Source organism: Schistocerca serialis, chromosome 3, assembly GCF_023864345.2.
Source record: "Schistocerca serialis cubense isolate TAMUIC-IGC-003099 chromosome 3, iqSchSeri2.2, whole genome shotgun sequence".
In the NCBI taxonomy this organism is placed as follows: domain Eukaryota; kingdom Metazoa; phylum Arthropoda; class Insecta; order Orthoptera; family Acrididae; genus Schistocerca; species Schistocerca serialis.
In genome coordinates this window covers 607654450-607726538 of record NC_064640.1, presented here as the reverse complement: position 1 = coordinate 607726538, position 72089 = coordinate 607654450, and positions in this window count along the sequence as shown.

Here is a 72089-nt window from a genome sequence, read left to right as displayed (position 1 = left end):
TATGTTAACAGCTTTAATACATGTCTTACGAATCTTCTCACATTATTTAAAGTTAGTTTGTTGTTACTGTCTCTATCTTGTTGCATCTGGTATAAAATGTAGACACTAATAATCATAGCTCTACCCTGTGCATATTGTCAATATTATAATGTACATGGTTACACTCCTCATACTCTTCTGCTATCGTCTCGAAGATTTTGTAATTGTACAACATCACCTATCTTAAAGTGTTTTATTGTTGTGTTGTATATAAGAAGCGTATATGTATATACTGCTAACACTGTATTTTAAATTCAAGTTTTAGTATCACTTGATGCTGGCAAGTGTTTCCAAACATAAAGAAATGTACACTACTTCCACTAAATATTTTTCGATCAGTATAACTAGAAAAATTACTGCATACTCTGTAATTTTGTAAGTTGTAATGTAAACAAATTGGTTTACTTTCTCTGTAGCTTAGCGTTGTTCCTATATTATATGTTGTTATGTACGAGGTTGTTGCCACCTGGTCGCACTCTGCGGTATTATATAGCTGTTCTGACAACTTGCCGGCAGTACGCAGCCGGTTATCAACAGACACACATCCAGCACCAGTGGATGTACTCTATCCAATGTTACTGACAACTCTGCGCCTTGCTAATACAGTTATGGCTTTTATTTTAAAGTAGTTAGTGTTTCATGGAAGTGTCTTTTCTGTGAGGTAAACATTATTTTAGTGTACGACAGCGGAGTCATCAAAAACTTTTCAGTGCTTTCTTTTATATAATATTTTTAATATCACAGTTTATCTCCATGTTTCCCGTTACCAGATGGAAATGTGGCAAACGTAGGGCTTTATAATTCACGTGTCCGAAGGTATGTAAAACTGTGTCAACGTTTTTTGGAAATTCTGTGCTCGTAAGGACCATGGGACCAAACTGCTGAGGTCATCGGTCCCTAGGCTTACGCACTACTTAATATAACTTAAAGTAACTTATGCTAAGGACAACACACACACCCATGCCCGAAGGTGGACTCGAAACTCCGACGGGGGGAGACGCCGAAATTACGTATGCTAATTATAAATCATGTAACATATTTGTAATATTTACAGATCTGGTGACGACAGTATAACTTTACTGAAACCAGTAATCACGATACGTAAGAACTGCGATCTGTGCAATAAAACTTCTATTTTTGAAGCCTCTTTATTTTGATACAGAGATCGCTCTCCTTCTGCCAATGTCAGGTAACTACAAAAGAGAAAACTACCTGGCCAACAAAGAACGGTACTGGGTATGTGATAGCTCTCGACGCAAAGAAGGCAGTTTAAATCAATGCTGGACATTGCCCGTTGGGCGATACGTTAAAAAACATTCGAGTGGTTTGCGCGAGAGTGTAGCGCTGAGCACTCCTCAGTCTTCCAGAACACTGAAAGACTGAGAAGCGCTAAGCGGTACTTGCATGGGCCAACATGAGAGCTTTCAGTTTTCTTCTGTGCGAAATTTCGTGCCCGTTACGAGAGTGTTGGTGACAATTTTTTGTCGAGCATCGTCGCAAGTGATGAAACGTGGGTTTGTTACTTCGAACCAGAAACGAAACAGCAGTCCGCGGAATGGCGCCACACTACCTCACCTCCGAAGATAATGTTCGAAACCGCATCCTCAGCCGAAAAAGTAATGAGTACGGACTTCTTGAACTTTGAAAGATTATTCTGTTTGATGTTCTCCCTCATGGTGCAACCATCAACTCTGAAGTGTACTATGCTATCATCAGCGAATGGAAGAAACGAGTGCTGCTTGTTCGTTGTCACAAAAAATGCAGACGAGCTGCTCCTTGTTCATGACAACGCAAATACAAGTCTGTGCGCCCCAGAAGAGCTCGCTACACTTCATTGAACTGTTCTTCTTCATTCACCGTGCAAAACGGATCGGCCCAGTGAACGATGAATTCCGCTGTAAGCAGTACATGAATGATGGTGAGATTATTGAATCAGCAAGACGTTGGCTCCAACGTCGATAACCTTCCAGTAAAGTGGTGTAAGGCTACACATTGAACGGAGTTTGTGCTCAAAAATACGGTTTTGTGGGGAATAGTTGCGTTGGACCTGATTTCAAAAAAAAAAAAAAAAAGTGTCGCATTACTTATTGAGGGCGCCTAGTACGGCGTTCGTTTGTAAATGCGTCTTTAGCATAATTATTAATTACGGATCAGGAGCCGGTAAGTTCAAATAGAGTCAACGAGTAAATAAACATGAGAACTGCCTTTCTCAGGAAGCTGGTAATTATAACACTGCGATAACTATTAAGGCAAATAAAATTCTTTCGCTGGTTTGAGGTGAGAAATTAAGAAAGCTTTCTTTCACGAGGCTAGGAATTATTCTGACTCATATATGAAATACACTGAAGCACCAAAGAAACTGGTTAGGCATGCATATCCAAATATAGAGACATGTAAACAGGCAGAATAAGGCGCTGCGGTCGGCAATGCCTATATACGAAAAGTTTCTAAAGCAGTAGTTAGATCGGTTAGTGCTGCTACAATGGCGGGTCATCAAGACTTAAGTGAGTTTGAACGTGCTGTTATAGACGGCGCACGAGCGATGGGACACAGCATCTAAGAGATAGCGATGAAGTGGAGACTTTCCTGTACGATCCTTTCACGAGTGTATCGTGAATATCAGGAATCCGGTAAAACATTCATTCTCCAACATCGCTGTGGCCGAAAAAAGATCCTGCAGGAACAGGACCAACGACGACTGAACAGAATCGTTCAACTTCACAGAAGTGCAACCCTCCCGCAGATTGCTGCAGATTTTAATGCTGGACCATCAGCACGTGTCAGTTCGCGTACCATTCAACGAAACATCATCGATATGGGCTTTCGGAGCCGAAGGACCACTCGTGTACCCTTGATGACTCTACAAATCTTTACTCCTTGCCTGGGCCCATCAACACAGACATTGGACTGTTGACGACTGGAAACATAATGCCTGGGCGGACGAGTCTCGTTTCAAATTATATCGAGCGGATGGACGTTTAGTGGTATGGAGCCAACCTCATGAATCCATGGACCTTGCATGTCAGCAGGGGACTGTTCAAGCTGTTGGAGGCTCTATAAAGGAGAGGGGCGAGTGCAGTTGAAGTGATTTGGGGCCCCTGATACGTCTAGATATGACTCTGACAGATGACACGTACATAAATATTCTGTCTGGTCACCGGCAGCCTTTCATGCCCATTGTGCATTCTGACTGACTTGGGAAATTACAGGAGGACAATGCGACACTCCACACGTCCAGAATTGCTACAGAGTGCCTTTAGGAACACTCTTCTGAGTGCTTTCCAAGACCGCTGAGGACTTCGGTTTATGTCTGTTCTACCAATTCCAGGACGCTGTCTCTACGTTGAGACAGAGCTTGCTATACTGCGCCTTGATTAGCCCCTATCTCGATGTTTTTCTTTCCGGCCTTGCTCCGTTTCGTAAGTCTATCCAGGGCTATTAGTGGACAATGGAGTGTATGTCATCAACTACTTACGACTGCCAGTGGCCGGCCGCGGTGGCCGTGCGGTTCTGGCGCTGCAGTCCGGAACCGCGGGACTGCTACGGTCGCAGGTTCGAATCCTGCCTCGGGCATGGGTGAGTGTGATGTCCTTAGGTTGGTTAGGTTTAAGTAGTTCTAAGTTCTGGGGGACTTATGACCTAAGATGTTGAGTTCCATAGTGCTCAGAGCCATTTGAACCATTTGACTGCCAGTGTGTACAAGTGATGGGAAGCATAACCAAAGGTGGACTGCGAAAAATGACCCCGTGCACTGCTGAACTTCAAGCTGTAAACAATGCTAAGAAAATCCTAACATTCATATAACAAGAGGCTGTCATCCGATTTATAGTGTACGCAGGTCATAGGAGAGCGCCATGACCATAAAACTACCACACGACGGGAAAAAGTGGCTGAATTATAAGGTTCGCGAGATTCTGTAGGACTACTACAACGCGCAACACGAGTAAAGAGTCACTTTTTGAGACCCAGCAATTGTAACCGATTGTGACGCAGAAAGTGTGAAATTTGACTGAAACGTGTGTACATCCTTCCTCTGTATGGCACCTTGGGGCTCGACGACGCATCAAACAGCTAGGTGTCGACACATGCGGAAAAATAGCCAGAGCTCGGAAGTCCATGTTAGCTATAAGGTGGGTTAATGGCGTCACGTTGACACCAAGTTTCACCAAAATTCTGCTCAACGTAACCATGGCCACGCCACAGTTGGAAGATCGTCACACCACTTCTTATCCACATTCCTCCTCTTTTGGCGCCTCTTCGATGGAGATCAGAAACGCGACAGCCAGAGTTGACATCACGCGAGTTGCTTGTGTGGGGCCGAGAAAAGCATTTCAGACATACCGCCACTTGGAATCGACACGAAAACGCACCAGGAGGTGAAGGAATCAGGCATAAAGCGCGTCAATGAAACCACTCCCTTACTAGGGACGTTCAGTTCCACAATAGGTTGAAGTTCACGATGTAAGTTTTGCTTTGGTACACAGGTTGAAAGCACTAGGGACCATTCAAAACCTTTCAAACCATTGAGTGTGGTGCACAGCACAAGAAAGTGTTTAAGTTTTGTCATCCCTCCTTTTTGAGCCCTCCTACGGCGTGAGTATGGCGTGAGTAGGGGGACAAGGGCGATGTGGCCCCACTCGGCATTGTTGCCAAAATTATTCAAGATGGCGGATCCAATATGGCGGCGATAGATGTGGCAATGTTGCAATGATGTCATGGAGGAAATTTCAAATTTTGGCAAGAAAATAGGTCAATTGGGCTACCTCCACTAATCTGACACCCTCCTCTCCTGTATCCCCTCCCCATCCCTCCCCCCTAGACAAGAAAATGGACAGAAGTTAAAATTATGGCAGAAAAAGGTCAATTGGGCTACCTCCACTAACCTGAGACAATGGTGGGAAACTAGGTCACTTGGGCTACCTCTACTAACCTCAACATCCGACCGCCACCTCTTCATTGGAACTGGCAGGAAAAGAACTCAGCCTGTGCTGGGCTGCTGGATAGGATGGACGTAAGTCCCTATTTTGCGTGCAATCTTTATATAAACAGTTTGATTTGTCACAGGCAGTAACTCCATCCAGTGTGTTCACCATGAGGTCCAGAGCCCTACTGACCTAGTACACAGTACTGCCACCAGAGGGTGCTCTCATCACATGGTGGTGGGGGATAAAATGGCAGGAAAAGGACTCAGTCTCTGTCCAGTTGCTGAGGAAAAGAAGGACGTACTTTATTTATTTCAGAACAATTTATTTAGAGATGGATTTGTCATAGCATATTTATTACAGTGATATAGAACACTCCCTCTGACATGCTTAGGGTCAAACTACATAGGCTACAGACCTGTAAACTACTGGTTAATCACCGAAATAATGCAGTACACTCATGTGCAGACACGAAAATAATTCGTAAATAGTCAAAATAATGCATGTAAAACGCTCTGGAGACACGCTCCCTAATTGTAAACTGTCGAAATAGTCCTTTGCACAGTACACAGACCTGCCACTACTCCTAAATTACCAAAATAATGCAGTACACTGATGTACAGACACGCAAACAAGTCGTAAATCGCCAGAATAATGCATGTAAAAGGCTCTGCAAACACACTTGCTAATCTTCAGCCATCGAAGTTATGCATTGCACAGTCTGCACACCTGCAAACTACTTGTAAATTACCGAAATAATGCATGTATAACATATTGCAAACACGCTCACAATGCTTAAACAGCCAAAAATAATGCAGTGCACAAACACATATTGAATGTAAAAAACGCTTTTGAACTATCATCAACTGCAACGTATCAGCGAACTGACGGAGCGTTCACGCCAGTCCCATATGCGAGACGCCTCTGGGCTTCTGTTGGTGGCACGATGCCTTTCTACCTGCGGTTCAGCGAAGACCTAATTGCCAAGTGACTCACCCTCGCAGATGCAGGTAAACGGTTCTCAATGTTATACTGACGTCACACGTGTATGTAAATAACAACCAAGTCACCCTCTGGATGAGCTATAGAAATCTGTTGCAATGTATCCCAGAATAGCACAGACTGCATACCCCCAAGTGACTGTAACGGGACATGTGAGATGCCTCTAGCCACATACGTGTTTACCCAGCCACCAATGCTACCTGCCGGCCCAGTGTAGGCCTAATTGCTGAGCTGGAGATGTCTGCATTGCATCTCACCTGTGCAAGTGCAGCAATAAGGCTGTCAGTGTTATATTGCTGTCACATGTCTACATAAATCGTAAAGTGCCGCAGGAATAGTTAGCGGTCGCTTTCTTGGAGCTTTCCTGATGTCTCAGCATGTATGCATGGAAATTCTTGTCCTAACTGGACCTGTTTACGAAAATAGCCCAGAATAATGCCAAATGCATTCCTCCTGATTGTCTTAAACTGGCACCTTGTCCGTCACATTTTACCCTTTCTGGAAATCGTTAAAACCTGCTTTCAACAAACATCTCCGAAACACAAACGTTCTCATTGCTATGTAGAGGGTCCTATATCCCAGCAAAAAGGATGTCTTGTGAATGAACGGGGCATTAAGATCGGCTCTTACTGAATTTTCCCGCCAAATAACTGATGCTACCTGTGTAAAGCTCTGTCCGCCTTTATCTTTCTGCAGATGAGACATTCAGTGGCAAAACTATTTTGTGCAGATCGAAATATTGCACTGACAATTAAACCCTGCAAAAGTGCCATACAGATCGTCAAGTATAGAAAGACTCTTGCTCAATTACACTGCTCTACCACTGAGGATGGAACCTTGAATATTTCAGCACAAAACTGATCCCCATGTAGCATATCGATGTAGTAAACAGAAGATTCGTATCCTGTGCCAAACAAAATCGCCCCTTCTGCTGCATGCATACAGCCATCGACCATCAGACACTTGCGCATAGACCTCCATGACTGATAGCATAAGCACATGTGCTGTGTATATTCCTTGCGGCACTAGATATTTCCCATGAGGTCGGGTGGTCATCCAACACAGGGGACTGAAATGACTCTCTGAACTGTTCTACAAAGTCAGGGTTGCTTCCCCTCAGCACAGAGGCATTACTGTTTCTGACCCTGAACTGCTTGCTTGCTTTCTACACCCACCTCCAGACTCTGTTATTACAAGATCATATGTAATTTCACATGGTTTGCCAGAATATCACATCATTTACGCGATACTTTTCGATATCAAGCACATAGCAGAATCGCTCACACAATATAATTCCAAAGATATAGACAGCCAATTATTTCTCTTGAAACCTGAAACCTTAGCGAGATGGAGCATGCTGTAAACCAATGATTAACTAGAAACTTTTCTAGTCTACAAAGATCTAAACATGAAAACTCGAAAAGATTAGAGGAAATTCATATTTCCACTCACAAATACCGATGTCGGTGATATAACAGATTCCAAACCATCCTCATAATTTACAAAATCAACTAACGTGTTTCTCGTATCTAGAGAACGAGCAAATATGGCTCCCTGCCATCTTTCACCTGCTATGTGTGCACACCTCAATCAATGTTCTCTCAACCAGATAAAGACAGGAAATGTGGAGAAGCAGTCAGTCAGACAATTTAAATGGGAGGGAATAATGGTGCAGTGCAAACACACGTCCATATTGAATCTTCTCAAATTTCCACCTGATCACGAAGGCTGCTCATCACATACTAATTATTAGTTCGCTATGCAACCGTCTAGAGGACGACACGGTTAGGTGAGGTAGATTCCTGCATCCCAACAGGCCTCTCCATTCTGACAGCTCCTGCCGTCAGGTGGAAACATGAATCATTCCCGCCACAAGCCACTGCCGCTGCATGCCCTGCACCCTGAGACAGAATCGTCCTAGTATGGCTGTCGATCGCATCAAGACGCTCTTTTCAGTTGTGAGTGCACTATAAGCGAGTAAAGGTGCCTAGAACAACGATGTCTCCTGCCAAGTAGGAGGGCCCGCTGAGAGGCTTCGCTGTATGAATGTAGCCCACCTAACACAACTGCCACGCACTTCCTGCTTCATGGAAATTCTAAGCCGCACTCTGCAGGGGCAATGAAGACGCTCCTGCAGCCTTTCCGATGGGAAGTGTTCGATCACCCACAACACAGCCATAATTGGCTCGTCCTGAGGATCATCTCTGTTCACATGAAACGCTGCATATAAAGACAACACTTGGGCGCAGGCTACCCGCTATAGACCAGCGTAGAGAATTATGGGAAAGCACAGGCGGCTGTCTTCTATGAGTCAGAATTGCCACTATGTAGAGAAGTATCTGGAAAGTGTAGCTAACTCTTGCAAATAAAATGTTTCTTATTTTCAATGTGGTTTCCATCTAACGAGCGATTGGAACTTACTAACTTACTTTCTGGACAACCCTCGTACAACAGATTTCACGAACTGTCAGAATTGAGTGGAGAGGAGCTTCTAGTAGCTGTACGTGTAGGAAACATGCAGCAGTCTTCAGCAGTTAGGAGGCCTGAGTCAGTTGTAAAGTCTAGCAGAAAGAAGAATGTTCTGCTGTTAGATAGTTCGCACGGTAGAGCTGTAGACCAGCAATTGCAAGAAGTGTTGGGGAGTGACTACCACGTCACCAGTATTTTGTAACCTAGTACAGGTGACTGACAGCATGGGGGAGTTATGTAGGAATCTTACGAAAGAGTATTAGGTTGTGATAGTGTGTGAAGCAGGGAATAGTCTTCATAGGGACGCGGAATATCATTTAGGTGGTGACCTGGTAAAGATAACTACTCAAACTGGTGGCACTAATATGCATTTAGTGCAATTGTTTCAGCGTCATGATCGGCCTTATCTTAATGCAGCTGTTAGGCGTCTTAAGATGGGTCTGGAGAAGGCACTGATGGCGGAGGACATGGCTAACATTTCAGTGGTGCCAGTTGAGTCTATCAGCAGATCAGATTTCACTAGGCATGGTCTGCACCTCAACAGGTACGGGAAGGGGAGGCTGGAAAACTTATAGGTGACAGTGTAGTGGGTGTTGCTGGGATCACTCATGGAATAATTTACTGTAGTAGTTGGTGTTAGAGCTGCAACTTCTTTAGACTGAAGTCCGCTGATAGGTACGCCTGCTTAAAGGAAGTCCCTCTAAGGAACCACCTTCAGCAGACGTCAGGTATCCAAGCACAGGGAATTAGCAAATTTCATCGAAATATAAGAGGTATTAGAGATAAAGTTAGTGAACTGCTTGCAGATGTTGACTCTGACATTATTAGTATATCAGAGCACCACTTAAAAAATTTGACAACTCAGATGCTTCCTTTACCATGGTACAGATTGGTTGGCTGTTTTTCAAGGAGTTCTTTGCGGAGCGGGGGAGTGGCCATGTACGTAAAAAACAGTATTACATCCGAGTCCACAGACTAACACGGCACTGCACTGAATAGATATCTGAATATTGTGCAGGGACAATTGAATTTAGTGAAAATAAACTTCTAATTGTTGAGGTTTATAGGTCTCTTAACTCTGACTTCATAGCATTTCTGCTCAAGTTAGAGAGGGTTCTAAATTCACTTTATAGGAAGTACCATAAATAAGTTATATGTGGCGACTTCAATATAAATTTTGTATACGATGGTGCAAGAAAAGGGATGTTTGTGGCTCTAATAAATTAATATGACATTATGCAGACTGTGTTTTTTTCCAACTGGGGTGCAGGAGTACAATAGAACAGCTATACACAATATTTTTATTCATTCTTCATTATAAGATGGGCATTCTGTTAATAAAAGGGTGAATGGCCTTTCAGACCATGATGCACAAATTTTATCACTAAAAGGCTTTTGTACTCAAACAAATGTCACAGATAATTACAAAATATTTAGGAAAGATATTCCAGCAGCAATAGAGAGTTTTTTAAACCTCATAAAGGAACAAGAGTGGCAGGATGTTTATAGTGCCAATAATATAGATGACAAATATTATGCTTTCCTTAAAACATTTCTCTTACGCTTGAAACTTGCTTTCCATTAGAGCGTTTTAAACGGCAGTAAAAGGCAGCCTGGGTGGCTGACTAGTGGGGTAAGGATATTATGTAGAACAAACCGAGAATTATATGAAAATGTTAGAAGTAGTCACAATCAAGGTACAGTAGCCCATTACAAACAGTATTGTAAGGTGCTTAAAAATGTTATTAGGAAGGCAAAGAATATATAGTACGGAAATAGAACAGCTACTTCACAACATAAAATTAAAATTTTATGGTCAGTTGTGAAGCAAGTGTCTGGTCAGCAGCATAGAGTCGATGATATAAAGTCAGTTCGTAGTAAAAACGTTTCTGTTAGTAATAAGTCAGATATATGTAAGGTATTAAACAGTCATTTTCTGAGCATCGCTGGTGAATTAAATAAAAATTTTGTTTCTAGAGGGAACCATGTAACTCTCTTGGAAAATGTCTTTCCGTGACCGATGTGTGAAATACTCCTCTGTGATACTGACAAGAGGGAGATTTAGTCAATAATTAAATCACTGAAGACTACGAATTCTCATCTATATGATAGAGTGCGTAACAGAATATTGAAGTACTGTGCTGCACATGTTAGCCCTATATTTAGCTATATCTGTAATTTTCTCTCTAAGGATAGTCAGTTTCCTGAACGATTAAAGTACTCAGTAGTAAAGCCGCTTTATAAAAAGGGAGAAAGGGATAACGTAGACAATTTTAGACCTATTTCAGTGCCATCAGTGATTGCTAAAGTTATTGAAAAGACTGTGTATGAAAGGATAATTGATCATTTTACATGACATAATTTGATATCAGATATCCAGTTCGACTTTAGAAGCGTTGTACAAACTGAAATGCTATGTTCTCTTTTCTCTGTGAGTTACTGGATCGATAAAAAAAAAGGTTTCGAAAGCTAGGCATACTTTTTGGTTCATTAATTGATTGTGTCTATCATAAAATATTGCTCCAGAAGTTGGATCATTACAGAATACAGGGAGTAGCTCACAATTGGTTCACCTCTTACTTTAACAACAGACAGCTGTGATGTGGGGTCTGAGTGGAGTACGATGAAATGGGGCTGCCCCAGGGTTCAGTGTTGGGGCCACTCCTGTTCCTTACTTTTATAAATTATATGCCCTCTAGTATTACGGGTACTTCTAAAATATTTGTGTTTGCTGATGACATTAGCTTGGTAGTAAAGGATATTGTGTGCAATATTGACTCCGTTTCAAATAGTGCAGTTCATGACCTAAGTTCATGGCTTGTAGAAAATAAACTAATGCTAAATCACCTTAAGATTCAGTCTTTACAGTTTCCAACACACAATTCAACCAGATGCGACGTTTAAAGTTCACAGAATGAACATGTGGTTAGTGAAATTGAACAGCTCAAATTTCTAGGTGTTCAGATGGATAGTAAACTGTCGTGGAAAGCCCACGTTCAGGATCTTGTTCAAAGTCTTAGTGCTGTTACTTTTACTATTCTAACGGTATCTGAAGTTTTCAATCGCTTATGTCTTATGGTACTATATTTTGGGATAACTCTTCCCATTCTCAAAGGATATTTTTGGCTCATAAACGGGCAGTTCGGGGAATAGGTGATGTACGTTTGCGAACCTCTTATCGACCCTTGTTCACTAGTCTGCGTATTTTGGTATTGGCCTCTCAATATGTATATTCTTTACTGTCGTTTGTTGTTATTAACATCAGCTTATTTCCAAGGATTAGCAGCTTTCCCTCTGTTAATACTGGGCTGAAACCCAATCTGCATTTGGATGCACTTCCTTAACTCTTGTGCAGCAGGTGTGCAGCATACTGCTGCACCCATTTTCAAAAAGCTACCACAAGAATTCAAAAATCTTAGCAGTAATCCACGCACTTTCAAATCGAAACTAAAGAGTTTCCTCATGGGTCACTCCTTCTATTCTGTTGAGGCGTTCCTTGAAAAATTAAACTGATTCTTATGTTATATGGTTGATTGGGTTTACTTTTACTTAGAGCTTGATTTTTTTGCGTTCATAAACATTTTCTTTTATCTGTTAATACTTTTGCGTTGTAATTGCATGTACTGGCACGTTCTATGACCTTGGAAATTTGCTCCTCGATTTGGTCCCATGTGTAAATAAAAAATAAAAAAATAAAAGCGGAGCTCCCCACTAACCTAGTTTACTGTTATACAGCTATTTCATTCACTTGTACTTCGACACGACGGGGACTCCGGCACCATGTCACTACGTTTCCTTGTTGCTGTATCTGATTTAGGGTGTCTCGGGTGTTCTAGATACATTTGTTGTGGGTTACAAACAGTAGAGGACCGTTTGGCACGTAGGGATACGGAGCGAATGACACTTATATTTTATTTAGTCCCATGTCATCTGTTCTCGACTGAACCAAGCTCTGCTTGAAAGATACCAAATTCGTTTAGTTCATTTACTCTAATAGAAAACAGTTGCACAGTCAAGGCAATTCCTCTGCTACGTATACGGGAGCGTTACAAAAATAATGAAACATTTTTCTCTCAGTCAGTTTCGATTCAAAAAAGTCAGAATTTGTTGAGGAACATCGTAGAATATTCCCGCTTCGGCTCCAATAGTTAGATGAAGTTCCGATAGGTGGCGGCGCTATACATAGCCTTCAAAACGGCGTCTGTAATGGAGTTGCGTTCCAAGGAGAGAGCTGTCATTGAGTTTCTTTTGGCAGAAAACCAGAGCATCATAGATATTCATAGGCGCTTGAAGGATGTCTACGGAGACCTGGCGGTGAAGAAAAGAACGGTGAATCGCTGGGTTTGGCTTCTGACATCGCAAGGAGGTCGCACAAACCTCTCCGATCACTTCTGTGCCGGCCGGTTACACGCAGCTGTCACTCCTGCAATGTTGGAACGTGCGAACACTTTAATTTGAGATGATCGATGACTCACAATCAAACACCTTGCTAAACAAGTCGACGCCTCTGTTGATAGTGCTGACACATTCTTCCACCAGATGGAGTACTCAAAGGTGTGTCCCCCAGGTTCCTCGACGCATAACAGAAGACCACACTGAGAAACGACGGACCATCAGTGCGTAACTGCTTGCGTGTGACGAGGCTGATCGTGAAAATTTTTACACGAGTATCGTCACAGGCGATGAAACATGGATTCAACTCTTCGAACCGGAAACAAAACGGCAATCCATTCAGTGGCGCAACAACACCTAGCTTCCGAAGAAAAAGTTCAAAGTCGCTCTGGCAGCCGGTAAAGTCATGGCTCCGGTCGTCTGGGACTCTGAAGGGGTTATTCTGTTTGATGCCCACCTTCATGTGCAACGATCAACACTGAAGCGTATTACGCTACACTCAGGAAGCTGAAGAAACGACCTCAGCGTCTTCGACGCTACAAAAATGCAAACGAACTTCTCCTTCTTCATATCAACGCAAGGCATCACGTAAGTCTGCGTACCCAAGAGGCCCTTACAAAACTTCATTCGACTGTTCTTTCTGTTCCATCCTTCAGCCCGGACCTCGCAACTTCCGATTTCCTTCTGTATGGCCCAATGAGAATGCCCTCTGAGAGGAACAGTACATTGATAATGCGGAGCTTTTTGATGCAGCAAGTCATTGGCTCCAATGTCGACCAATAGAGTGGTAGAATGCGGGCATAAAGGACCTGTCAGTAATTTGGCATAAGGTCGTCGCATTGAACGGAGATAATTTTCAAAACTAGAGTTTTGTAGCCAAAACAGAGGGGAATAATATGGGGTATTGGAATCGTAAATAAAACGAACCTTCTTTAACAAATACCCGTGTTGCATCACTTATTCAGTGCCCCTCGTAGCTCGTATTTAAAGTCTCATAAAATTTTAGTTTGTAAACGCGATCAGTACATAAGATTTATCGTAACCCGTTGAATTTAGAAACATGTTAGGCGTTTCTAATAGGTAGGGTGGATACGTACCGGTTGCCTTCTGCGCTCCGGTCACTTGGATGCCGTTTCACCATGTGATTTTTGTTGTCGTAAATAAGTCTTCGGGTAACTGAGATATATCATGGAAATGGCACAACGAAACTAAATATGTAACCATGTCACGTAATGCGATTCTCTCTGATTTTGAACGGCTATCAGAAGTGGTAAAGGCTACCAGTCTTGCTTGCGAGATGACAGCAGATTCACCATTTGCAACATATTCGACAGGACCGGTTGTGAACCTCTGGTACATAGCCGAGCGGAAGGTCTGAATTAGACGCTCAGATTGTTCTGCGACCGTTTAGGCTGCAGATTCTTACATTTACGCCATAGGAAGGTTGGGTTTCGGCTTCCGCTAAATAGGTCAGGAGTCCATTACACGCAGGAGGCGGCTATACGGGTAGCAGCAGCTGTGTGGCGTGGACTGCGCGGTTTTATGTATTAGAGAGTAAGGGGAAAACACAAAAAGGGCTTCAGTATCAAAGAGTGCAGGTTCGAACGTAGGAAAAACGTAGATCAAGGACCCATCCGTATAACACTTGTAAACTGTCGTATCTGTGTTGGGAAAGTACGAGAGCTCCAAGCGCTAATAGAAAGCACTGATCCTCAAATCGTTATAGGCAATGAAATCTGGCTAAAGCTGCAGACAAGTGCAGCCGAAATTTTTGCGAAGGACCTAACGGAGCGCAGAAATGATAGGCTAAATACAGCTGGCAGTGGCGTGTTTGTTGCTGTTAGGAGTACTTTGTCTTGTAGCGAAATTGAAGTAAATAATTCCTGTGAGTTAGTATCGGCAGAGGTCATTCTTGGAAACCAGATTAAAATAATATTTGGATCCTTTTACCGATTTCACAGATCAGTCTAAACTCTTGAGTATAATTTCAAACACATACCCGGCTCATACAATTATAGTGGTGATGACATCAATTGCGAAAATACATGTTTAAAACCGGAGGTACGCATAAAACGTCGTCCGAAATTGTACTGAACGCTTTCTCTGAAAACTATTTCCAGTAGACCACTCGAATAATAAACGCTTGTGAAAACGCGCTTGACCTCCTAACAACAAATAATCCTGAGCTAACAGCGAGCGTAAAAACTGATACAAGGATTAGTGAACGCAGAGCTGTTGAGAGATTTGTACCAAATAAATTAAAAAACGACGGAGCTGATCCCCCTTGGTACACAAAACGGGTCAGAACACTATTGCAGGAATAGCGAAAAAAGCATCCCAAATTTAAACTAGCGCAAAATCTCCAAGATTATCGATCTGTTACAGAAGCTAGAAATTTAGCGCGGACTTGAATGCAGGATGCTAATACCTATAATAGTTTCCACAACGAAACTTTGTCTCGAAATCTGGCAAAAAATCAAAAGAGATTCTGGTCGTATATAAGGTAAGCTAGCTGCGAGACACGATCAAAGCCGGCCGCCTGGCCGAGCGGTTCTAGTCGCTACAGTCTGGAACAGCGCGAGCGCTACGGTCGCAGGTTCGAATCCTGCCTCGGGCATGGATGTGTGTGATGTCCTTAGGTTAGTTAGGTTTAAGGAGTTCTAAGTTCTAGGGGACTGATGACCTCAGAAGTTAAGTCCCATAGTACTCATAGCCACACGATCAAAACCTTCTCTGCGCAATAGCAGTGGAAATACTATCGATGACAGTGCTGATAAACCAACATTACTAAACACAACCATCCAAAATATCTTCACCAAAGAATTCGAAGTAAATATTCCAGAATTAGAATCAACATCAGCTGCCAACATGAGTTACTTAGAAGTAAATATCCTTAGAACAGTGAATCGACTTACATCACTTAATAAAAGCAGGACTTGCAGTCCAGATTGCAAGTAGTTGAGTAACAGGGCTATGAGACCACTTTTGATATAAAATTAATTATACAAACTGATTAATTAGTTACCAAACACTCTGATTACGTCATGGGTTTTCCCCAGTCGGCACGTGACCCTTCCCCCACCTCTCCTCCGCAAAATCCCCCCCCCCCTCCACCCCCATAACATTACCCACCTCACCACCTGCCCCTAGAAATTGTGGGGAAAAATGGTTCAAATGGCTCTGAGCACTATGGGACTTAACATATGAGGTCATCAGTCCCCTAGAACTTAGAACTACTTAAACCTAACCAACCTAAGGACAGCACACACATCCATGTCCGAGGCAGGATTCGAACCTGCGAACGTAGCGGTCGCGCGGTTCCAGACTGAAGCGCCTAGAACCACTCGGCCACAACGGCCGGCAATTGTGGGAAAACTCACCCAAACTGTGTTGGGGTGTTAAACTAGGAGAAGCTCACGATACTACGCTAACAGCGTACATAAAGTATTGTTTAAGCAGTGTATTTAAGAATATTGTTTATTTATTCCTGAAATCGCAAAACACCTCAAAATTGACGCTGGTGTTGGAATATTGTTACTGTATATTTACAGTGAAGAATACTGCTTATACAATTTACACAATTCTAAGCAATTACGGTACCTTTTTTTATGCTGATCGTGAAAGGAACCTTATAATTACGCTGTACCGCGCCGGGTACCTGCCCGGGCTGAGGCGCCTTGTCGCGGTCCGCGCGGCTCCATCCGTTGGATGTTCGAGTCCTCCCTCGGTCATGGGTGGGTGTGTAGTCCTTAGCGTAAGTTAGTTTAAGTTAGATTAAGTAGTGTGTAAGGTTAGGGACCGATGATCTCAGCAGTTTAGTGCCATAAGACCTAACTACAAATTTCCAGTTTCCAATTAGACTGTCACAGATTGCACTAAACATATATGAAAGTCTTTCTCGCACATGCTCCATCTACCAGAGTCGTGGTTATCGGAAGGAGCCATACACTGGCCTCGCGGCACAGTCCTCCGTCCAAGACGCGTCAACCGCAGAGCTGCGCTAAGCAATTTCTGTCACACGGAAAACATCGTAGTCTTCGTCCTTTTCTCTGGTGCATTTTCTTTCTCTGTGGCACAGCGATCACGCCACGTGGAGCAGCAGTCAGAAGCCATGCTGCCTTCCTCCCTGAGACACTGTCTTAGTGGTACACTTGCTGGAAATATCCAAGCCTTCCCTTTCTTGAACATAAACTGCTTTGGGAGTCATTAAATCTGGTGTTTAAGCAATGTGCGGAACTTTGTCAATAACATATAACGAATATGTCACAAAACTCCGCAAATGTTGCTTGGGAAGATGTGCCACAGGAATTATTAATTCAGTAATTCGCTTCACAAACTGAAAATACACTGAAGAGGTAAAGAAACTGGTACACTTACCTAATATCGTTAGGACCCCCGCGAGCACGCGGAAGTGGGAAGTGCCGCAACGCGACGTGGCATGGACTCGACTTATGTCTGAAGTAGTGCTGGAGAGAAATGACACCACGAATCCTGCGGGACTGTCCATAAATCCGTAAGAGTTCGAGGGGGTGGAGATCTCTGCTGAACAGCACGTTGCAAGGCGCCCCAGACATGCTTAATAATGTTCATGTCTGGGGACTTTGGTGGCCAGCGACAGTGATTAAACTCGTAAGAGTGTTCCTGGAGCCACTCTGTAGTAATTCTGGGCGTATGAGGTGTCGCATTATCCTGCTGGAATTGCCAAAGTACGTCGGAATGCACAATGGACATGAATGAATGCAGATGATCATACAGTAAGCTTACGTACGTTTCAACTGTCAGGGTCATATGTAGACGTATCAGGGGTCCCATAGCACTCCAACTGCTCACGTCCCACACCATTACAGAGCCTCCTCCAACTTGAACAGTCCCCTGCTGACATGCAAGGTCCACGGATTCATGAGGTTGTCTCTATACCCGTACACATCCATCCGCTCGATATAATTTGAAACGAGACTCGTCCGACCAGGCAACATATTTCCAGTCATCAACAGTAAAATTTCGGAGTTGATTGGCCCAGGCGAGGCGTAGAGCTTCGTGTTGTGCAGTCATCAAGGGTAAAAGAGTGGTCCTTTGGCTCCGAAAGCCCATATCGATGATGTTTCGTTGAATGGTTCGCATGCTGACCCTTGTCCATAAAGCATTGAAATCTGCAGCATTTAGCGGAAGTGTTGTACCTTTGTGACGTTGAACGATTCTCTTCAGTCACTGGTCCCGTTCTTGCAGGATCTTTTCCCGGCCCCAGCGATGTCGGAGATTTGATGTTTTACTGGATTCCTGATATTCACGATACACTCGTGAATTGGTCGTACGGGAAAATCCCTACTTCATCGTTACCTCGGAGATGCTGGGTCCCATCGCTCGTGCGCCGAATATAACAGCACTTTCAAACTTACTCAAATAAGATGACCTGCCATCGTAGTAGCAGTTACCGACCTAACGACTGCTTCAGACACGTGTTGTCTTATATAGGGACTGTCTATCGCAACGCCGTATTCTGGCTGTTTACGTATCTCTGTATTTGAATACGCGTTCCTATACAGTTTTTTTGGCGCTTCATTGAATAACACAAAACTACTCTAAATACACTCGCACACATAACACTATGACAGCTATAGTTTGAATATTTTAACAATGTGCTTCACACAGTTTCTAAAAGTAATCTGATGCCCCAATGCACTTGCTTCAGGAAACTTTAATGGATTTCGCAAGCTGAATACATAGTTCGACCCTGCTTTAACCAGTTTCATGTGTAATACAACTGTCCTGGAAGTCAGAATCAGAAGACGTGTGCTTCAGACAAAGTGGGGAAACCTCCCCCAGTGGAATATCACATACAACGTAAATAAAAATGTGTAAAAATAAATGAGCGGAGATACATTCTGTAAAAATTGCCGTTTAAGCAATTCCTTAAAATAAAATGATTTCAAACACCGTTACACAGCAGCAGCAGCAGCAGCAGTAGTAGTAGTCGTAGTAGTAGTAGCAGTTTTCCCATATCGGAAACTGAAACCGCGAAGTGCCCACTATCAGCCACAGTTCGCCAAACAGTGGACCCGCGAGCGTAAGTCGACTCTCCGGTCGTCATTGTGACGTCACCACATCCAGCACATGGAGTTGTGACATCGCGGGTCATGCCACCTTGGGATTTCGAATCTCACTGGCTCCTGAAAATAGCGTTCAAGACTTTCCATCAACCGCCCTTCCTGATTGGTTCCCGCCAGTTCAATGTGTCTATATGAACTCTACCCCTTCCCCTCCTGGCCTCATTCTTCCATCGTCAATTTAACTGTGTGTTTGCTCCTTCGCTGTGTGCTTGAGTTTGTCGGAAATAAAGCATTCAGTGACTCAGAGTTGCAGTAGCGTCTGCGGGAAACGACGTAGAATTGTAGAAAAGGAATATGAACTACCACGTAAGGAAATAATTTGTTTATGTAAATAATTCGCGCCAATCAGACATCCGCTCCAGGACTCTCTGCTCATGACGTGATATTCTTAAATTACTCAGTACATACTACCAAAGAAAAATCTCACCTGGTAACCTACAGCAACCTAAAAAATGTTAACCATGACGCTCTTCAAAAGGATTGCTCAGACATCCCTTGGCATGTTATAAGCAATGAACCGACTTTAGACGGAAAAATTCGGGAATTATGTCGCAAAATTATTGCACTGTATGATAAACATGCTCCTCAACGCACTGTCAAGGTAAAGAGAGCTCCCGCTCCGTGGCTCACCACTGCATTACGCCAGTTAATGAATGAACGTGATGCTGCACATAAGGCCTTCAAGCGTAACCCAACTCCCGAGGCGTACGAAGCTTATAGGAAACTCCTAAATAGAACCAAGCAAAGCGTGAGGAATGCCAAAATCAGACATGCCCGCTCTGTCGTATGCGGCATACCAAAACCTGCTGCACTGTGGAAAAAGCTGCGCAGATTCGGTATAGGGAAGCAAAGATCTGATGCTGTTTATCAAGCGTCTGCAGAAGAATTAAACGATTTCTTCTCAACAGCCGTAAACTGCCACGCAGCGACAAATTACCAGCCCCAAGATATCAATCTCTCGAGAGACAAGTTTTTCCTGAAACATGTCACTACCGGAACAGTACACAAGGCAATTATGAGAATCTCTCCCGAGGCAGTACGAAATGATGGAGTGAGCATTGGCATGATTAAGAACGTCGTAAACACTATTACTCCAGTTATCACAGACATCTTCAACCTGTCTCTTGTCAGTAGTACATATCCTACTGATTGGAAGCAAAGTTTAATTCAACCTATACCCAAGACTGACAACCCTAAGTCGCCAGGTGACTACAGGCCGATCAGCATACTTCCTGCAATATCTAAAGCCCCAGAATACATCGTCCATTAACAGCTGACGGATTACCTCAAAACTCATAACATCCACGACAAATATCAGTCAGGCTTTCGAAAGCACCATAGTACAGCAACTGCATTAATCAAAGTAACTGATGACATTAAACATGCTATGGACAGACGTGAAGCTACCATCCTAACACTGCTTGACTTTAGCAAGGCTTTTGATACAGTTGACTTTGATATATTACTAATTAAAATGAAGCAGCTGAATTTCTCAAACAGCGCAATACACTGGTTCGACAGCTACCTCAAAAACAGAAGTCAACAAGTCATTTGTGGGTCGGAAAAGTCATCATGGAAAAACGTGTGCTCTGGAGTTCCCCAAGGCTACGTCCTTGGTCCATTACTCTTCTCACTGTACATTAATAACATTTCTTCAGTGATTCACTCCTGCAACTACCATCTATATGCCGACGACATCCAACTGTACATAAGTGCAAGCCCCAAGAACATTGCTGACGCAGTAGCAAGTATGAACGCAGATCTTTGCTCTGTTTCTCGATGGGCACAGAACCTAGGTCTGAAACTAAACCCCAAGAAATCCCAGGTCATACTAATATCTCATCCAAAGTTAATCAGTCGGTACTTCCGCGAAACAGTCCCTCAAATACTCCTCAATGGTACCCAATTACCATACCAAAAAACAGTAAAAGACCTTATAATAATCTTGGACGAACACCTAAACTGGGAAGAACAAACAGTCACAGCTTGCCGGAAATCGCTCTCCTCCCTACATGCAATTCAAAAATTTAGAAAAATATTTCCAACCCATGTTAAACAAAAATTAGTCCAAGCACTAGTCTTGCCTAATCTTTACTACTGTGATGTAGTTCAACACGGCACAAATAGTGAAAATTCGAGATGCCTCGAGCTAGTGAAGAATGCTTGCGTTAGATACGTATGCAATATACGGTTGTATGATCATATCAGTCCTTCATACTCCCAGCTAGGTTGGATACGCCCACATAAGGCACGCGATATCCACACGATGTGCTTACTTCATCGATTTCTTAGCCACTGGTGCCCCCAATACTTATCTTCTCACATTAAACACCTATCATCATTCCACAACCGCAATACCAGATCGGATACGTCTAGCATCTTGGCTGTACCTTTACATAACACAAAATCTTTCTCCGTGTCATTCTCCATCTCAGCCATACGACTATGGAACGCGCTCCGCTGTGATCTACATCTTATCCAAAACCACTCAACATTCAAGAGGGAACTTAAGACTTACATATTAGGGACGGTATAGCCACCATTGTTGTGCCCCTCTCATCTTTTTCTTTCTCCTCTCCATCATAGCTTCGAATTTTACCATTCTGTTTCTCTTCCTCTAACCTATCTACCTCTTCTATATCTCTTTCACCCCATTCCATCGTCTTATGTCTCTGCTTGATGAGAATAACTCACAAGCTGCAAGAATATAATGAGAAAATTCCCAACTAGCAATAGGACTGACACTCGTAAAAGAAAAATATGTTTACTTTCATACACATAGTCATTACTATTATTATTCTTGATTGTTATAATTATTTTTTGATTGTTATTATTATCATTGTACTACTTTTATAATCTCTATTTTTTTCTTTAACATTAGTACTGTATAACATGTTATATGTCCTTAATGTTCTGTAGAAACTGAAATTTGTTGAATCCGAGTATGCCTGGTTAGGTGTAAGAGAGGGCCTGAAGGCCCTAATCTTGCCAGGTAAAATAAATGCATAAATAAATAAAATAAATAAATATGTGGTTATGGTGTAGAAATCGGCGAAAATTTAGTGTGTGTTAAAAAACTCTTCTTGGTAATTCAGTTTCTTCCCTTTTTTTACAGAGTAAACAGGAATTTATCCTGACCTGCGAGGGCAGATGTGAGGAGTACAAGGCTGGACCACAGCAAACTCTCCCTGTCCAGGTCCAGCCTCCTGTGGAAAGCCCACATCTAGAATTGCCACGTGAGTATAAAGAATTGTAATTTGTTCTTGTATTGTTGGTCTGGGTTACACAAAAGGACAGGTTTTGAAGTAGGGTCCTAATAAATTCAGCAGATCTGACCAGTCAGTGGATATACTCCCTGTCAGTATAATCCTTGTTGTGTGTAACATTGCAACAAACTCTTATCTAAACAACAGATTGATTCATGTAGTTTACAGATTCTTCCCGTCAGTGGGCACACATAATAAGATCGTTGAGACTGTTACCAACGCTATATACCTCCCACTTACAGTTCAGGCTTTGTACTAATTGTAGCTATGTACTGTGAACCAAGATAATCACCTTTTCAATTTTCGTGGCGAGGAAATCACTGTATGTCTACATCTGAAGCAGTACCAGCAGTGACATGGAAAGTGTGGAGACCCGGAAGCAGCGGCGACCTTCAACCAGCTGGCACCTGTTGGAGACAGAATCGGCAAGCTTTAGCTTGATGGGCCGGAAGCGTCGGCGGCGAGCTTCCACCAGTTAGGAATCACACCAGGCCCGTATTGTCAACGAAGAATTGATGGGCGTAAGGCACTTCACAAAAGAACAGCAAGATGATAACATGTGCAAACTACGAGTTTCTTAAATTAATGGGTCTGAAGCAACGCAATGGCGTCGTTAGATGTAACGGCCCGGGGGAATATGATGAGATTATTATATGCCAGGAATACTTTTCGCTTAAACCTTACACATCAAACACATTTAACAAGAACGAAGGAACTAAGATTATCATCCAGCACCAAGCGCTTTAGCCCATTCCATGCTAGAATTTCATATATCTCAATGGATCATTTACGAAAAGAGATGGTACTGCTACAGTGGCATCAAACATTACGCGTTATGCTTTAGCATTCCTGTTTCATGAAGTACCATATGAAATTAACGGTGTCGAGACTGATCCTCCATCAACTCTTAAAAAGTATGTCTCTGCATCTCCCTCGGATTTGAACGATTTAGAAAATGCTGGATGGTTCAGTAACGAGCCAGTGGATATAACATGTGGTAGTACGGCGGCCCCTTCTTTTCACGAGAGCATGAAAACTGTTTTTGTGGTCAGAGCCATTTAAACCATTTGATTATAAATGAAAGTTTTGAGCTCTAACTGATTAATGTATCTGTTAAAAGCTCACACGCAAAACATAGTAATATTCCTAATAATAATAATAATAATAATAATAATAATAACTGAGTTCCTGTCATAAACAGAGGTAGTAGCAGTTCAGAGGCGACCTCTACGGTAAATTCCCATGAAATGATCTTCCGCTCTGACTTTTAATCCTCAAAAGTTAATTGCTTGCCACAAAAGTGGAAAATAATGTCACCACACAAACATTTACTTCCCCGAAATCTAAGCAATCCATGTCGGTGCACAGTCCTCGCGAGTTCACTTCCTATTCGTGCCAAAAACATGTGTTTAGTTGCAACATGGCTGTGACGTCATCCGACACAGTACTTAAGCCTGCGTTCGACTGACGTGAACCATATGGTGGCTGTGTGTGAAGTGAAGTCCTCTCTGCTCCTCAGGCCGTATTTATACACTCCTGGAAATTGAAATAAGAACACCGTGAATTCATTGTCCCAGGAAGGGGAAACTTTATTGACACATTCCTGGGGTCAGATACATCACATGATCACACTGACAGAACCACAGGCACATAGACATAGGCAACAGAGCATGCACAATGTCGGCACTAGTGCAGTGTATATCCACCTTTCGCAGCAATGCAGGCTGCTATTCTCCCATGGAGACAATCGTAGAGATGCTGGATGTAGTCCTGTGGAACGGCTTGCCATGCCATTTCCACCTGGCGCCTCAGTTGGACCAGCCTTCGTGCTGGACGTGCAGACCGCGTGAGACGACGTTTCATCCAGTACCAAACATGCTCAATGGGGGACAGATCCGGAGATCTTGCTGGCCAGGGTAGTTGACTTACACCTTCTAGAGCACGTTGGGTGGCACGGGCTACATGCGAACGTGCATTGTCCTGTTGGAACAGCAAGTTCCCTTGCCTGTCAAGGAATGGTAGAACGATGGGTTCGATGACGGTTTGGATGTACCGTGCACTATTCAGTGTCCCCTCGACGGTCACCAGTGGTGTACGGCCAGTGTAGGAGATCGCTCCCCACACCATGATGCCGGGTGTTGGCCCTGTGTGCCTCGGTCGTATGCAGTCCTGATTGTGGCGCTCACCTGCACGGCGCCAAACACGCATACGACCATCATTGGCACCAAGGCAGAAGCGACTCTCATCGCTGAAGACGACACGTCTCCATTCGTCCCTCCATTCACGCCTGTCGCGACACCACTGGAGGCGGGCTGCACGATGTTGGGGCGTGAGCGGAAGACGGCCTAACGGAGTGCGGGACCGTATCCCAGCTTCATGGAGACGGTTGGGAATGGTCCTCGCCGATACCCCAGGAGCAACAGTGTCCCTAATTTGCTGGGAAGTGGAGTTGTGGTCCCCTACGGCACTGCGTAGGATCCTACGGTCTTGGCGTGCATCCGTGCGTCGCTGCGGTCTGGTCCCAGGTCGACGTGCATGTGCACCTTCCGCCGACCACTGGCGACTACATCGATGTACTGTGGAGACCACATGCCCCACGTGTTGAGCAATTCGGCGGTACGTCCACCCGGCCTCCCGCATGCCCACTATACGCCCTCGCTCAAAGTCCGTCAACTGCACATACGGTTCACGTCCACGCTGTCGGGGCATGCTACCAGTGTTAAAGACTGCGATGGAGCTCCGTATGCCACGGCAAACTGGCTGACACTGACGGCGGCGGTGCACAAATGCTGCGCAGCTAGCGCCATTCGACGGCCAACACCGCGGTTCCTGGTGTGTCCGCTGTGCCGTGTGTGTGATCATTGCTTGTACAGCCCTCTCGCAGTGTCCGGAGCAAGTATGATGGGTCTGACACACCGGTGTCAATGTGTTCTTTTTTCCATTTCCAGGAGTGTATATTGGCGCAGCTGACGGCAGAAGACAACACCTGCCGTCATCTGCTCTATCCCCAAGCAACAGCATCTGAATGGCCGCTTTCGCAGACACATATCATTTTGTAACATTGTTGCGTATCAATTTAGAATCTTCGTAATTTTTGTATGAATGGAGTTACGTTGGCTTTAATTATAGAAAAACCTTTAGCTCGCCTGCATTTAAATTTTGCCCCCTAGAATTTTTAGAATGGAACTGACAGTAGAACATGACCTCTGAACTACATCTTTAAGAGACCTTGTATTGATTGGTACATGCATCAAAGGTTGAAACTTGTTACAGCTCTATTATTTCATGGGTTTTATCGGATGCTGTAATCAACACTTTCTATCATTAATAGAAACGATACTTAATGTACTATAAATAAGGGGTTTTAGTCCCAAATTTAGTTTTCAGTAAATTACTCGAAAACTATTAGAGGCAGCTTAATGGGGTCCTATAGTTAATATTTTTATATCAAATTGAAGCTTCATACCAATTGTCTTATTTCCAAGTCTACTATTTAGCGCCTTCAATTTTTCGTAAAAACGCCGATTTTGAGCAAATTATTGGTCCAATAAATTGAGACTTCTAACAGTTGATTTTGACATACATATGCACATTCTGGTCAATTTTTGGCTTTCTAGCTTTATTATTTAGCGCCACTTCTTTTTTATTTAAAACTATGTATTTATATTCATATGATCACTCAAATTTAACAATTTGAACATTAATATACTGAATCATATGTTGACAAGGTTGGAAAAGATACTTTAATTTTGAATGTCATTCTCAGATAACAGTGCAATACTTGTATGTTACGCACAGACGTGTTATGGTGACGTGGCACCTGTAGGAGTGAACTGGGATAAGTCCCGACACACTCACTCTCCTCTTTATCTCTCAAATGATACAATGCTTGTTTCGCCAAAAACAGCATAAGAGATTTACTGTGTGTATACCTTTAAAATTGCTTATGGGATACTCAGAGGACATGCAGCAAAATGTTCTGAATGCTAAACAGTAAGTTATTCTGGTAGAGATTGCAGCAGATTACAACTCACACATTCAAGGAGCTCAAGAGCAGAACGAAATAACCGTCAATAAAGTAATATGGAAAATGGCACACATCACAATACCAGATAAGCTGCGTTTGAAACTTTTAAAAGTTCTGAACGCCGATGTATTTATCCTATTATCTTTCCATTCGTGGGAGGTTTTCGAGTACTCAATGTTACCAACTGCAATCATGCAAACGTGGTCTGTTAAATCCTCTGCTCAGCTGCCGACACCTGTACTTGAGTTCCAAACCAGTAGAACAGAGGGTATAGCTAATGATTCCAACAAATTTAATAATTGCGAGTTAACTAATCCCGGAGTCTATCTGAACTCTGAATTCCGTCCATATGATAATTTACACCTGTAGTGTGATTAAAATGTATACAGTGTAGCTTATGACATGTAGGCAAGGTTACGTGCTTCATACTATGAAGAGGAGGAATGTCTACTCAATCCATGGAAATTCAAGGACTGGGGCCAATAATAATAACAGACTGCTCAAAACAGAACAAGGTAACTAAAGCTGCATCTATAGATGCACGATCTGAGTTTGAATGTTCGGTAAATTTCCGGAACACACTGCACTGTATGTTCTATTCTAGATGACCGAGTGATTAATTACTGCCCACTCACCAGTGTTGTGCAACAAGCTGTAACAATGAACAGGTGCAACTCCACAGCCAGAGCATTCCACAATGCCATCTGAAGGTGTGAACATCAACGCAGACGCTTAGGATTTTTATGGTGATGAGAGTAGACAGTTCATTTTCAAAGATGTTGCATTCGTATCGTACATCGAAGATGTCAGAATAACAGAGACATTCTTCGCAAACATTGCATCACTGAGGTCGTTCAAGGATGTGAAGGTCGCTAAAACGCAACAGAGTCCAAAGTAGTGAACATATGTCTACCAGGAAGTTCACTGGGATGATCCTGGCATACCCTCTAAAGGTATGGTGATGTCGCTTCGATTATTCGACCACACGGATACGATCATCGACATGAAGGGGAAGGAGAAGATCTCATGCATGCGTCGGAGTTTCAAGTTTGCTGCTAGTCAAGACCTGGAATTCAATCGGTGTTCTACTCTCCATCGACTCAAGAAGAATATATGTGAAAATAGTGATGCTGTGACTGTTTAAGAAAATGTGATATTACTTTTAAGTTGGATGAGAAATAAATGTATTTTTACCTTATAATACGTGTGTACTTTTTAAGTGATTTGACCCTGTTCCGCTTTGATAGTATACAGTGTTGCCCAGTGATTTTCATCATAGCACAGGAGATGAATTTTAGACATGTTTGCCATATGTCTTGGGAAATAGACACGGTCATGTGCATCCTGTTCCAATGAGACAATTCATGTTGGATGATAGACGTAAGCTCATGCAACCATTCTATACACTATGTGATCAAAAGTAGCCAGACACCCCCCCCCCTCAAACATATATTTTTCATATTAGGTGCATTGTGCTGCCATCTACTGCCAGGCACTCCATATCAGTGACCTCAGTAGTCATTAGACATCGTGAGAAAGCAGAATGGGGCGCTCCGCAGAGCACACGGACGTCGAACCTGGCCACGTGATTGGGAGTCAATTGTGTCATACGTCTGTACGCAAGATTACCACACTCCTAAACATCCCTAGGTCCACTGTTTGCGATGTGATAGTGAAGTGGAAACCTGATGGGACACGTACAGAACAAAAGCGTACACGCCGACCTCGCCTGTTGACTGACAGAGACCGCCGACAGTTAAAGAGGGTTATAACGTGTAATAGGCAGATATCTATCCAGACCATCACACAGGAATTCCAAACTGCATAAGGATCCACTGCAAGTACTATGACAGTTAGGTGGAAGGTGAGAAAACTAGGATTTCATGGTCGAGAGGCTGCTCATAAGCCACACATGACGCCGGTAAATGCCAAACGACGCCTCGCTTGATGTAAGGAGCGTAAACATTGGACGACTGAACAGTACAAAAACGTTGTGTGGAGTGACAAATCACAGTACACTATGTGGCGATGCGATGGCAGGGTCTGGGTACGGCGAATTCCCGGTGAACGTCATCTACCAGCGTGTATAGTGCTGACAGTAAAATTCGGAGGCGGTGGTGTTATGGTGTGGTCCTGTTTTTCATGAAGGGGGCTTGCACCCCTTGTTGTTTTGCGTGGCACTATCACAGCACAGGCGTACGTACATTCATATTTTAAGCACCTTCTTGCTTTCCATTGTTGAAAAGCAATTCGGAGATGGTGATTGCATCTTTCAACACGATCGAGCACCTGTTCATAGTGCACAGCCTGTGACGGAGTGGCTACACGACAATAACATCGCTGTAATGGAGTAGCTTGCACAGAGTCCCTATCGGAATCCTATAGAACACGTCTGGGATGTTTTGGAACGCCGACTTCGCGCCAGGCCTCACCGACCAACGTTGATACCTCCCCCCTGTGCAGCACTCCGTGAAGAACGGGCAGCCATTCCCAAAGAAACCCTCCAGCACCTGATTGAACGTTTGCCTGCGACAATGGAAGCTGTCATCAAGGCTATGGGTGGGCCAATACCATACTGAATTCCAGCATTCTCGATGGAGGGCGCCACGAACTTGTAAGTCATTTTCAGCCAGGTGTCCGGATACTTTTGATCACATTATGTATATCTTGTTATCTTCCATCTTAAACTTCACCTCCTTAAAGCACCCACCTTCAGAAAAGCTGATGTCATTCGTGTCATGCACATGCTTTACATACTCAGTGGAACAGGCTTTTGGAAAAAAATAAAAAACAAAAATAAAAATCAGCAACAAAGATGAATAGTAACAAACTTTTTCATGTATTCAGTTCACACAGATACAGTTTGGTTTTTGAAAGACTGTGCAGTTCTTGAGGTACAGTTCTGATCTTGAGATACAAATTGACTCTGATATTTCAATACACTGATACTTTTAACTTACGCACTACAACAGTAACACTCGTCGAGAATACATTTTATAGCTTTCATTCTAGTAGCACTAGTGACAATATTTACAATTTTTTTTGTTAATCTACGCTAAAAACTAATGCAGAAATAAATTTTTTACTACAACTTAATTCCACAGTCCCAATAGCATAGGTTGAGCAGTAATTCTGATGGACTGTGTACACTTAGAAACAAATCACACTTGGACATCTAGCGGTACATGAGACTTGAATAAATATTCTATCTAAGTGACGCACATAGTGCGTTGATACATATATTCAGACAGTGCATGTACGCTGTGTATGAATAAATATATATACAAATATATATTGTTTAAATTTTTTTAACGTTTTTGCTTTAGCAGAAGCTGAGTAGCACCGTGGTGGAGTGGTTACGATACTAAACTGTTTGGAGGATCGTGAGTTCAACACTCACCTGGACTATACAATTTTAATTTCTATATTCGGTTCGAATACATTCTAGAAATATCCACAAATGTAAAGAATCATTCTACTGGAATGTTCTGTAGCTGTATATATACTGTATGTGCTCTGGCCGGAGGCAGTTCGCTCCGCGCTCTTGTATGTGCATGTGCTGAATAAACCTTCGTTAAGTGAAGTTAGTGTTCATCATTCATCTAAATACACCTTCTTCTAAGTGACACTATTCTCGTGGAGGCGCTGGGTATTTGAACTTGTGATAGCGCATATTATCGATGACACAGTGGCTCCCATCAGGCCACGACAGAGCCGCCGTTCACGTGGTGAGAAACCCGAGTTCAAGCCTTACTCAACAGATCGCAATATATCGGAGACAGAAGAAGAAGAGGACGTTACGATGACAGCAACTGTGTGCCACCACATGAGACATCCTTCCGGGTTTGCTGGTGACGATGGCCAAGATCCAAACAAGTAGCTGAAGGTATATGAGTCTATAGCCAAATTTAACAAATGGGATGACACCGTGTGTTTGGCTAACGTATTTTTCTACTTGGAGGACTCTGCCAAGCAATGGTTTGAGAACAAGGGGGAGAAGTTCACAAGCTGGGAAGTATTCGAGGCGGAACTGCGCAAGTATTTCGGCGACACACAACGACAGAAGTGCAAGACTGAAGGTAAATTATAAAGTGCAGGGCGCAGCGTCCAGGAGAAACTACAGCATGCTAAATACAAGACGTCTTGGAGCTGTGTAAAATAGTGCATCCGAGAATAAAGGATGGAGATAAGGTTGCACATCTCTTGAAGGGTGTTACTGAGGACACGTATCAAGCCCTACTCATGAAGGAGGTTACGACAGCAGACGACTTCATAAAATGGTGCCAGTATATCGAGACAATGCCTCAAAAAGAATTACACGCAAGAAGTTTGAACGGCTTCCAAATGTCGTATCGATGACTGTGATGGAGGAAGCAACTGACAAGAAGTTTGAACGGCTGCCAAACGTCGTATCGATGTTTGTGATGGAGGAAGCAACTGATTTCACAAGTGTTCTTCGTCAGATAGTGAGAGAGGAAGTTCAGAAGGCACTTGGATTGCACGGCAAGCAAAAACCCGAGACACTTCAAGAGGTCATAAGGGAGGAAGTGGAACATACATTGAACCCAGTCTCTCGTCCTTCATTTCCCTTTAAAACGGTGAAAAGTCGAGACCCAGGTGAAGTTACATTCCTACAATGGCGCATAAGGAAACTGTTTGAGCATCAAGGAAGACTGACGTTTGGAGGACCCAGGATAACCAACCAAAATGTTTCTACTGCGGAAGACCGGGACATGTGGTGCGCTACAACTCTGGGACGACGAAGATGAACAAGAAATTGTGGGTGCAGGACGACGTAGATCACCATCGCCACAAGCTAGCCGCTGGAGAAGACTCTCCCCAACACGCTGATCAAGGTATCCATCGCCGTTTAGAAGCTCCAGCCGATCACCTAGCCGCCGCAACGTGGAAAACTAAAGCGTGCGACCTTCCTTGGAGGTGAGACCGCCGAAGAGAAAAAACCTCCGCCGTCGATCACTACAAAAATGATAGGAAACTACGTCGATATCCTCATGGATGGCCGACCAGTCCAAGCTCTTGTGGACCCTGGAGGATCATATTCAGTCATTTCGGGGAAGGACCGTCGCCAGTTGCAGAAAACCGTATTCGTCGACAGCAAAACATCTCTGCTGAAGGTGGATAATGGGAAATATGTAAAACCTACAGGAAGATGTACCATTCATGTGGGTATAATTCGCCATACACAGCCCTTAGAATCCATCGTTTTACAAGAGTGTAGTCTTGACGTCATTCTCGGATGGGACTTTTTGAAAATTTCTCAGGCTCGAAGATTATGCTAGACGAGATGAGATACTGTGGACAGAAAGATGCGCATCCGAGTGTGTGGAGACTACGTGTGCTGGATGAAGTGATCATTCCTGCAGTTAGCGCTAGAAAGGTAACTGTCACGTGTCATGCCACGCATCCACCCATGGATCTTTTAGTGGAATGTAAGGGAAGCATACCACTGAAGAATAACTTGGTCACCCCAGCCACTGTCGTCTCGCTTAAGAACAGATTCGGTGAATTGTGGATAGTTAACTATCGCCAAGAACCGCAGATCCTTCCAAGACGCATGTGCATAGCAAATGCTGAGCCGTTAACTGAAGAACAACTGAGCGTCACAAACACCTTCCATGCCGAGTCTGTGGGCGAAATTATCGCTACCACTACAAGACAAGATCTTCTAGCTCGACTATCACCAGATCTCACTAAGGAATAACAGAAGAAGCTACTTGCTATTCTTCAAGAGTTCTCTGAGTGTTTCAATCCACAGGTGGAGGGCAAATTAGACAAATCGCCGGTGAAGCACCGGAGTAGTACTGGTGGCCATCAACCAATAAGCCAGAGAGCATACCATGTGTCAGCAGCGGAACGTCGAATAATTCGCGATGAGGTAGAGAAAATAATGAAGAATGACATCATTCAGCCTTCGTACAGCCCATCGTCGGCACCAGTGGTCCTCGTCAGTAAGAAGGATGGCAGTTGGCACTTTTGTGTTGATTACAGAAAGCTTAATAAGGTAACTAAAAAGGACGTTTACCCTCTTCCACTAATTGGCGATACACTAGATTGTCTGAAGGGGGCTACGTTTTTCTCAATCATGCACATGTACTCGGGATACTGGCAAATCGAAGTAGATGAAGCTGATCGCGAGAAAACTGCATTCATCGCCCTTGAGCGCCTGTATGAGTTTAAGGTAATGCCATTTGGTTTGTGTAATGCACCAGCAACTTTTGAACGGATGATGGGTAATCTTCTAAGGCACCTGAGATGAACGATGTCTCTTTGTTATTTAGATGACATTATAGTGTTCTCAGAGACATTTAATGAACATAGAGAAAGGTTCATGGTTCATGGTGTGGGTTCCTGTAGACATGTCCTAGTTCATGAACCATGGGCAACGTATGAGTGGCCAAGTAAGTGGTCCCGACAGTCGGGATACCAGTTACTTTGGAATAAGGCTGGGCATCTCGGACATATTCTGAGTTGTGGTCACCTTTGTGCTCATACGGCAAAGACTACCAATTCCACCGGTTAGTCCCTCAACCGTTAGGGGTAAAACTCAATGGGACTCGGGGCAAGTAAGGCTAGCAACCTGCTTCCCTGGTACTTTAAATATGAAGCTGGCAACAATCAGAGCAAAATGCCTTGGACCTTTGGAGGTGACGGAGTCCGACTTCTAACTGACAAACCAGGAACTCCTAAGATGCGACTCAGCAAACAAATGGTAATGAGATGGGGAGTTATTAATATCAATGGGGGCTACTCTGGGAAGAAGGTAGAGCTGGCAGAGGCTGCAAGTAAGATGGGGCTGGATGTTTTAGCTATTAGTGACATTCGGGTAAGGGGTGAGAAAGAAGAGGAAGTGGGAGAATACAAGGTCTACCTGTCAGGAGCCAAAGCAGGAATAGCACAATGGGGTATAGGGCTTTACATCAGGAAAGAAATTGAACCCAGCGTAGTTGCAATAAGGTATGTAAACGAACGACTGATGTGGATAGATTTGGCAGTATCTAGCAAGAAAATTAGGATTGTGTCAGTATATTCGCATTGTGAAGGGACAGATCAAGATAAGATGGATAGTGTTTAAGACGCACTCGGTGATGTAGTTGTTAAAGGACAAGGACAGTCTTCTGCTCATGGGTGATTTTAATGCCACGATTGGACATCGAACAGAAGGGTATGAAAAGGTTATGGGTAAATTTGGAGAAGATATGGAGGCCAACAGGAACGGGAAACAACTCTTGGATTTCTGTGCCAGTATGAGCTTAGTAATCACAAACTCCTTTTTTAAACATAAGAACATTCACCGGTATACTTGGGAAGGCAGGGGAACCAGATCTGTCATTGACTATATAATAACAGATTAGGAATTCAGGAAGGCTGTGAGGGACACACGAGTATTCAGGGGATTCTTTGAAGACACTGATCATTATTTAATCTGCAGCGAAATTGGTATTGTGAGGCCGAAAGTGCAGGAAGTCAGGTCCATATGTAGGAGGATAAGAGTGGAGAAACTTCAGGATAAGGAAATCAGGCACAAGTACATAACAATGATCTCAGAAAGGTACCAGGTAGTTGAATGTAGTCAATTACAGTCATTGGAAAAGGAATGGACAAGGTACAGGGACACAGTACTAGAAGTGGCTAAAGAATGTCTTGGAACGGTAGTGTGTAAAGGTAGGATGAAGCAAACAGCTTGGTGGAATGACACAGTCAAGGCAGCCTGTAAAAGGAAAAAGAAGGCGTATCAAAAATGGCTACATACTAGAACTCAGGTAGACAGAGAAAGTTATGTTGAAGAAAGAAACAAAGCCAAACAGATAATTGCAGCATCCAAGAAGAAATCTTGGGAAGACTTTGGAAACAGGTTGGAGATTTTGGATCAAGCTGCTGGAAAACCGTTATGGAGTGTAATTAGCAGTCTTCGAAAGGGAGGTAAGAAGGAAATGACAAGTATATTGGACAGGTCAGGAAAACTGCTTGTGAATCCTGTGGATTCCTTGGGCAGATGGAGGGAATATTTTGAAGAGTTGCTCAATTTAGGTGAAAATACGATCAGTAATGTTTCAGATTTCGATGTACAATGGGATAGGAATGAGGATGGAAATAGGATCACATTTGAGGAAGTGGTGAAAATGGTCAATAGATTGCAGTGCAATAAAGCAGCTGGGGTGGATGAAATTAAGTCGGAACACATCAAATACAGTGGAATGTCAGGTTTTAAATGGCTACACAGGATAATTGAAATGGCCTGGGAGTCGGGACAGGTTCCATGAGACTGGACAAGAGCAGCAATAACACCAATATTTAAACATGGAAACAGAAAAGATTGTAACAACTACAGAGGTATCTCTTTAATCAGCGTTGTGGGTAAAATCTTCTCAGGTATTGTTGAAAGGAAAGTGCGAGTATTAGTTGAGGACCAATTGGATGAAAATCAGTGTGGGTTTAGGCCTCTTAGAGGTTGTCAGGCCAGATCTTTAGCTTATGGCAAATAATGGAGAAGTGTTATGAATGGAACAGGGAATTGTATCTACGCTTTATAGATCTAGAAAAGGGATATGACCGGTTTCCTAGGAGGAAGTTATTGTCTGTTCTACGAGATTATGGAATAGGAGGAAAACTTTTGCAAGCAATTAAAGGTCTTTACATGGATAGGCATGCAGCAGTTAGAGTTGACGGTAAATTGAGTTCATGGTTCAGAGTAGTTTCAGGGGTGAGACAAGGCTGCAACCTGTCTCCACTGTTGTTCATATTATATATGGATCATATGTTGAAAACAATAGACTGGCTGGGTGAGATTAAGATGTGTGAACACAAAATAAGCAGTCTTGCATATGCGGATGACTTAGTTGTGATGGCAGATTCGATTGAAAGTTTGCAAAGTAATATTTCAGGGCTAGATCAGAAATGTATAAACGGATTGAGTGCCAAATAGGAGGAACAAAGTTAGAACAGTTGGAGAGTTTCAAGTACTTAGGATGCATATTCTCACAGGATGGCAACATAGTGAAAGAACTGGAAGCGAGGTGTAGCAAAGCTAATGCAGTGAGTGCTCACAGCTACGATCTACTCTCTTCTGCAAGAAGGAAGTCAGTACCAAGGCTAAGTTATCTGTGCACCGTTCATTCTTTCAACCAACTTTGTTGTATGGGAGCGAAAGCTGTGTGGATTCAGGGTACCTTATCAACGGATATGAAAGTAGCTAGGATGATTGCAGGTACTAGTAGATGGGAACAATGGCAGGAGGGTGTCAACAATGAGGAAATCAAAGAAAAGCTGGGAATGAACTCTATAGATGTATCAGTCAGGGCGAACAGGCTTAGATGGTGGGGTCATGTTACACGCATGGGAGAAGCAAGGTTACCCAAGGGACTCGTGGGTTCAGCAGTAGAGGGTAGGAGGAGTCGGGGCAGACCAAGGAGAAGGTACCTGAATTTGGTTAAGAATGATTTTGAAGTAATAGGCTTAACATCAGAAGATGCACCAATGTTAGCACGGATAGGGGATCATGGAGGAATTTTATAAGGGGGACTATGCTCCAGACTGAACGCTGAAAGGCATAATCAGTCTTAAATGATGATGATGATGATGATGATGAGAGAAAGACCTTGGGTCACGTTTAAGTGTCTCCAACAAGGCGGACTGGAACTTAATCCAAGAAAAGCAAAAGAAATCAGAATACTTGGACACCTTGTGTCAAACGAAGGTGTGCGGTCAGGCCCAGAAAAGGTGAGCTCTATAACGGAATTTCCTATTCCTAAAGGTATTAGAGATGTGAGAATCTTCCTCGTATTATGTTCTTATTACCGTCTTTCTATCAAAGACTTTTGCATCAAAGCCAGGCCACTCCAAGAGTTGTTAAAAGCTGATGCTAAATTTATCTGGATTGGTGCTCAACAAGATTCTTTCGATGTGCTGCGAAAATCACTGGCGACTGACCCTGTACTCCGTCTGTATGATGAGAGAGCACCAACAGAACTACACACAGATGGCAGCGGGTATGGATTCGGTGCTGTTCTGGTGCAAATTTCGGGTGGAAAGTAGAAGGTTATAGCCTATGCTTCTAGGACACTTACAAAATCCGAGAGAAAATACTCAACTACAGAAAGAGAATGTCTTCTGTGATCTGGGCCATGTGCAAATTTCGAACGTATCTCTACGGAAGGTCATTCATAGTTGTTATAGACCATCATTCACTTCGTTAGTTGACAGCTCTTAAGGATCCAACAGGACGACTCACAAGGTGGGCACTACGTCTTCAAGAGTATGACATTACCGTAGTGTACAAAATTGGAAGAAAACGCCAAGATGCCGACTGTCTCTCAAGAAACCCTGTGCAAGACCATCAAGACCTTGATGATGATAGTGACTGTGCCGCTGCACTCCAGGACCTCTCTGGTGAATAGAAGAAGGACGCCAGATATCTCAAATATTGCTTGCCTTAAATCGGTCAGAGGATTTGAAAGGGCAATTTAAGGTAGTTAATCGATTACTTTGCAAGAAAAACTTTGATCCGTTTGGAAAGAGGTGGCTGCCAGCGATTCATAAACAGCTGCGATTAGATGTTCTACAGAAATTCCATGACACACCTGAGGACGGACATTTAGGATTTATTAAGGCATACGATATAATCCGCAATAGATTTTTCTGGTCACTTTTATTTAGGAGTGTCCGTCACTATGTGCCGCATTGTCAAGTGTGCCAGAGGAGAAAGGCAGCTCCTCAGAAACCACCTGGCCGACACATACCAATTCCCCCAGCCTTTCCGACGTGTTGGTATTGACCTCCTCGGACGATTTCCAACGTCTGCTAGTGGCAATAGATGGATTATTGTTTGCACTGATTATCTGACACGCTATGCCATTACAAAAGCCGTGAAAACAGCCAAAGCACCCGAGGTAGCCAAACTCATCGTGGAAGACATAGTATTAAAATTCGGTGCCCCAAGGTCGTTAATTACGGATCGAGGCACAGTTTTTCAATCGCATCTTGTGACAGAGATAAACCGTCGATGCAACATTACTCATCACATGACGACTGCCTACATCCGCAAACTAACGGGCTTACTGAACGCCTTAATAAGACCATGGCCGACATGCTATCAATGTTCGTCAGTGTTGAGCAGAGCAAGTGGGATGAGGTGCTACGTTTCGAGACGTTTGCCTACAACACCGCCAAACAAGCCGCCACAGGATGTACGCCATTTTTCCTGGTGCATGGGCGTGAGGCGACTACGACGATGGGCACTGTGTTTCCATTACACTCTGATGACGTGGTCGACGACTACATCGGCCAGGTGCTAACCAGAGCTGAGGAAGCTCCGCACGCTGCAGGCTCAAGAAAACGATCGCCGAAGGTGTGACGCGAGCCACCGTCCTATTGTCTACCACCCTGGTGACCTCGTCTGGATCTTCACTCCCGTTAGGAAGGTTGCCGGCCGGAGTGGCCGCGCGGTTCTAGGCGCCACAGTCTGGAGCCGAGCGACCGCTACGTTTGCAGGTTCGAATCCTGCCTCGGGCATTGGTGTGTGTGATGTCCTTAGGTTGGTTAGGTTTAATTAGTTCTAAGTTCTAGGTGACTGATGACCTCAGAAGTTAAGTTACATAGTGCTCAGAGCCATTTCAACCATTTTGTTAGGATGGTTCGGAAGGTTGGACTCTACGAGAAACTCCTCAGGTGCTACTTTGGACCTTAGACGGTTGTAAGACAGCTGTCTGATGTTACTTATGAAGTTGAAGATTTCGACCCCGACACAAGATGACCAAAGATCAGAGATATGGTCAACGTCCTTCGAATGAAGCCCTATAAGGATCCTTCAACTCAGGGTAAATTCAAAGTTCCAGCGACTGGCAACAAGCGGAAAGGTGACGAAGAGCGTAGCGGCAAAAGAAGTTTAAGAAGATCACCGCCAGGACGAATGTCAGTCATCGCGAGTCGGAGTATGCTGAACTTATGACGCGTTCCCGGACTAGGACGACGTAACACCGAGACGCTGTCCTCTTAAGGAGGGAGCAACGTAGCCCAAGAGGCTGGGTAGCACCGTTGTTACGATACAGACCTGTTGTGTGGAGGGTCGTTAGTTCAAAACAATTTTAATTTCTATATTCGGTTCGAATACATTCTAGAAGTATCCACAAATGTCAAGAATCATTCTATTGGAATGTTCTGTAGCTGTATATATACTGTATGTGTTCTGGCCGGAGGCAGATCGCTCCGCGCTCTTGTATGTGCAAGTGCTGAATAAATCTTCGTTAAGGGAAGTTAGTGTTCGTCATTCATCTAATTACACCTTCTTCTGCGTGATAATATATATACACGAGGGTAAGTCCATTGTTATCCGCAAAGTAGTTATAAAATTGTATTGTAATCAAATAGGTAACTTACACGAACATCATTCTTCGACGTAGTCTCTTTGCGTTTAAACGCACTTGGTCTATCGTTGACAAGCTTCCTGATGCCCTCATAAAAGAAGGTTCTCGGTTGAGCTGCGAGCCAGGAATGCACCGCTTCTTTCACTGCTTCGTCCGAGGCAAATCGACGGCCCCTTAATGCATATTTGATTGGACCAAACAAGTGACAGAAGAGGCAAGATCGGGACTATATGGAGGATGATCCAGTACTTCAAATTTGAGTTTCTGGAGCGTTTCAGCCAAAAAGCCGTAAGCATCAGTTTTCCTGCGGACGGTTGGGTCTTTAACTTATCCAAATGCGTTTGTGTATGCAACTGTGTGAGTTGTTTTGGGACCCATCTTGCACAAGCTTTATGAAACCAAAGTGTGTTGTGGATGATTTCGTAGACAGAACCGTGACTAATTTTCAGACGATGTGCCACTCCGTCAATAGTTAATCGTCTGCCTAAGAAAATCATTTCATTAGCACGCTCAATGGTTTCTTCATTTGTGGCGGTGAACGGTCGTCCGGCTCCTTCATCGTGCGTAACACTTGTGCGATCATTTCGGAATCTTTCAATCCATTTGTAGACACCATGTTGTGGCAAAACACTGTTCCCGTACTGTACCGAAAGTTTTCGATGAACTTCAGCCCTTGATACGCCTTCCGACAACAAAAAAGGGATCGCTGAACGTCGCTCTTCTTTGGTGCAAATAGACAGCGGAGCAGCCACGATTAGCAGCACGGCAGCGGTAAAGAAACTAACCTAGCAGCTTGAAAATTGCAAAGATGTAACAACAAATAAACAAAGCATGCGTGATCAACGTAAAACGACAGTACTACCAAAATAAACGAAAATATAACTAAATTGCGGATAATAAATGACTTACCCTCGTATATATATATATATATATATATATATATATATATATATATATATATGTGTGTGTGTGTGTGTGTGTGTGTATCTGTGTGTATTTTTCTGATATGCTTTTTTCTGCACATGATGTGAGTGTATGTACATATTTGCATAGTACACATAAATAAATAAATATTTACTCGAACCACACACACAATTACATGCACTATGTTAAAGAGGCCATACTTCCCTGGAGACACATATACTCTCTCTCTCACTCATTCTCTCCCTCTCACTCAACCAGAGTTACCCACCCCTTCTCTCGCTACAAGTGAGTCGTGTGAGTACAGGAGTGAATGTCCCGTCACCACAAATAGCGCTTTTATCGTCAAGAGGCGACAGGCCAAGTTTAGACTGTAGCATAGTGTACGCCTCGTGACATCTTGATCGAATGCTAGTTTGCCGTACATATACAGTCGTTATGGAGCAGCACCGCGAACACCGCTCTACAGGCACCGTAAATAGTCTTCGATAGACAGGGCTCTCGATGCCATATGCCGTACACCGTTAGTATTCCTTTGCATGGCATCTTCCAGTGTGAGATACGCATACATTTTTGATCGCGGACCTACTTACTCCACAATCGGCAATCCATTCACCTCGTCTTTCGTAAGATCGATAACCTTCTTGTTCTGTGGAACAAGACCATAAGGATTATTGGCAATCTATGAGAACGTGTCCTAATTCAATACCGTGATATCTCATTAATACAGATGGATCACAGTTCTTCACCCAGTAGATGAAGCAATCTGCATACATATAAAGTAATTTAGAATCTGTGAAATGAGTTTTCGCAAAATAAAATGAAAGCGGTACATGTGGGTTTTGGAGAGGTCTAGTATGCACATCCCCACATAAATAGGTTTCGTAAACTCTACTGCAGTATTCGCCATTTCCACAGCAACAAAGTTTTTCTTGAATATGATGACCCACTTGAAATTTGGTCTGGCAATGCATTTTCTTACGTCGCAACGCCCATTCCATTCAGTTCTAATCAAAATTTCAAGCCATTCCCTCACATTCTCCATTGTTTTGTCGAAAACTGAATTATTCATTAATTTATAAAAATCTTTGTTCTCAAAGTCACACATCGAGGAAGCTCTGTCTCCCGTACTCAGATCAATATACTCTTTCAATGAGGAGGTGGACTGCCTGAAGGAGAGAGCTGGGTGGTTTTAATCAGTTCCATACCCAAGCTGAGACACTGCTGGAGATTACGATAATGAGTAATGTATCTCCGTTTATTCCCCAGCGTCGTCAGCAGTTTTGGGGTTTCAGCAGTTTTAGGGTTGACGCCCTCGCGGAATTGCGGTTCTGCCTCCATCACATACCCCACATCAGAATCAGCCGTCATATCTTCTGTGATTTGTCCACCTAATCCCTTGCATTCGCCTTCGGGCACTCATCGAAACTCACCAATCGACATGGTGTAATTCGACAAGTACATGATATAACTCGAATCAAGGAATGCGATGAACCTGTCACCCATCCGTGGGTTATTTGCCTTCCCATGCCTGGGGACACATTGGCCAAGTCCCCCATGGATCCCTCACCCAAAGAAAAGAAGGATGTCAGCATCTGTCAATAATCCAATGTTGCACTTCATTTTATTGAGAGTTGCGTCCCAACACAACCCAGATGCCATGTAATATGTGGTCATGCGTAGACTCCGCAATTTCTCGAAAACGTCCGCAAGCAAGCACAGACTGTATCCATGTAAAGCCGTGAGTACTCTCGTATGGTGTTGAATTCCCGCCAGACATTCGCGGCATGCTTTTACTCTGCATCCGTTATGCCATCGCCTGTAAAGTTGCTGAAGAATGCAGCTATGTCAGGTAGCTTGGTTTCGTTGAGTATTGTCGTACTATCCAAATACTGGTGCGGGAAATCCCCCTTCTTAGTCACAAGTTGAATCTTCAGGAAATGCAGCTCGAGTAATATGCATACCCTCCCGAGGTAGAGTTTCAAGGAGTTTCTGGAGTGGTGCCTGCGTAAAACGTAGCGTGTCAAGGAAGCGGAACGTAATTCTGGGAGTCATTCGTTAGGAGAGTGGAACATAATTCTTAACGCTCTCAGGTAGGACACTGACTCAATCTTTCTCCATGCCAACATCAGCCAACTGCTCAACAAGAAAGTGAGCGTCATGGCCTCTTAATTTATGAAAGAGAACGAGTATGTGACTTGGTAGCTGGTTCTTCAAATTGCACGTATAGTGAGCTCCGCCACGGAACTTGCCCTTAAGATGACAGTGGCCCCTACGAGGACTCTCTACTTTCTTATCTAACAGCAGCCCACAGATATGACGGTCAATCGCGTTATTAATTTATTAATGTGTGTGAAATCTTGTGGGACTTAACTGCTAAGGTCATCAGTCCCTAAGCTTAGACACTACTTAAGCTAAATTATCCTAAGGACAAACACACACACCCATGCCCGAGGGAGAACTCGAACCTCCACCGGGACCAACCGCGTTATTGTGCAAATCATCACCCTTCTTCGATTTGGTCATGGGAATGTGGTCGTTGTAAAACTTATCAACCTTCCGTGAAAATTTTTCGAGCTCATTGAGCAGCAATCCCCAGGATTACCCCCTACATAAGATTTGTAGCTGTTAAGACTTGAATCATAAGGCGATAGAAAGTAGTACGTTGCTGCACATGGTGCGTGCATGTCTGTAAAGCAGTGAAGCAGCATGCCCGAAAGCATGTGAAGGAATGGGGTCACCCCCTATAGAATTGTTGCTACAACAAGACGAAAAATATTTCTTTAATTACATGGTCACTACTACGTAGATATCCTTTTTTCTATGCATAACCGATTGTTGGCGCTGCTGAAGGCCGTTCCACATCGTGTGGCTTGTGTATTTTCTCAACCTCCAGCATTGTCTCCAGCTCAAGCTGCATTTTCACCATGTGAGCTACAACAAGAACAAACATGAAATAAGAAATAAACCAACGATACAAAAGTAAATTACACCATTGCTGCCATGAAAGCATTTTATACTCATGTGGCAGTTACATTTGTGGAATTTTCAAAGGAGGCTGGACCTCGACAGGGAGATTTCACTGTGGTCCAACCTCTTCCTCTTCCCGTCTGTCCTCGCAATCCAGGATAAAATCCTGGAGATGCGTTATAGAACAAGAAAAAGAATCAAAGTCACCGACGAGGAATTTTTAACAACACTAAATTTTTCCCGATTTCTACACCATAACCACAAATTTACAAAAACATATTATTTACTTACATGGCAGTTCGGATTCTTTTTCTACAATTCTACGTCGATGCTGCTGACGCTGATGCTTCTCTATGTCACTGAACGCTTCATTTTCGACAAACTGGCGCACACAACTAAAGGAGCAAACACAAACTGACGATGGCAGAAGGAGACCGAGAGTGGAGGGAGTAGGGCTTATACAGCCACATTGATTTGGCCGAAACCAGTCAGGAAGGGCGGTTGATGAAAAGCCCTGAACAGTTTTTTCTGGAACCACTGAGATTTGAAATCCTAAGGTGGTATGATCCGTGACGTTACAGCTCCCAGTGCTGAACACAGTGACGTCACGACGACGACCGGAGATCTGGCTTCCAGTACCGGGTTCACGCCTTGGCCAACTTTGGCAGTGGGTGGACGTTATGTAGTGGCGGATCCTGTGTGCAGGACACTACCACCACTACCACTGCGCAAGCGTATTTGTGCTGAATTATTCCAATGGAATAGTTTACACGAGATTTTTAAGCGATGTATCTGCGCTTGTCTATTTTTACGCATCTTTATTTTCGTTGCGCCTGTTATTCCACCGAGGGACGTTCCCCCCTTTGTCTGTGGAACACGTGATTGTACCAGCATGAAACGATGAAACGTCTACTGGCGGCGACTTCCAGCACATGTATATAACACGTGAAATTGTCTAAAGCGGTATCTATCTTTTTTTTTTTGGTGTATTCAATTCGTGAAATCCTTTAATATTTACTGAAGCAATTGTATTGGCGCGTCAGATTCGTTTTATAAATTGTGTGAAGCACAACATTGTGTAAATATTCCAACTATGGCTCTTACAGCGTTTCCTGTGCAAGTGTATTTCGAGTAGTTTTGTGATATATATTCAATTTGTGAAGCATTTTTCCTGTGGAAAATCTTCTGAAGCAACAAGGGGAAGGTTGGGGTATTTCCCTCACATGTGTCGCAAAGTAAGTGTACTATGGAGGAAGGCAGCGTGGCTTCTGGTCTGCTGCCGGCTCCCCGTGGCGTGCTACAAAGAAAGAAAGTGCCCAGGGAAGAGATGGAAGGCTGGGGTATTTTTGGCGTTACAGGAATTGCTTAGCGCTGCCCTGCGGTTGCCGCGTCTCGGACAGAGGCCGGTCCCGGGAGCCCAGCGCATGGCTCCTTCCAGTGACCACGACTCAGGTGAACGGAGTACACGTGAGAAATTCTATCAGACATGTTTAGCGCAATCTGTGACAGTGTAATTAAGTGTTTACTTATGCTACTGGAATAAAATAAAGTATCACAATCGTTTAACATAGTCCAAATTGTTTAAACAGTATTCTGCACTGTAAATAAACAATAACAATTTTCCCACATTTTCCCCATGTTTGTTGTGATTTCCGAAATAAACAATATTCTTAAACACATTGTTCAGTCAATGCATTATGCATTATCCTACTGTCATGAGGTCCTCACAGTCCCAACACCTCAACACAAACTAAGCGAGCTTTTCCGTCATTTCCACAGGCAGAGGGGGTGGGGGGGTTAGGGTGACGCCATAGGAGTGGAGGTGGGGGGGGGCGGATATCCCAGAGGAGTGGTTGGGGAAGGGACACGTGCCCGCAGAGGAAAACCCATGACGTCATCAGAGGGCGGGGTAATTCATTAAATAATTTGCATAATTAATTTGATATCTATTTGATATCAAAAGTGGTCTTGTAGCCCTGTTATCGCATTGCTACTGTATACCAATTAGGTTGCTCTCAGAGTATGCTGATGGAATAGCTACATACTTGGCAATCATATAAATCCACTCGTTCGTAGAAAGATCCGTACCGAAAGACTGGAAATTTGCGCACGGCGACACCAATATTCAAGAAGGGCAGTGGGAGTAATCTACTAAATTACAGATCCATACCATTAATGTTGATATGCAGTAGTATTTTGGAACATATACTGTGTCCGAACATTACCGATTACCTCGAAGACAATCCGTCTTGACGCATGGTCAACACTGGTAATAAAACATCGTTCTCGTGAAACACAACTTGCTCCTTACACGAAGTGTTGAGAGCTACTGACAAGGAATTTGAAAGTGATTCTGTTTCATTAGATTTCCAGAAAGCTTTTAGCACTGTTCCACGCAAGCGGCTTGTAGTCAAACTGCGTGCTTATGGAATATCATCTCAGTTTTGTGGCTGGATTTGTGATTTCCCATCAGAGATGACACAGTTCTTAGTAATTGACGGAAAGCCATCGAGTAAAACAGAAACGATTTCTGGCGTCCCCAAGGTAGTGTTATAGGCCTGTCCTTATCTATATAAATGATTTTGGAGACAACCTGAGCAGCCATCTTCGGTTGTTTACAGATGACGCTGTCGTTTATCGCCTATTAAAGTCATCAGAAGCTCAAAAGAATTTGTAAAAGATTTAGTAAAGATACCTGCATGGTGCAAAAATTGGCAATCGATGCTAAATAATGAAAAGTGTGAGGTCTTCCACATGAGTGCTAAAAGCAATCCGTTAAACTTCGGTTACACGAAAAATCAGTCAAATCTAAAGGCCGTAAATTCAGCTGAATACCTACGAATTACAATTACGAACAAATTAAATTGGAATTAACACATAGAAAATGTTTGGGGAAGGCGAACCAAAGACTGCGTTTTATTGGCAGCACACTTAGAAGGTGCAACAGATCTACTAAAGAGACTGCCTGCACTACACTTGTCTATTCTGTTTTAGAATACTGCTACGCAGTGTGGGATCCTTGGTGAAGTACATCGAGAGTCTGGAGCCGCGCGACAGCTACGGTTGCAGGTTCGAATCCTGCCTCGGGCATGGATGTGTGTGATGTCCTTAGGTTAGTTAGGTTTAAGTAGTTGTAAGTTCTAGGGGACTGATGAACACAGCAGTTAAGTCCCATAGTGCACAGAGCCATAGTGCTCAGAGCCAAGTACATCGAGAAAGTTCAAAGAACGGCAGCACGTTTTGTATTATCGCGAAGTAGGGGAAATAGTGTCATTGAAACGATACAGTATTTGGGGTGGACATCATTAAAACAAAGGCGTTTTTCATTGGGGCATAATCTTCTCACCAAATTTCAATCACCAACTTTCTCCACCGAACGCGAAAATACTTCGTTAACGCCGACTTACTAGGGAGAAACGATCATTATAATAAAATAAGGGAAATCAGAGCTCGCACAGAAAGATCTAAGTGTTCGGCTTCTTCCGAGTGCCCTTCGAGATTAGAATAATAGAGAATTATTGTGAAGGTGGTTCGATAAACCCTCTGCCACACACTTAAGTGTGATCTGCATTGTATTCATGTAAATGTAGATGTAGATGAGGTCTACCATCAAATGGATAAGGACAGTTTTCCAGCCTTAGCCCAAATGCTGGTTACGGGGTTTGTTCTCTAAGCTCCAGTAGCCAGCTTTGTGCTCTCGTGATAAACTGCTTCTATCATCTACGGTACCAATATTGTGCAGATCCGTATATGCTGCAACCAAAATTGTGGAAGGATGTAACGAAGGCCATTTAAACTTGTAGTAGACATGCTCACATCCATTAACAATTTTTGCCATTAAGACATTTCAGTATGTCTAGTACACTCATCGTTTTGGCTTTATGATTTCTCAGATAATGGAGATGAGAAAGTCTCTTGGGAAATTCACTGAATTCTATAAAACAAAGAAGCAACCTCAGGTCTGGTCCTGTATGCTAGTGTCAGGATGGATACGATGAAAATTTATGCACACAGTTTTGTCTACGGAAAAAGATAGTCAATGTTCTCTGCCAAATCCATCAATCTGTGTTGAAGGGATGTAGTTGCAAAGCTGGAGGATCGGGAGAAGGTTAAAATTGTAGGATCACTCAACAGAATTCCTTACTCTTTGTGAAATATCATTAAATGTACGTAACATGTAAAACAGTGTGGGACAAGATACTTTTGCGTATAACAATGTGTGAAGGAATTACTAACTCGTTGTCCAAAATATCGCACAGAAAGCAGAGATCTTAGTAAAATCGGGAGGCACTGAGCAATCCCCAGTTGTGGTGCTGACGTATGATATTGTACATCTGAGTTAAGTTGTAAATCTTTTACATAAATCTACTTGTGAGATTTTACTAACGAAGTAAATAGAACTGCCGGAAATCATAATACTGTTCATAATACTGTTCAGGTTGAAATGAATCTTCCGAAGCAACTCGAAAGTTTCCTTTTTACCAAGGCCCACACAAAGAAATTGTTGGTCGTTCTCTCATGACTCTTACCCGCACAGTAGGTAAGAGCGACATTGAAACAGCTACAGGGAGATGTGCAGATAATGTTTTAATTTAACCTGCACACCAGCACAGCCATTAGCATTCTCGTTTATATCAACGTGAGATGAGACTTTCTAAAATAAATAAAATATTTTGGGAAATGCAATAAAAGCGAGCAGGAGAAATCCACCTGCGCTTTTGTAAATAGGTCCTTAAAATAAATAATTTAATCAGGGTCTATGCTGAGACTTAAATTAAGTATGTCACAAATTCAGTTTGGAGCATCTCAGCTTCAATTCAACGTGGTTTTTTATCTCAAAAATTCGATCCTGTTACCCTGACTAAGATTAAAACATGCTTCCTATTAAACTGAGTAGAGAGTATGTGCTACATGAAACCTTAAAACTTATCCGTACTCACACTGTTGCAACAACTTACATTTATATTTGCCTTTATTGAAGTCTATCACATAGCTAATTTGAAACGCGCTAGGTTGAAGTCATTTCACCGTTGCGTTTTTATTACTGCTACCCCCTCCTCGATCATACAGTAATTAGGTTAGTTTCTCTTTTCCTCTATTAAGTGATACAAGATTTTATATTCAAATTGAAACACCAGTGATTGCAGAGGATATAACATCCCTTTAGTTACGTCAGGCCGAAAAATTTGTTATTAGCTTTGCAAGTCGTAATAGGCATGTAAATTGGCTTCGTGAGCCTTCGCAGCGTATGGTGGCCCATTGTCCGGAAGCTGCTGCCTACATGAGTATCCACTTTTACGAGTTCTAACAGCTGTGTCGCTGCACTGGACCACGGACCACGGACAGCTGTCAGGCACCCGTCCGCTGAGCTTTGTGTAAGACACGCCACTTTGGCGACGCAGGAAGACTTTTACGCAAAAACTGAGCAGGTGTCTGGCAGATAGTCTTCACAGAAAATCTCACATCAACGTGGAATAAAGGAATCATTTGAACCTCAAGGGACTAGTGTGTTCCTTTACGCTCTTTCCTATTCATCCAAATTTCCCTTTGTATCGCTTACTGACCACAGGCCGCACGCTATTCATAAAATGAACAGACTGTGGGCAGCCGACTTACAAGATAACATCGCTAGGTCCATGGGAGTCTTAAACTTGCGGAATATACAGCCTGCGTTTTAAAGAACTACCATTGTGTCTTTGTGTTGCGTGAACTTGGAGGGTACTGAATTGCCTCATGTTGAGCAGAGAGAGAATGTGCCTAAAAAAGTAGGCAGAGAAGAAGTCAGGGGGCCTTCTTTCCAAGAAAACTATGCCCTAGATTACACGCATTGGTCTGAGCTCCAACATTTTTCGAGAGTGGAAGTCTGTACCAAATTGTTAACATTTTGTTTAATCACACAATATACGGAGTTTGGCTAATAGATAAATAAACGTTCCTTACGAGAGAGGAAAGGTTTGTTTCTCAGATTCCCATTGCGAGCTCGTCTAACAACGTTGTGGTCTGACTATGGCGGCTTCTCCGCACAGAGCTCTGAGGGTCGTCATTGCAGTTCTCTCTTCCTGTGGATTCATGGACAGTCTCTTACCCGAGGCTTTATCTGACTCTCCTGCAGGCACATCTGCACAGCCACTTAGACTACAGTGACTTTAACCTCGAGCTCTGCAACTACTTAAGTTGCAATCTAGCTTCTTGTATAGCAGCATCATTGTAAGTGCACACTGCCAATGTGATTGCGGTTTGATACTGTCAAGTGAGTATTAAGCATCGTTCTAAAGTTTAGGGGATCTTTTTTCGAATTATACTGTACTGTGCGCCATGGCTCGCTCATTACGCAAGTATTTAGGCTCCTGCATGTGTTTTGCTTTACACAACAACGATCGATGCTATCATCTTGTCCGCTGTGGAATCGTGTTGTAACGCAGCGCTTTCGGGGCACACGATACTCCTTAAAGCCTGTACTATGGCAAGTTGACGGGCTTCACTTTATGAGAAAGGATTTTTGAATAGAAATTGACCGCGTGTACCTGAATGGAGGCAAATCAGACTTACACCCACTCTGTAATAACAATGATACGCCAAGCAAGTCCGAAATGCAACTACACGTCAGGACGGACAAGAAATAACACAGAAGATGCTACCAATTTGTTAATAATACGGTCGCCAGCCTAATTAGGCATTAACTGAGTTTCTTCCCTGTACAAGTTGATGTACGTTCATGCAAAACCACACGTAATAACACTGCATAATATGGTAAATTTTAGAGCTAGAAAATCTACTGAACTGATAATTTCACTTTCTGTACTAATATGGATAAACCATAAATACATAACATTACACTATAATGTTTACTACAAAACTTCGTCCTGTCTATTGATTTGATTAAAATCGGGCATAGGTTACCCTAGAAATAGCACTTTCGAAACACACACAATGTCAATTTTGATAAAGGTAAAACACTGATAAATTTTGGTTTCTATTTTGGCTTTGACTTTGCTGGTCAAATCAGTTTAGAACACTTCTTGAATTCAAACGAAAAAAAAGGGGGGGGGGGGAGGACCCTGAAACTGTTATGATCACTGTATTAAAACAATTAATTACTGAAATCATTATGGCCTCAAGATTTACAATATATGATTTACTACTCTTTTTGTCTTATTTCCTGCTCATTTAAATATCATTATATCAGCCTCGAAATAATTAAGCTTCATTACTAAATCAGTACCAAAATTATCTTCCAACTTTGTCAGACCTTTGTTATTCGTCTATTAGTTCATTAACAACAAAGTTCTTTAAACATCGTTCTAACATAGCTAGGTCTGCAGGTAATTATTATTAACATAAACTTTAATTACTCATTTCGGGACACTCGGATTGCACAACATTTGGAATGGACCCATGCTAGGTTAGTTGTGAGGATAATTAAATGATAAGACAGTTCTGGTAAAATTTAAGTTGTTATTGAACAGTATGGAACAAAAGTAACACTGAAACTTCCTGGCAGATTAAAACTGTGTGCCCTACCGAGACTCGAACTCGGGACCTTTGCCTTTCGCGGGCAAGTGCTCTACCAGCTGTGAGTACCGGGCGTGAGTCGTGCTTCGGTTGCTCAGATGGTAGAGCACTTGCCCGCGAAAGGCAAAGGTCCCGAGTTCTAGTCTCGGTCGGGCACACAGTTTTAATCTGCCAGGAAGTTTCATATCAGCGCACACTCCGCTGCAGAGTGAAAATCTCATTCTGGAAACATCCCCCAGGTTGTGGCTAAGCCATGTCCCCGCAGTATCCTTTCTTTCAGGAGTGCTAGTTCTGCAAGTTTCGCAGGAGAGCTTCTGTAAAGTTTGGAATGTAGGAGGCGAGGTACTGGCAGAAGTAAAGCTGTGAGTACCAGGCATGAGCCGTGCTTCGGTAGCTCAGATGGTAGAGCACTTGCCCGCGGAAGGCAAAGGTCCCGAGTTCGAGTCTTGGTCGGGCACACAGTTTTAATCTGCCAGGAAGTTTCATATCAGCGCCCACTCCGCTGCAGAGTGAAAATCTCATTCTGAAAAGTAACACTGGTCCACACGAATACAGTACTAAATGTTTCAACCTGTTCGTATCGATGCGGCGGTTGGCGGGCGGCGAGATGGCGAGGCACAGAGCACACATACAAACACAGCTATGGCTCTTGATGTATTGGCACTTTATTTCTTCATAGCGTAGCAATACTTTTCCATTTAGTGCCTATGGAATTTTGCCATGCTGTATAGGCGTCGGAACGGCATATCCGAGGCTCAATGAAACCACGTCTTCCAGGAGAGCCTCCTCGATCCAGAACGTGTTGCTCAGACCAATGCCCAACTCCGACTACTACTGCTGAGCCCGTTATACCGTGCAGCGCCCGTGTGCATTTTCCCGCGCTCGCCTGCCGTCCACCTTTTACCGCTCCCTTACAGACAGGGTATTCACCCGAGGTTTTGCTTTCTACATATTCTAATACATTGCCTACGCATGGATCAGACGCACAATTACAATTTTAACATCTTACAACAGTCTCAACAATTGTTACACTTCAATTCTATTGCAATATTGCTTGAAATTTGACATAAACATTAAGATTCACATCGAAATTTGTTTACAGTTTTCTTAACACAATGACATGAAACAAAAAAGAAATGAAATCAGAACATCGATTACACTAATTTATCGAAAATCAGAAGAAAAAATATTATATGTACAATAGTACAGCGTTGTTGTTGTTACAGTGTGTTTGATCCCGTCCGGTGAAACGCGAGATTTGTTTCAGATATCTTTCCCTTCCTTCGGCGAGGACTTTGTGGTACCATATTTTTCTCATTTTAATTCAACATTGTTCAGATTCTGTAGTCCTGTTCCTTCTTATCTATTGGTTTGGAGAACTGGCGGTTTCATTCATAAATAATAGTTTTACTTTGCCGTCTTCCTTTTTTATAACAAATAAATGTTGGTCAAAGTGGTACCATCTTGAATTTCAGTATTTATATGAAACACTTAATTTCTTTCAGTATTATTAATATTGTCAAGTACCATACCCACGACTCATTTCCCAGTCGTTTGGGTTGAGCAGAGTTAGTCACACCTCAGCTCAGATGCAGGGGGCGATCCGAATACCGAGAGGGTTCACTCGATACACCCCTTGAATTCCGATGCTCAACGTCTTCGAAACTAAATGTGACTTTTTTGTTTCACACTTTTACAAGTATTACAAAAGGCATTTTTATTTTATCCTAATATATACTTATGATTTTACAATTGAAGAAAAACTTAAAAAATAACGATAGAATGAGAAATTAGAAGAATTTAACATCAGATTGTTTGATTAGAAGGTAAAGAAAGATGATAGGATGCAAAGCGTGGGAGTCCACTACCAGAACCAGTCCAAATAAGAGGGTCTCGTTGGTACATTTCGAGCCATTCACCTCTGCGTTGCATACTGACTTCTAATCCTAGTGATTGACTGAATGTAGGGAACCATCTTCGAACGAATGTGGTGTAGCAGCCTGAAGTCCGTCTTCTCTGCTATACTATTCTAATTACTATTGTACTGTAATATAATCTAAGTCCTTGTGGCTTCTGTGTATGTGTTTCATGTATCTCATTTATATACAATATAGTGATCTATTGGTATTACTTTACAGTGTAGCTATTATAGGGCAACTTGCAAATTTAGGACACACGGAGCCAATATTAAAACTAGTTGCAGTTTATAGATGCTTCCTTTTTCTGTCTCCTGATTTGTTACCTATCAGCCGTCAACCTGTCAGTATTCCGTGTCGCATTTTGCTTCCACTGCATCGTCCATAAATAATAAACTTTCATTGTAAGAGTCAGTATTTTCAAACAGCGAAAGTTCAGTTATAACCACTGTGTAGTATGCAACGTAGAGGTATATGCTCAGGGTTTCCTGGTTCCCCACAGAAACACGCTAATCGCTTACCGAGGTGCATTGGTTGTAGGTATATTGGATAGAGGCCGGGGGCCATCTCCTCTTCAGAAGTGCACCATGCCTCGAGCGGGGTCTGCATGTAGCATTTTCAACCCCTCCCGGATTTCGGGGGAAGAGGAGTGAACTCTATGGCTTAAAATCCTGCTTGCCCACTAATGCTACCATGCTTTCACTTGCCACTGTTGTAGTCGGAGCTTGTTCCTTAAATCTTACCTCATAATTTCCCATTAATTTGGTTAGTCTGTCGTCTTCAGTCAGTATGGCGCAGCTCGCCCCCAGATTGTTAGGTCAAATGGGTATATTCCGAGCACCATGCGCAATGCTTCCGCTGACGTTGCGGTGAAAGCCCACTGTTGCGACCGTGAGTCGCAACTCCTGGAGAGTATACTTCCCTCATACAACGCAAGCAACACCGGTTGCCAGACACCTAAGGCGAAGCTATTCTCTGAGAAAATTATAGCTGTCTGCTGCAGTGGTCGCTAATAGAGCGGAACTATGTTTCACTTCACGCTTCATATGGAACAAACCTCGTCAAGCTGAGATTCACTGCGCACCAGAATATAAGTCGCGCTACGCTGCTTGATAGGAGAGTGCGTTCGAGTGTACATTTTTGAGAGAGTTCCATCTGGAGACAGCCGGAATTCCATTTCCAGTGGCCGTCGCCGCTACATCTCCAGCTCATCACAGCTCACCTGTCCGAAGAAGGATCCGCCGCTCTTCGGAAACGCACGGCACCTTCACGGCAGTACCTGCGCTACAAGGAAGATTCTGGTGTGGACCTCAGAGCAGGACTGTCACAGTCCAGGAATATTGTACAACGAGCTCTTGATCTTAGGTATTTGTTTGTCATTGAATAAATATGTGTGTTTGGAAACAGAATTGTAATCATTTCAGAAGTTGAGCATTGAGGAATGCGTGCCTTGTGTTTGGTTGGGAGTAGTGCCTTTGTTTACACTGACACCAGCGATCTCTCTGCGTTTGTTGCCCATATACACGTTGGTGACAAGGTTTTATCAGAGTACAAAACGAATTAACGTAAAATATATCACTCTCGAATAAGTAATCCAAAAGCACACCAATGGGTTTTTCATTACATTACTTCGTTGGTTACGGTGGAAGTATTCCTTTCTGCGGTGCCATATAGTTCGTTTTTATAGCGTATAACGTGGCCCAGTTACCAAGCGGAATGGGATATCCACCCCTTGCGGCATGTGAAGTTTAGCTTGTAAGTACTGTATCGTTGTGTGCTGAGCACATCGGCCTAATGTTCTAAAAGCCTTCTAAGAAAACTAGTAAGTTACTCCGTTGATCACACTTCATCTGATTCTGAGGTTTCAGGATAGCAAAGAGTTATTATTTGAAGATTTTAAATTCTGCTGCAGGTTAAATTCCGAACTCAGTCTCAGGGAAAACGATTGAAGAAATTGAGCAATACACATTGTCCCCTTGCTTAGACCTGTAAGTAAATACAGGATGTCAAAAAAGTGTAGAATACTTTGGGAAGTGATAGTACCCACCAAAATAAGAAAAAATGTCCAGCAAACATGGGCTCTAAAATGAATACTTTAAGAGCTGTGGGCACTTTTTCAATAGAAGAAAGATGTTTCACAGTAGAGAAGATGAACCAGGGCTCATAGCTCTTAAGATGTGCATTTTAGAGCTAATGCTGACTTGACATTTTCTTTTAGTTTTGGCCCATACTGCCTCCTCCAAAAACCTGGAAAGCAAAGAGCTTTATGTACAAAAGATGTTCTTCACACTATCGAAGATACTGTGGTTTACCTGAATCTTTTTTTCTTGTTTTGGAGGGTACTGTCACATCTCAAAATACTCGAAATGTTTTTTATCATCCTGTATAAATGCAAAGTCTGTGTTCTCATGTATGTTATTTTAAGAGTTTGTCCAATTTAAAAATGCCCTGTACATCACTACCAACCAGAGCGCAGATTGCTCCAGTCCTGTGATAGAATATTCAGGTTTGCTATGCCTAGCTGAGCGAGCTTCTACTTTGCTTGAATAGCAAATGCTCTTTTTGTTCTGGTATGATCCAGATGTGTTTGCTCATGTGATTGCCGAACAGTACAACTAAGGCTGAAGACTGTAAAACTGACCAGATCCATGGTACGGATATCCCCAGTAATAATGACTTAGCGATAAAATCCTGCGCCAGTTCGAATACCTGCAGGTAAATCTGCTTATGTATCAATATTAGAATGTTAGTTCATTCTTTTACTACGGGCAATCGATAATAATAATCCCGGGAGCTGTGCTGTATGCAAGGTCGGATACCAGTCAGCGTCGCTTGTTGGAGTGATGCGGATCGCGAGTTCAAACACAACCACCAGCAATTATTTATTTACAATTTATAGTTCTGGTAGGCTCTCGAAATTTCTTATGTTTGTAAGCGGTATTCTGCAATATCTTACGCTTGTATAAACAGCAGCACTCTACGTCCAGAAGACCAGTTCTGTTCTGTTCTGGCTGTACGTTGGTTTTCGTAATAACTTTAACAGAGGTCACCTACGTAACTATCGAAGGCTGCCACAAGGCTGTCCTATATCCATTGGAGTCTTCGTTTCATGGTATGACTCATGTTTGTGAATCACTAACAAATTAAATAATTTTCAATCTAAAATCAGTGATGATATCAACGTTGCTACTAAAAGTACAGAGTGCAACACTTATCGCATTCGGAAATATCTGATATTTAACGATATGAAGATACACTGACAACTTGTACTACGACTTCATTTTACATCCAAAAGTTGATGAAATGTTCTGTAAAAATTTTCACTAAATCCGTTTCAGTAATTAAGAATTGAGGTTGTTTATAAGAAAGTAGCAACGCCTAAAGACTGTATCGATTTGCATATTGATTTAAAGACGATTGATAAATGTTGCAGGCTCTTGCAGTTGCTCTGGAACGTAAATGAACGTAATTATTGCGCATATTTAGGATAGAAAAATCCGCTACTGTACAGCTACGCTATTTATGACAAGTTGCTTGGAATGGTATCTACCGTAAAATATCTAGGAGTAACTATTCGGAGCGACCAAACGGGGAATGAAGACGAAAAACATACAGTAGGAGAAGTAGATGCCAGCCTGAGATTCATAGGAAGAATGTTAGGAAACGTAACTGACCCACGAAAGATGTGGTTTATTATAAGGCGTTTGTTCGACCGATTCTTGAGTACTGTCAATCAATCTGGGACCACTATCAGATAGGACTGGTAGAAGAGATAGAGAAGATCCAGCGAATAGCGGCGCGTAACAGGATCGCTTAGTTGGCGGGAGAGCGTTACGGAGATTCCCAACAAACTCAAGTTGCAAACGCTACGAGAGAGGCGTTGTGTATCACAGAGAGATTTGCTATTGAATTTTCGAGAGAATACTTTCCAGAAAGAGTTGGACAACATATTACTTTCTTCCACATACATCTCGCGAAATGACCACGGTGAGAGAATTGGAGCTACTACAGAGGCTTACTGACAATCAATCTTGCCACACGAGCTATTCGCGAGAGGAAGAGGAAAGAAGGAATCAGATAGTGGTACTAGAAGTAACTTCTGCCATTCACCATCTGGTGTCTTGCGAATTACTGATGTAAATGTGGAAGTTGTAACTTAAGGAATGTATTAAGAACATGAAAGAACATGTTGCACTGAAATGCGCTCGTGATCGGGCTCTGTGGAACGTAAATTACGAGGTCCAACTACAGCAGGTCAAAATTAAGGCCTGGAGTACGTCGACCGTCACAAGCCCAGCATAATAAACGGATTAAAATGGTTTGTAGTCTTTTAGTATCCAAGGATTCTAATAAAAGATCTGCGAGTGTCAATGTAGATAACATGCACTGACCTCCATGCATGCTAATTGGTTAACAGTGGTTCCGCAGCCTCGGCACGACGGTTGCGTGTGGTACTTGTTCAGAAGACTCCAGGCATCAATCTGATACCTTAAAGGTGAACCAAGTCCACGTTTTTTAGGGAAGTTGGCCTCGGAGAGCCATACTCATTGAGGTCATCGAACAATTGCGTCCATACGAATGCTCTGTAAAATAATAACATGGAAGACCTTCCCGCAACTCAGGACCCGCAGCTAAGACACTTTGAGATATTTAATGATCGTGCAGCTCTCACCTCGAGGGCTTTCAGCTGAAACAACCACACAAGCTAGTCATAAAAAATGAGACCACTAAATTTAACTGATTAACTAAAACTAAGTATGGTGCACCCCGTGACTACCCACGTTCATTAAGAATATGACGTTCACTATTTGAGCTACCTCACGCGTGTACACCCAAGAAAAGTGGTAGACTTCTCGGCTTAAACCGCAGTAGTTGTGCGTTCGCTTCTACACTAGAAAATATGCAAGAGATGGATAGCGTAGGACATGCGTCCTGCTTGTTGACACTACACCGTTAATAAATATTCCAAAAATTGTAGCTCTAACGACGCTTTCTTGTGGACATCATTTTCCTGGATATGCGGATCTGAGAGTGGACTACCAGTCCTAAAACAATCATCTGGAAGGTAATATTGCAATGCACTGGGAAGACAACTTCAGAATCCTCATTCATAGAGTTTCTTTATGGTCTGATATTGCCAGTTCCTGTCATAGATCGTTTGAATATCAAACAATATATCTATTTAAGTTACACCTACGTAAAAAGGCCCTTGCATCGCTGCATTCAGGAGAATAAGGTTGCAATATAGGCTGACACAGTAGCTTCGGGAATCACACTGAAGGCGACTGACTGGCTCTCTGGATTCTACAGTCCATATCAAATGGCCATTGACTATCGATCTAATGCCTTCTCTATACCGCTCGTATGCGCTACACCGCTGTAACTGCTTTGATATGCTTAATGTTTCCCTGTTTTCTCGAGATGAATCATGTTTGTTTTTCCGCAGGAGCTGGAATATCGACCCTTAGCCCAAATCACGTTCAATAGCGCTTGGCTGCGTGGTACCACAACATGTGTTACGTCACTTTGCCCCGCCTTGATGTTATATTGCAAGCCAGAAATGAGGCATTCTGTCATTCCTATATGCTGTATGGACAGTTTTAATCTTCATTCTCCGGGGTATTTAAGGACAATCGTGCCCTCCCTGTTCTAATTCCTGCATGTAATGCGATGTGGGGTTTAGTCTGCCATGAGATCTTATTTGGTGGAAGTGCTTTAATATGTGGCTACAGCTTCTGGTGTGATTGAAGATGCATTATCACATATGACTATTGTAGTGCATGCATGAACCTTCCCATAAATCCTCCTCACTGATTCCTATATCACTGCAGATGATGTGAAATTATAAATGGATTTTAATTTTGTAAATGTTTTTTGTCTGGTTTGTGTTATCGTGAAGCAAGTTTGTAATGAAAAATAACACGACTCTGATTTCATGTTTTGTTACTGAGGCTAATCAGAGTAATTCATGATCACCTGTTGGCCCTGGTTTAGCCAACTGTAGTTTGTCTCGCTGACGGCGATGCATGACTGATTTCCAATTACAAGATATACTGTGACATTCTAAGGCAAGTCATACAAAATCAAAAAACCCGTAATGAAATTAACGAGTCAGATAATAAAATATCTATGAGCAGGTGTTAAAACAGCTTTTAGAAAATCTGTAAGAAATTTGAGATTTTAGTTATTGACGAAAAGAGAAATAATAGTAGAGACCAATTAGGTAGTTTACTGTTTCTAGAACAACAAGTCGTATTTCTTATTTCCACTCATTTTATTTCGAGTAAAATTAACTTATGGTGCGTTTTCTAAGCTCTTTGGGATGGTATGCACCCAGGGCTGAAGTTGAGAGGTAGAGAGTGACCATTCATATGGATAGGAGAGTCATATACTGTGGCAAATGGGCCTTTAGTAAAAAGCACGTTTGAGGCAATTGTGAGGTAGAGTGACCATTCACATGGATAGGAGGGTCACATGCTGTGGCCGATGGGCCTTTAGCATAAAGCGAGTTTGTGACAATCGTGTGGAGTGGTATTTGTGCGTAAGTGGAATGTGTTGACATTGCTGCGGAGCTCAGCACACGTCTGGAGTTGACCACGGAACACGCTGTTCCAGAAGTATGATACACTGACGTGTCCGCCTTGGAGCGTAGCTTTCTCCCGCAGTTCAGTACTGCAGTTGATCGAAGTGTTGTGGAGATGGAGTTCACCGAAACCACAAAATGGAAAGAGTTATTAATTTTTAACAGGAACAGATGATTACGGAACTTCGCGCCTGTTGCGCAGCCAAGTGTTTACTGATTACAAAAAAATGTCTTCGAGAGCACACAGAATACCATGGTAACGGGTTTGAGCGATTTGATTTAAGTTTTTTTGGGGAAAACAGAAAGAAGTCACAAATTAAGATTGACGAGACTATTGCAAAGGCATTAAAAACCTTCTAATTGCTATCAGTATAAAGTCATTTCTAACTTGTGTGGCCTACGTGCAGAATTTACAGTGAATCAGAAAGCGTCAGAACCTTTGGAAGTTATGTAAATACTGAAAAAAGTTTAATATATGTCTTACTCTTTGGCAATATTGCAAATAAGTTTCATGGGCGACGAAAAGAGACTACCTGCTGGTGCTGTTTACTGGAAACGACACGAAGTCGACTGCATGGCACTCGCACTTTGTGAAAAAATCTTTAATGAAGACAGTAAAGTCTTTTTATCTGGGCATGCCTTTTCTAAGGAATCAATCATCGCGGCATTTGCCTTGAAAGGCTCTCAGAATCAAAATTCTTATTGGTGGACACCGAATACAAATCGTTGCAGCAGAAACACTTGCAAATTTCGCGCAACTATATCTGGATCAGAATAATAAAGTGAATGACAGCTAGTTGCTTACAGGACAGGATAGCAACAACCAGTCAGAGAATGATCTTGCTCACACCTTCTATTCTGTTCGTCGTTGTAGTATCACTCTGCTACCTCAGCTGCCAGTTGCCGTACACATTTGTAGACGACGCTTGCCGTGGATAACGTAACAACCGTGTTTTTGCTTTTTTTGTTTAGATTGTTTCACTCGGTGGCACGATTATTTTACACGACACTATTAGTGAAAGTGAACAGAAAAGTGACAAGACTATTGGCACCCTCCTAAAGAAACCGAGTAGTGCATGTTAACGGGCAGCTTGTGATTGTCTTCAGAACGGAAACAGCCACACTGGATGCGCAGAAAAAAGTGAACTTTGTCACTTTGATCGAGTTATACACTGATAAACCAAAACATTATATCCACTGCCCACCTGACGTTGGACTCCGCCCGTTGGCGTTGTGGCGTTGAGGGGCACCTGACGCGGTAACAAATGTATATTAGCAGAGCAGACACGGACGGGTTCTCAAATGAGCAAGTCCACTTAGCTAAGCGATTTTGACAAAAGGCAGAGCCTGTCAATGAGTATCTCGCAAACGGCGAAGGCAGTCGAATGTTCACGAGCTACTCTCGTGAGCATTTACGGAAAGAGATAGAAGGGCAGTGAAACTATCACTAGGCACTAAATGGTTGTACGTCCACGACTCTTCACAGATTGTGGGTTTCGGAGGCTTGTCTGCTCTGTAAAGTAGGATAGATGGTGATCTGTGGCATCTCTGCCAAAAGAGCAGAATGCTGGTGCACGCACAGATGTTTCGGAGCACCCCGTTCATCGAACAGTGCTATGGAGCTCCTCAGCACACCACCTCTACGTGTTCACATGTTGACCCAACGACATCGTCAATTACAATTGCAGTGGGCAATCAACCATAGCGATTCGATCATAGATCAATAGAAACGTTGTGGATCTTCGGCTGAATGACATTTTTATTACACTATGTCTTTGGTCGTCTCCACAAAAGCCATCAACGAGGTGAACGGCGGCTGGGAACGTGCAACGGGCCACGGACGCAGCCTGGTTAGAGCAGGCTGGTGGGAGCAGTATTACGTTATGTGAGACATTCTCCTGCGCTTGCATGGAACCTGCGACAATAATCAGAGAGACTGACAGCAGCGAACCACCTGCATCCCTTCATGCTTGATGCCTTCCCCGACGGCATAGTCACCTTTCAGCAGCATAATTGTTCGTCTCTCGGAGACAAGACTGTGTTGCAATGGTTTGAGGAGCATTATAGTGAAGTCACGTCGATGTCTTAGAGATAAAATCCGCCTGATATAAATACTATGGTACCCATCTGGGTCGCTATCGGGTGCCACTACCGCGTACGCAAATCAGCGGCCTGTTATTTACGCGAATTACATGACCTGTGCGTAGACGTCTAACGCCACATACCTCCACAAACCTACCACCAAACTGTCTGATTCCTGATACTCAGAATCAGTTATCTATTTCCTTTGAAAGACTGACAAAGAAGCTATTAAGCAGTTTGTCATAATGTTTTAGCTCATCAGTGTACAGTATATCCGTTCATTCGCTCTCCCTCTCTCTCTTACACACACACACACACACACACACACACACACACACACACACACAGAGGCGCGCGCGCGCGCGCACTCTCTCTCTCGCTCTCTCTCTCTCTCTCTCTCTCTCTCTCCGTCTCTCTCTCTTTCTCTCTCTCTCATAAATACAGCTTGTTTTAACATATAAAATATTGGATATAGAACTCCTTGAATGTAGAAAATGGAGATAGAAAAAATTATGACCGGTCTTTTTTAAGATAAATTATTTTGCTGTTACACTCATAATAGCCAAAATAGTTAGCTACGTGTTCCATAGATGAGTCTAACAATTCTTTTGTTGAACTGATGTGGAACGACTCAGTTTGCAGTATATGTATACATGATTATTATTTACATTAATGAACATTTTATTATTTTCAGTCCTGATCATACAACTGCACTTAACTTTTTTAGTGGCTACCAGTTTATTGGTAGAAATGGAAGGAGTTTCCCAGGAGCAATGGTTTAAATTTGATTTCAAAACTTCCTTCGCCACTTGTCCGGCATTTTATGTTGTTCGGCAAATCATCAAAAATTTTTGTTGCTGCATATTGAACTCCTTTCGGAGCCGCTGACGGCGGGATATTGGAGGTCTTTTTCTCTTTTAGTGTTGTAGGTATCACCACTGTTCATCTCAAATTGTGATGGATTATTACTTCAAATGGCTCTGAGCACTATGGGACTTAACATCTATCGTCATCAGTCCCCTAGAACTTTTTTTTTTTTGGTTATCAGTCTACTGCCTGGTTTGATGCGGCCCGCCACGAATTCCTTTCCTGTGCTAACCTCTTCATCTCAGAGTAGCACTTGCAACCTACGTCCTCAATTATTTGCTTGACGTATTCCAATCTCTGTCTTCCTCTACAGTTTTTGCCCTCTACAGCTCCCTCTAGTACCATGGAAGTCATTCACTCATGTCTTAGCAGATGTCCTATCATCCTGTCCCTTCTCCTTATAAGTGTTTTCCACATATTCCTTTCCTCTCCGATTCTACGTAGGACCTCCTCATTCCTTACCTTATCAGTCCACCTAATTTTCAACATTCGTCCATAGCACCACATCTCAAATGCTTCGATTCTCTTCTGTTTCGGTTTTCCCACAGTCCATGTTTCACTACCATACAATGCTGTACTCCAGACGTACATCCTCAGAAATTTCTTCCTCAAATTAAGGCCGGTATTTGATATTAGTAGCACTAAGGCTAGAACTTAGAACTCCTTAAACCTAACTAACCTAAGGACATCACACAACACGATGGATTATTTATGACCAATTTCACTAGCTAATATATTTACTGTGAAGGCGTAGTTATAATACCCAGCAGCTTGAAGAGGTTCCTACATACCGTCCGTCGGTGAACGGCACGTATTATTGTTACTGCTCGCCTTTGTGCAGTCAGTACCTCCTTCCTAAATGATGAGTTAGCAACCCCAGAAATTATTCCGTAAGACGTTATTGAGTAGAAATATGCGAAATATGTCAGGAGGTTGATACGTTTCTTTCAAGGATTCCAAATTATACGAAGAGCAAAAGGAGCTGAACTTAATTGTTTGAGATGCTAGGTAATATGCTTCTCCCAGTTCAAGTTTTCATCAGTATGTTCACCAAAAAAAGGGGAACATTCCACCCTACTTACTGACTCTTGCTCATATGCTACATCAGTTATTGGTGTGACCCTTTTTGTTATTCGGAACTGAATGTAGTGCGTTTCTTTCAAAACTTAGGGAGAGTCTGTTTTTAGGAATCACTATATAATTCGTTGTAAAATGCAATCTACTAACTCTTCTGTTGTTTTCTCTCTAATGAGGTTTGTCATAATATTAGTATAGTCTTCAAAAGTATCAATTTTGCTCGTTGAATGTTAAGTGGAATGTCATTCACAATAATAAGAAACAGGAGTGGACCCAAAATTGAACATTGTGGGACTCCCTTCGTAATTTTTTTTTTTTTTTACCCCAGACACTAACATTTTCTACCTTACCGACATTGTTTCACTTATTCTGCACGACCGTTTACATGCTGTTTGTCAAGTGTATTTCAAACCAGCTGTGTGTAAAGACATCAATTAAATAAAACTTGAGTTTTTCTAAGACCTTGGACAGATATCAAGAAATACCAACTGGCGTTGTATTATTATTTAAGACTTGCACTGCTTCATGAGTGAATGTATAAACAATATTCTCAGTTGAGCAACCTTTCTGGAATCCAGACACCGATGCGTTAAGTAAATTTTTTCCACTTAAATATGCAACTATTCTTGAGTGTAATACTTTTTTGAATATTTTGGAAAAAGATGCCAGTAAGGAAACTGAGCGATAATTGTTTAAGTCTGTCTTGTCACGTTTCTTACGAAGTGAGTTAATAATTGTATATTTTAACCTGTTTGTAAAAATTATCAGTGCCATTGAAGCATTCCATATATCACTAAGTACTTTTCTTGTTAATTTGCAACAATTTTTCAGAAAACGTTTAAAATTCCGTCAACCCTCAAGAACTTTTTTTTTTATAATTATATTAAGTTCAGTGAAGGATATGGGTGCTACTTCTAGTTGCTTACGGTTTTATGGAATGATGTTTTCAATATAACCTCTTGCTTCTTCAACTAAACCATTTAATCCTCTAATTGCTGCAACGTTTAGAAATCGATCATTAAACGTATGAGGGTCACTCCAAAAGAAATACACACTATTTTTTTTTAAATCCATCTTTTATTCTATATGTCTGAAAGTTTTAAAGTGTGTAGATACATCCTTTAGGAACAATATTTTCATTTCTCCACATAATTTACATCCGTCTCAACTGCCTACCCATCTTGGAACCAGTGCCTGTATACCCGCACGGTAAAATTCTTGACCAACCTGTTGGAGCCACTGTTTGGCAGCGTTCACAAGGGAGTCATCATCTTCAAACCTTGTTCCACGAAGAGAGTCTTTCAGTTTCCCAAAGAGATGATAGTCACATGGAGCTAGGTCAGGAATGTAAGGCGGGTGTTTCAGTGTTGTCCATCCGAGTTTTGTGATCGCTTCCATGGTTTTTTTACTGAGATGTGGCCGTGCATTGTCGTGCAACTGCAAAACATCCTGCTTTTGCCAATGTGATCGAACACGACCCTGTCGAGCTTGAAGTTTCTTCAGTATCATCACTTATGCATCAGAATTTATGGTGGTTCCATTTGGCATGATGTACACAAGCAAGAGTCCTTCGGAATCTAAAAACACCGTGGTCATAACTTTTCCAGCAGAAGGTGTGGTTTTGAATTTTTTTTCCTTGGGTGAATTTGCATGATGCCACTCAATTGATTGCCTCTTCGTCTCTGGTGAAAAACGATGGAGCCATGGTTCATCACCTGTCACAATTCTCGTACTGTTCCAAAAGTTCGCTGCATACCGTTTTTCCTGTTTCTTTGTGAACCACTGTCAACATCCTGGGAACCCACCTGGTACAAACCTCTTTTAACGCCAACACTTTCAGTATTCTGCAAACACTTCCTTCCCCTATCCCAACGTTGCGTGACAATTCGTTCACTGTGATGCATCTGTCAGAAGTCACCAATTCGTTAACTCTCTGCACAATGTCTGGAGTGTGTGCAGTACGAGGCCTGCCGCTGCGAGGACAATCCTCAATATTGCCGTGCCCGATTTCATCGCGTAACCTGCTTGCCCACCAGATAACTGTACTGCGATCGACAGCGGCATCTCCATACACCTCTTTCAACCTCTTGTGGATGTTTCCCACTGTCTCGTTTTCACAGCACAGGAATTCTATGACAGCACGTTGCTTCTGACGAATGTCAAGTGTTGCAGGAATCTTAAAGACATGCTGTGACGGCGCCACTCAAGGGAACAGGTTGAACTAAGGTTCAAAACAAGCGGGAAAGCTGTATGTGCCCACTGTAAAACTATCACACATGCAGAATGAAAACTGCATTTTTACAAAAAATAGTGTGCATTTCTTTTTGAGTGACCCTCGTATTTGCAACTTGTGAATTATCAATCATAGCACTGGGTTTTAGTTTAATTGTTATGAAACGCTGCACTCTGACTAGCTTTCGTCTTATTGTCCGCATTATTTATTTCTGTAATTATATGCATACTTCTGGACATTTTAATGACTTTCCTTAAAATACTACAGTGCTTTTTGTAGTATGCAACTAATGTCGGACCTCGACTTACTCTGGTGTTTGTATAAATTTCCTTCTTCCTCTCATATGAGATTGTAATTATCTTAATTATGCACGGATTGCTTGTTTTTCTTTTTTTTGTAATGGGTCTTTTGGATAATTTTTTAGGAAAGCAACTTTCAAGTATTAACACAAATTTACTGTGGAATAAATTGAATTTGACGGTAGCATCTCAACATGTGCCTCATCCCATTCCATCCCCCTTAGCTTACTCTTAAAACATTGTATCCTGTTCTCATTAACAGCCCGCATCTCGTGGTCGTGCGGTAGCGTTCTCGCTTCCCACGCCCGGGTTCCCGGGTTCGATTCCCGGCGGGGTCAGGGATTTTCTCTGCCTCGTGATGGCTGGGTGTTGTGTGCTGTCCTTAGGTTAGTTAGGTTTAAGTAGTTCTAAGTTCTAGGGGACTTATGACCACAGCAGTTGAGTCCCATAGTGCTCAGAGCCATTTGAACCATTTTTTTCTGATTAACAAGTCTCACTGGTTTGTATGAAGCTGCTTCCAGGTTGTAAAGTGCCATACTGTGTATTTCCATTAACTCTGCATCATGATCAGATAGTCCATTTGCAGTTGTTTAAACATTAATTGTTTCAATCTGAGCACTGTATATAAAAATATTGCTACGTAGTGTCCAGCTATTTTTCTGCATACAAGTTGGAAAATCGACTATTTTGAAACACCCAACCAATAATTGTGGTTCATTTTTCCTGTGCGTATCTTTTAAGAAATCTGCATTGAAATCTCCACAAACTACTGTTTTTTTCTTGTTTGACAGGTAGCTGAATAATGCATCCAGATTCCTCATACATAGCTGAAAGTTTCCTAGCGGGGATCTGTAGACTGTTACAATTATCAGAGAAGTTTTCTGCGGTAACAACTCACAACCTCATTCTTCTTGGATCTCATCAACAGAAAAGCTATATGTTTCAATATTTTTCACTTTGTGTCATACTTCTACATGTTACAGCTCCTGCTTTCCCCATGTTAACTCTACGCGAAAATGATCCAAGTATGTAATCTCCGATATTTAACTTCTCCATCCCTGTGGTTACGAGGAGTATAGGGAGGCACAGAACATCAAAAAATGGCTCTGAGCAGTATGGGACTCAACTTCTGAGGTCATTAGTCCCCTAGAACTTAGAACAAGTTAAACCTAACTAACCTAAGGACATCACACACATCCATGCCCGAGGCAGGATTCGAACCTGCGACCATAGCGGCCGCTCGGTTCCAGACTGTAGCACCTAGAACCGCACGGCCACTGCGGCCGGCGCACAGAACATCCAATCCCTCAGAATTTTCCACATCTTCTAGGCATACAATGAGCTCGTTTGTTTTGTTTTTTAATCCTCTGATGTTCTTCCACGCATCAGGCAGACGTAGAGTAACATGATCGAAGTTCATTGAACGTAGTTACTACAAGACACGGAGTGAATAAAAACTACAAAAGCAAGATTTTTGTAACAAAACTCATAAGCCGACGCTAGCAGGAAATTACATAAAGCACTGAAATAGATCTAACACGCCGGCCGGAGTGGCCGAGCGGTTAAAGGCGCTACAGTCTGGAACCGCACGACCGCTACGGTCGCAGGTTCGAATCCTGCCTCGGGCATGGATGTGTGTGATGTCCTTAGGTTAGATAGGTTTAAGTAGTTCTAAGTTCTAGGGGACTTATGACCACAGCAGTTGAGTCCCATAGTGCTCAGAGCCATTTGAACCATTTTTGAGATCTAAAACAACACGTATCTGTTAGGTGGAGAGCTGAAGTTAACACTAGTTTATAGTCAGACCACTGATTTTCACTTAATGAATGTTTTATTTTATGAACGACAGGAAATGGAAGAAAACTCTAAAAAGCCCGCTATTTGTAACAACAGTATTTAACAGACACAACTGTATTCCAAACAAATCGTAATGCTCCGCCTATGCCCGTAAGCTACCTGCGAAAAGCCGCTTATCCCAGTAATGTCCTCAGACTGCATCGAAATTTTTCTCTGCACAAGTGTTCCAATCCCGTTCAGAGCAGTGGGAGAAATAAAAGTTGAGCTCTTTGTGCGTGTGAGCGAAATTCCCCTGGTTTGAGAGTTTAATAAGAAGTGATGACAGCTCGCCATTTACCTGCACTAGGGACACCACGTGGGAATGTATTTCCTATTTTCACTGATGATAATTTTAGTATATCAGTGGTATGAACAGTTCGATTGTGAAAACGAATTATTTTTACATTGCGTAAGATCAAGTGACAGTGCAGCTGGCTGCCTCCCATTCATATTTTTTAATATTTTGTGTCATATGCCCCAGAATCTACACAAGTAGTTGGCCACCTACGCAGAGGCATCTACTTGTGTTACAGAGTATAAGCTCTACTTCTGTGAATTGGTGTTACCTCACCTGTTGATTAATAGTAACTATCGATAATCTCATATTGGTTATCTTTGGTTGTGTTGACGCTTGTTCTGTGTGTGGTGTCTTCCTTGTTTCTCCTCTGTGAACCGAGGTATTAAATTTGCTTGCACATCTTTTCTTCCTTGCATTTGTGCCTTGAGAATGGCAGGGTGTGCTCCTGTCGAAATATCGGCGGTGTTCGACATCACCCGACAGCAAACCCGTAAGTTATTTGTACATTTGTTGTAATTGACTAAGTGCTGTCATTCTGAAATAGTGGATGAATAAGACGTGGGTAATTTCTCGTTTTGGGCTGCACTTCTGTTCGACATATCCTTCCCCCCCCTCCCCTTTGATCGGTGGGTGGTTCTTAACCCCATAGCGCGTCTTTGCAGAGACTAAGTGACATGTGTACCAAGCTTAGGAGGAGATGAGGCACATACGTACATCACATGCATTTTTATAGTACGTACGGATTCATGCGTAGTCGGAAACGGCACCTAGCTGCAGCCGACCACTTGCTTGATGCGGCATCTTTATTAATAGCTCCACCGAGTTATCAGCTTGCACATTGTTCTTTCGCTAGAAAGTTATTTGCTCGCCCACCAAGGTTACTGACACGGGAAGTGAATGCGTTGCTGGTGCATCTGATTCCACTGCCTTCTCAACAGAAGCAGGTGAGTGGAATATTTAATATTTGCTATTACAGTGGCACCTATACGGCAAGAAACTGCTGATTTATAGCACTGCTTTTTATTTACTACTTGGCATAAATAGCTGATTTTATAAAATGAAGTAGAAGGACGGAAGAACAGAGATTAGCTTTTAACGTCCCGTTGACAACAATGTTATTAGAAACGGAAAATAAGTAGATGTGTAATGTTCTTTGGTATTTGTAGTAGTGGTACGACTGAGCAATAATCACATAAAGAACACCATAAATAAAATACACAGGTATAAGAATAGAACTAAATTACATACGACAAATTTAAAATCTGGCAGTGTTTCGAAAGACAGCGTAATTTGCATATTTTTATCTGCCCGCCACATTTTGTCACGATGTCCGTGCTCGCCAAACCGTCTCTTGAACATGCCTGATCCGGACTCGTTGCCCTTTCACAGCATTTATACGCACTCATCCATTAATCAGACAAATTGCTACAATTCTTTGTTGTTGACTCTTTGTGACAAACTGTTTCGCCATGCCATGCAAAAAATCGTGTCCATGATGGGGTTTGATTCATGGAAAGCAGAAAGCTGAAAACGGAGTCACCAACAGTACTGCTGCAAAACTCTTTTATTTAAACGAAGCAAAGCTGCATTCCTTGCTGAAGTAGTACTTCAGAAAAAGTTTTACATTTCGCTTAAAATATTATCAACCACAGATTTTGTATTCACAATAAAACTGTCCTAAAGCGGTTGCGTGGAAACTATCCGGCAAAAGTATTCTTTCTCGTGTTACAGTCTCACATTGTAGCTTGTTGATAAAGTGGCTGTCTTGTCGTTATTGGCGATATTTACTACCATCATTCGAAGTTAAGCAAGTCATTCTTGGAAGAATTTTCAGCGCGCAGTGTGATTGCAGATCTGAGGGAATCAGAAACTGGCAGTCTGAAATTGTCTTTTTTCGAAATGCGTCCTACAACCATCTCTAGATACCTTTCCAAATCTTCTGTAGTTTTCCATAAGGAACTTCCGTACCCCATTTCACCTCCATTTTTTAGGTGTCAAAAAGAACTTTCCTATGTTTATTTCTATCTTGCAGAAGCTAAAGAACCGACCAATATTTACGAACAATGCTGCCACTTTTCTGCTAGTGAACTTTAGATTATATATCGCTGCATACGAAATGTAGATAACATACCGAAATAATTTATCTCCGACTGTGAAAACCTATACAACTTCCTCGCCAGGGAAGGATTGTTTACGAGTCTTTTCAAAGTTTCTATCAAATAATGTCTGAATACGTTAAGGCGCGCCCTCACTGAGTGCGCGGCGTTGAACACGTTTCTCGTAGTGTCAGTCCATCAAAAGAAACAGAGCATTTGTACGTGCTTAGATTGGATGGGGTTGCGCTAGGCCGTGCAGAGCTGGGCCGCGCATAGTGGTTCCAATAGGAGTGCATGCAGAGTCGCAGCTGGAGCGAGCCAACATTTGAAGTGCCGCATGTATTGTGCTGTGCTGTCATCGAAAAAAGAGGAGCCAACGTCAATGGGTAACACCATTGTTAAAATGTAGGGGAATGTATAGCGGAAGCAATCTTATCAGTGAACTGCTTGCTGGCGTTCGAAAATTTTTATCGAATGTCGTTCGAAGGCTTTCGGATCCGTTGCACCTGAACCACGAATAAGGTGCTCAAATTGTATAGCTGCAGTATCTCACAAAAGAGAGTCTGGCAATAACTTTGCGTTTTCTGGCAACTAGAGATTTCTTTATGAGTTTGGTGTACCTGTTCAAGATATCTGAAGTATACCAACGATTATCAAGAAAGCTTGCATATAGTTCTTCGATCATGGATATCGCAGCCCAAACCACTCGCTACCCACCGTCAATCAACATTTTTGTTTTGTTCTTTTGTGATATTTATTGTCCTTAGGGTACTACAATTACCACATTTCTCTATAAAGTTCTCTAAGTTCTTCAGTTTCTTTGCAGTTCCACTCCATTCTTAATGAGAACACACTGGTGCAAAGCGAATACAGCAGTCACCGGAAAATTATGAAATGTGTGGGGTGTTGTGACTTTTCACAATGTGTTCTGCGTGGTGACGCTTGTTGCTAAATATTGTCCTCATCGGCAATGATGAGCAACATCAAGACTAAGAAACCCATTCTGAATACAATGCAAGGACATTTTTTTTTTCAGATATAAACTTTAGTGAAACACAAAACTTTTCGGCGGTTATTGGATTCTACATGACCTCGTTTGGGCGTAATTGTAAGGTTGGAAGTCACTGCTGTAAGGCTTTCGGACTAATTTGTTGGGAAGTGTGGTCAGTGCGTTTGCCAAAGACTACAGATGGGTCAAATGAGCTAAGCAAAGTCACAAAAAAAAAAAAAAAACAGGAATAGTTGCCAAAAGTCTGCAGCAATAATTGATCTTTAATCATAATCAAAGATCTTATGAGTTCTGCACAAATATTCATGACTATGAACAGTCTTTATAAATTTTACCACCTCCATCCAAGGATATTTACCTTCAATCATGAAACTGATGGCTCTTCTTCCCCAAAACTCGATCACCCCACTCATGGTGTTATGTGCACTTATTCAACTGAGAAACAGATAACCTATACTTTAAATTCTCAGACCACAAGGACTTAAATGATTCTAGTCCCGGTTGGGGTACACATTTTAAACTGTCCCCATTGATATTTATCGACGCCTATAAGCAGCTAATGGTCTGGATTTCAACGTAATTTCATCCTTCTAGAGCTGCAAGATCACCAATGATATCTGTTCTTTCAGACATTTCTGAAAGAGCAGATACCATCTTCATATAATTTTTTCATTAATTTTTTCTTCAGTTTTCTCACACCTCTTTATAAATTGTTGATATTTTGTTTGACCTAAACTTTTAGAATAAATGTACAAGTAATTAACTTTTTTTCAATTTAACCACACTTGTGCTAGAATTTAATTATCAATATTAATGTTGTTTTTCCACAACCACTTGGTCCTTTGATTGCACATCCAATAGAATTTGGTAAAAGTTTACTGTGTTTATTTTTTTCATTTCTTTTCTTGAATTCTTACTTTTGGTTCCCAATGTGTCATTAATTTACATAATTTTTATTATTATAAATGAGTAGATTATTTCAGTTGAATGATAATTCATCTGTTCTGAAAAAGTATTAACTGTTCCAATAAGTTAATTTAATTATAGATAAAGAAGATAGTATTGGGTAAGGATTTAATACTCACATTTTTGAAGCTAAAGGAAAAACAATCACTAACAATAATTCTAGAGTTACTTCATTTAAATTAATAAATATAAATTTTAATCTAGCACATGGAATGTTTGTTAAACATACTAATGATTTTCATCAAGGAACTAATATTATTGCTTTATTTAAACCAAATGTTGAATTTGGAGGAACAATAATTTATGAGCCAAATCATCCTATAAATATTCCAATTTTTGAGAGGATTCAGAATTTATAAATAACTGTACTTGATGAAAATGATAGTTTGATTGACTTCAATGGTGCTTATGTGACAGTAATTTTAAAAATCAATTACTAAATTTTCCCTTGATAAAGCAATTCTACTTATTTCCAATTAATGATAAAATAAATAATTTAAATCTTCCAAAGAAGAAAATAGAAATTAATATTAATATTAGCAATGGCTGGATTCATCCTGATTGTTCACAATTTTATGTGACCTTTGATGTTACTCACACAGATGGAATAGATTTTTCACCATATGATGGTAAATGGAATATTAAACTAATTGATAAATTTGTATTAAAATTGCACAGTGTTATTAGAATTAAAAAAAGGAAACAATATTTTCCCTAGAATAGAACATCGATTTATCTCTTCATCAACTCTTATTTGATTAACTTCATCTCTATCAAATGAACTAAATATGGAAGGACATATTCTTAATGATGGTAAAAT